This window comes from Prosopis cineraria, unplaced genomic scaffold, assembly GCF_029017545.1.
Source record: "Prosopis cineraria cultivar Desert tree isolate PC_DT_omini unplaced genomic scaffold, ASM2901754v1 PC10, whole genome shotgun sequence".
In the NCBI taxonomy this organism is placed as follows: Eukaryota; Viridiplantae; Streptophyta; class Magnoliopsida; order Fabales; family Fabaceae; genus Prosopis; species Prosopis cineraria.
The window spans coordinates 37,215,272-37,287,360 of record NW_026555341.1 but is presented as its reverse complement, the minus strand read 5'-3'; the positions used below and the strand labels follow the sequence as shown (position 1 = coordinate 37,287,360).

Sequence of the window (72,089 nt, the reverse complement as noted above, 5' to 3'; positions counted from 1 at the left end):
AGCAACTAATATAAACCCAACTAGGATGAAAAATCAAACAAAACTTTGGGTGAAATCTATTCCTGTGTTTTAATCTCCCGCCTAGCAATTCCAAGATGTCAACTTCAGCTTATTGATCATGCATGTTCGTTGAGCTTGTCAACCATTAATGCCGCTAAGCCTCTCGAGATTTGAACCTTTACAGGAAACGTGTCTCCTAATTAACCAAAGCAGGCCTCCTTGGGTTCTAAGTTCTTGAAGGTCGACCATCGTATGCCTCCCTCCCTCATAACGTGATCGAATACTGGCACTTTGCTTATGTTTTTCTGAACAGTTCGAAAGTCGTTTTTATTTATGGTTCCACTTATTAATCAGTCCGATTATTAAATATGTCAACCCAGTGAATAAGAAATAAGCCACATGTCTATAAATATGTCATGTATCTATAATGACCCAGAATGTAATTATAATGTTAGAATAAATTTATTGTATTTTTATTATTATTTGTTAGAAAAAAATGACAAGATGTATTGGTGACTTAGTGAAATTCCTTTTGGTTCTTGCTCATCAAGTCTTGTGTTTGAACCTTGATGGTGCCCAAATGAATATGCTACAAAAAAAGTTATTTAATCAGAGAAAAATAAAGAGATGACAAAAAAAAATTCTTCATTAACTTGAAGGTTCATTCGCTTTATTTTTAATACAAAATTATAAAATATCAAAAATATTAAATTGGGTGGTGTAATGTTTTAAATAATAATATTTAAATTATTAAATATTAAAATACTTAATATTTTAATAATATTTATTTAATTTTATTTTAACAAAATTTTATGGTGACCAGCGCTCCAAAAAAAAAGACTTTGAGGTGCCTAACGTTCCTAATAAAAGAGTTCAAGGATAAATTAGCACCAAAGGACATGTCATGTATTACATGTCATTGTGCGTGGACCCCATGTACATATCACGTCAGCAAAAAATAAAAAAATTGACTGTTGATTAAAGGAAGAGGGTTTTTGCTTCTTCGAAAAATAGTTTAAGGGTAAATTTGCTCCACTTAAAAGTATATGGTGCCCAATGCTTCTAAAAAATAAGAATAAGGGCAAATTTGAAACTTAGACCTAAATTTTAATAATGATACTTTACAAACTTACTTTTTCAAAACAAAGCTATAAGCTTTCAAAAGTACCCCTGCACATTTTATCTTTACATTACAATATCATTTTAATTCTCTCTCTCACTTAAAGGTAATATTAAAAAAGTATCATTAATAAAACTTTATTTTTGTCAAATTATCTTATGTTTTGAGACAATAATATATCTCCAAAATTGTTTTATAGTTTGGGACGTGGGAGTATATTCTATAATTTTAGCTTGGTTGATGTTAATGACATTGTGTAATTTATGTAACTAATTCCACCCAGTGAGCTAAGGCTTATTATTGTATAATTTATAATTTTAATTTTTTTATAAATTTTTAAAAATATTCCTTCATTAATAAGAGAGAGAAATAAATATCCTCTTCAATTCTTACTACAAAGCACCTCTAGTTATATTATTTGACCAAAATTCAGAAATGGTGGTTAAGTTGTTCACTCTATCAGAAAATAAAATAAACTTTTAATTTTATTTATATTTAAATAAAAAATTTTAAATTTGCATTACATTGTTTCTTAAAGTTAATCCATTGACATAGATATAATATTAAAAAATGTAATTAATGTTCCATCAAGTACATTATATTAAAGATCAAAAAATTCTTTTAAAATGTGTACTATAATAATAAGGACTGAAGGAAGTATATGTTTTAGGATTGAAATAACAAACATTAATATTAGAATAGTCATTTTTAATAAAGCCTTGTAATACTACCTCTCATTTTATAATTCATTTTTTTAGGTGATTTGATACCAAAAATATAATATATATATATATATATATATTTTAAATAAAGCTTCATAATGGTCGTCCCAGTATTATCCTCATTGTTTCACTCTTTTAAATATATTTTTTTATTCTCTTGTTAACAAAGACCTAAAAATTGTTTGCCATTTAAAATGACCATTCAGAAGTCATTGGTCTGCCCAATTAAAGAGAAAAATCATCGACGAACGTGACCAACTTTAATAATATTGTACGGTTGGTTGGTTACTGTCTGCATGAATAATAAATTTGTTAATAAAAAGTCCTCATCAGAAGACTTCCGACCCAGTACTGACCAATGAGAGTTGGGTTAATGGAAATGCAAGTGGACTGATACATTATATATAATATGATGAATTAAAATTTTAATTCTTATTAAAAAAAGATATTCACGTTATTGTTTCTAATAATAAAGATACCTGAAATGTAAACAATGAAAAACATAAAAAAAAGACCTCATACTGGACTTCAAGTTCCGATATTCGAAAGTGAAAGATCTGATACACATAGGTACACAAGTTTTCATCCTTAAAGGTGCTATCAAGCTGGTCAGTTTATGCCATGTGGCCTTGTGAACATTTACGGGACACGTGTCTTCTGAACAAAGCAGGCTCCCTTCTGGTTCCGGCTCTTGAAGCCGCACCATGTCGTCCTCCCTCCCTCACCACGTGATTCACATACTGGGCCCAGTGGGTGCGATGGTTCTGAATATGTCAAACCAATTAACAAGAAGATAAGCCATTGACCCTACCGTCTTAACAGTTAACGAAAGGCTAGTATGGGCCTAACTCTTATTATATGTCCAGCTTTTAATAGTTCAGATTCTCAAGCTTAATTTTTAAAATTTTTTCAAATCTTGAGAGCTGACCTTTATATAAAGGGCTCAAGTTCAGGTTTGTATGCTAGATTACAAAAATTAATATTATAATTTAATTAAAATATTTTAAAATTAAACATAAAATAAATCAAAATAATTACTCTATTTGGCAAAAAAAAAATCTTAGTGAGAATTAGAGCACCTATATAAGATAATCAAAAATCAAAGTATCGGATACCTAGCACTCACGGCAAGACAACAACTACAAGTGGAAAGCATATCGTGAGAGGCATGAGGAAGAGCAAACGCAATAAACGTAAGGGGCGACAAGGCAAGCAAATGCGGGAGGGAGAGCCTAATGACTTTGAGTGAGGCAAAGATCAAAGACGAGGGAGGAATGATCGATGGTTAATGGGAAAGTAAAGATGCCGAGTAAGGTAGAGATAAGCAATGGTTGACAGGAGAGTAGATGAGTGACTGTGAAATCTTTAATTTTTGGGTTGACAGAGTGAGAGTCGAGAGATAAAACATTAGAGAAGTTTAAGCCTTAGATTTTTCCTCTACGCACTGTTTTTACATAGATTGCAAAAAAAAAAAGAATAACAGGGCTTGGAGGGCCTCCCGGGCTCGAGCCCGAGCCAACTTTTTCAGGGCTTATCAAGGTCAGGCCTAAAAGCTTGATTACCTTAGAAACCTTCCATTTTTCAAGCCCAAACCCTTATTTAAACAGGACCTACAAGCCCGGCTCTCCAGGCTAGACCCTTATTCCCAACTTTACTGATGATTGTGTATGTTCTTCGTTCCTTTTGAGTTTTGACGAAATATTATCAATTAATTATTGGCTACAATTTCAAGCTTACAAGTACAACATAGAGTATATCACCATCTCAAACGATAGCCTCGGGTTGAGTCATATCAGCAAATTGCAATTTTAACGACATAGTTGCGGAACCACTCACAGAGTCGTCACAGAAAGATTGATTTATTAATATTTTAAAAAATAAAATTGTCAAGTATATTTAATAATATTTATTAATATGTAAAATTTTATTTAAAAATATCTTATAATTTGAACATTATAGTTAAAAAAGTCTTTGTCAATTGGACTTCCAAGTTCCAATAATGGAGAGTGAAAAATCTGATACAGAGATACCTCACTTTTGATCCTGAAAGGTGCTATGAAGTTGGCTTGGCCACTCATTTATGCCATGTGACCTTTTGAAACATTTAGAGGACACATGTCTTCCAATCTGAAAGCTATCAAAGATAAGAGAGAAACTAAAAAAGATTGAAAAATGTCATGTTTATTACTATTGTAATGAGTATAATAAATACAAGGAAGAAGAAATAACTTAATAATAACTATCTATAATAATATCTTATTAAATAATATCTCTCAATAATGGCATAATACATAGTAATGTATCTTTAGAATATTCTAAATAACACCCCCTCAAACTTAAGATGGATTAACAAAGAGTAACTTAAATTTGTCTACCAGAAACTGAAAGTGGCCTGGATGAAAAAACTTTATAAACAAATCTACCAGCTGATACTTGGTTCAAATTTCTAGCTCAAATATGTCTTGAGCTCTTAAAGTCCCGTATCATCATTGCCTGTGATAATCATGTCATCAACATACGATAGCAACAGAGCAATACCATGAGTAGTAGAGCAAACAAAAAGAGTCAAGTTGTGAGGACTACAAGTGAAATCCAATTGACTCATAGTGTTACTAAACTTAGTAAACCATGTACTAAGGGCTTGCTTGAGCCCATATATAGCTTGATAAAGATGATAGACTTTATCTTTTGGATATTGATACTGAGGTAGAGGCTTCATATACTCTTCTTTTTTTAGATTTCCATTTAGAAAAGTATTTTTAACATCCATCTGATAAAGATGCTAGTGTTTAACAGCAACAATAGCTAGAAGGTAGCGAACAAAAGTCATACGGGCAACAGGTGCAGAAGTCTTTTCATAATTGCTACCATACTCTTGAGTGAATCCTTGGGCCACCAAATGGGCCTTACATTACTTTAAAGAGCCATCAGAATGAGTCTTGTTCTTGTAAACCCATCGACCTAACTAGAGTTTTAGCAGGAGGAAGATCAATAAGATTCTAAGCATGCATTTTCTCTTGGGTCTGCAATTCTTTATCTATAGCTTACTGCTAGAAGGGATCACGAGAGGCTTCCTTAAAGGATTTAGGTTCTTGAAACTAGATAATTGTGAAACAACAAGCATAATCATTAAGGTAAGAGGGAGGATTTCTAACACGATTGGGCCTAGATTCTATGGAAAATATGGACTCAGTAGGCGTGACTTGTGCTGGAGGATTGGTAGGTATGATAGTAGGCATATCTAGAGTAGGTGCGGTATCAGTCGTGGAAATGAGCTTAATAAAAGAGTTTGTACTTGAGTCACTGGGGAAAAGGTTAGCAGAAATATATGTAAAAATAAGAGGTGAAGAAGAGGAGAATGATGAGAGATCAGTTAGAAATGAATACTTAGTATTTTCCCAAAAGACAACATGCTGAGAAATGTGATCCCAACAATGATAACCTTTATGCTCAGAATCATAACTAAAGAAACAACAGACATGGGCATGAACTTGAAGTTTATTTATCTCATGAGACGACAAAAGAACATAACAGGCACAAGTAAAGACTTTCAAAATACTATAATCGGAAGGATAACTATGGAGATGCTCAAAAAGAGAAATGTTACCAATGATAGAAGACAAGAGTTGATTGATGTAAAAATAGAGGTTAAGGTTGCTACACCCCAAATGTTTAAGACAAGAAGAGGAAATGAGCAATGCTTTAATAGAATCAAGAATATGACGATGTTTATGCTCAGCACGACCATTCTGTTGAGAAGTGTAAAGAGAAGAATACTGAGAAATAGTACCTTAAGAATAAAGAAACTAAGTAATTTAGAGTCACGATATTCTAAAGCATTATCACGATGAAAAATTTTGATGACTTTATAATACTGAGTGTGAATCATAATAGCAAATTTAATATAAAGTTCATGTAACTCAGATGAATGTTTCATCACATAAATCCAAGCAAAATGAGAAAAATCATTAACAAAAATAACAAAGTATCGGGATCCCCTTATAAAAGGAGCAGGTGCAGGATCCCAAATCTCAGAATGAATCAAATCAAATGGAGAAGCATCAATGGAATCCTTTTTATGAAAAGACAAAGCGGGTTGTTTAGTAATTTGATAAGAAATGCATTGTAAAGACTGATTATGAACATCACATAAAAGACCACTATAAATTAAAGGTCGTAATTTACTCAAAGAAGGGTGACCATGACGATGGTTCCACAAGTCAAGAGAGGAATTAGGAAAAGAGGATATAGAGGCAGCACACAATGTAGGAGCAATGACCTAAGCATTGAGGTTAGCTCAAACATGCAACCAACTTTGCTCCTGATCTATATAACTTGTCTTGTTTTAGAATCCATTGTAACACAACCACGTTTGCTAAATAATACATCATAAACCATATTAACAAGTTGTTCAACAGAGAGAAGGTTAAAGCTAATGACAGAAACAAAATATGTATCATGAATAAATGGGGAAGGTAATGAGACAGTACCAATGTGCCTAACAGGCATTTGAAAATTATCAACAGGGTGTATAGAATAGGCAGTAAAGTTAGGTGTCATAAAGGAAAAGAAATTTGCCTAACCTGTCATATGATTACAACAAGCAGAGTGATTAAAATACCAAATGGATTTACTAGTTAGAGTAGAAAAGGTAGTAGATGGGCTAGAGGAATGGGAAATGAGTGTGCACAGCAAAGCTTTAAGTTCAACCAAGGATCTCAAAGTACACTAAGCCTTAAGTGCAACAGAGGAGGATCCTAAATGAGACTAAGCAGTATTACATTTTTTCAACCAAAGGTGATGATTGCAATCATTCAAAGTAATTGAGATGAGTTGAGCAACCTCTAACTTTGCCATTTTTAAGAAAAAGAACCAGCACCAATAAAAAAAATTCAAATACCACAGAGGGTGTAGTGTGGACGGAATAACTCCCACACTAGTCAACAAATCGACGATCTAACCGTTATGACAGATTGGATGTTATGAACGTGTTGATCAAAGTTTAGCCTAATCTGATGGTTAACGAATTTACAAATTTTGATTTTCTGAGACTGTCCTATGAAGAAGTGAAAATGACTTTTTCTCTTCTTCTCTTACAAGTGGCTGAGTATCAATTTAAATATGATCCTTCTAAACTTAGGATGGAGGATAGAAATACTAAGGAAGATTGTCACTCTTTAAAAACCTACCTTTTGTGAAAAAAATATATTATATAACTCTGATATCATAAAAGCTATTAAAGATAATAAAAAGACAAGAGAAAATTGAAAAATGTCGTATTTATTATTATTGTGATGAGTGCAACAATATATACAAGAAGGATGAAATAACCTAATAATGACTATTTATAATAATATTTTATTAGATGATATCTCTTAATAATGGTATAATAAATAATAATACATATTTAGAATATTTTAGATAACACGAACCGAAGCAAGCTCCCTCTGGTTTCACGTTCTTGAAGCCGCACCATGTCTTTCCTCCCTCCCTCATCATGCGGGGCCCGGTTCGAGCTGTCGTTTTTATTTATATGTGAATCCTCAAGAAGATAAACCATTGACACACCGTTCCAGAGTATCCATCACAGAAGGAAAGCTGCATAGCCAAGTTCAACAGGTAAGTAATGTCTATAGTCTTGTTCCTTTCAACGAATTTCAAACTCAACTAGTCAACTCACAGGTACGCACTACGTAGAGTTATGGCAGCGAACCGCAATTTCAACGACATAGTTGCAGAACCACTTACAGAGTCGTCGCAGAAAGATTGGTTTAAATGGGTAGAGAACTATCTAATATCTCTTGATCTTTGGGGAGTGACGAGTGGTGATGAAAAACCAACCGGAAATCGGGGGGAAGATTTTGCTAGATGGCAGAGAAAGAATGCTGCAGCATTGCACGTCATTCAAATCTCTTGTGGGACTAACAATCACTCTCTTATACGACGTATCAAAAAAGCCAATACTGCATGGAATACTCTCCGTCGTGCCTACAATCCACAGGATCCTCCTCCCAAAGGTCAGTCCTCTGTAGTAAACGCCTTCTCGATCTTTAAACTTCTGCAGATAAGCCCTTGTCATTAGTTAATCATATTGCACTGTACTGTGATAATAATCGATTAACTCTTGAGGTAATAGCTGTTACAAAAAAGCAAGGTGAAGGCAAAGAGAAAATAAGGGAAATGAAGGGGAAATCTTAGCCTTTCATTTTGATCTGGAAATAAAATAATCCTTGCCGTTCATTTTCAATTGATTTTTAGGGAGTACTTTTAAGATTGTATTTATCAAAATAATTTTCTTAAAAAAAATTATAAAAAAATTAATATTAAATTTGAACTATCCGGATATTTAGATATTTAATTTGTAAATATTATAAAAAAATTTAATATTAAATTAAACTGTTCAAATTATATATGTATATACATGTCCAAAGTACTAAATGAACATAGTTAATTAGTAAAAATTATAAAAAAATTTAATATTAAATTAGAGTATCTTGATTAAATTTGTGCTGGTCAAATTGGTGATAAATAGATTTATTAAATTTTTTTTATAATTATTTATTTTGGTAAATAAAAGAATATAAAACTTTAAATCTAGGCATGATAGATCTTATCAGGATAAGCACAAAAGACAGCCAGATTTAGTATTAATTTTCTATAATTTTTATAAATTTTTGTTTTGATAAATACAATATTAAAAATATCTAAAAATTAATTTATAACAGCAGAAATCATTTTGTCGTAAAATAAAAAGTTAGGATCAGCCATTTTGCTGATGAGCGGGCAGAGATGAGCACCAAATGTGAATACGTTTTACAGTATAATATAGCCGTATCATTTGGTTTAGTTTCAACTAAGCTAACTTAACTAACTTGGAAACTAGAACTACCCGCTTTCTTTAGCTGCTTCTGTCAGTAGCCAATCCAACGTCTTCCATATAGAGAGAGAAGGAGGACCGAAGACAGAAAAATTGTCTACCATCTAAAAAGTCATCGCTTTGCTACCCGCGTCCTACTATATGTTACCAGATAAGAACACTAGCAAATAGCTAGAAATGATTGACACAAACATGTTCCAGTATGTTGGGCAAGAGTTTCCTTAATAGGGTCTCAATTATGATGATGAACGTGGGCATATTCATTATTAAGGTATATCATTAAAGACTTCAGAGGAAGTTTTTTTTTTTTTTTTTTTACCAAGACAGGAAATATTGATTTCTCTTTTATTTTCTTTATAAGCTATACCCTCATGCATATTTTATGTCATACATTGAACTGAACATTTCTTATATGTCAAGGGAAAGGTCGTAATAAGCTAGTTAACAGCAAAGGTCCTTCAAAGGGAAAACAACCGAGTTCACAGGACGAAACACAAGAAGAAGCACAAAGTGATGCTGAAGAGACAGGTACTACAATAAAATCGTTAAAGTTCACTATTCAATTTTCTCTATACATGCAGACACATGCACTAATCATTCTCAGTTGATTTCTCCTTATCCTTTCTCTTAATTACACGCATGATCTATCCGTGTATGTGTGTTGTTGATACAAAATTGGTGATTACGTACGTGATGACAGAGCAAGAAGATGGTGAAGTGGATGATTGTTATAAGGCTATATCTGAGGACAACTGGCCTGCTGTAAAAGCATTCACTGATCGCCATCGCAGAGATTGGAAGGTAAAATTTGCTCCGAGAGGCGAAACACCTCTTCACGTGGCTGCAAAGTTTGGTCATTTGGACATAGTAAAGGAGTTGGTGGAATTAGCTGAACCAGATGATCTTGTAATACACGATGCTTCTGGATATACTCCACTTGCAATTGCTGCATCACATTGTGGACTCCTTTCAATTGCAAAATGCTTGGTCAGTAAAAATGAAAAAGTACTTGAAACTTCAAATAAATACCATAAATGGATATTTCCTGTTACATTGGCTTTTCGTTGTGGCTTCAATAAAATGGGACGCTATCTCTATTGCAAGACTCCTTTGGAAGTCTTCAAAGGAGAAAAAGGCATCATGGGTGCTTCGTTTCTCAGACTCTGTTTCATCACTGGAAATCTTGGTAACATTTCTTACAACTACTACTTCAATATAATTTCCATCGACAAGTCATAATAGGTGTTTCATTTTCATTTCTTTCTCTATGTTTCATTATTTTTTGATATTCTATCTCATTCTATATGGTTATGATATACAAATAGATATTGCCTTGCATTTGCTTCAACGAAGCCCAGAACTACTTTTTGCCGCTGACATAAAGAAGCGCTCAACAATTCAGCAGATTGCATGCTACCTTTCTCATTCTCCCAACAAAAGTCAAATTTGGTTCTGGAAGCGATGTGTTTATCACTGTTAGTGCTCATCCTTTCAGCTGATGTTTTTTATCCCAATATTTTCTATACCTTGTTTGTTAATTTTATACGAGCCAAAATTCTGAATATAATTATGCTGACGAGTATATATCTCCCTTTTTGGTATAGAAACCTATCGAATAAAGGTATATATCTCCCTTTTTAATTAGCTAGCACGTTGAGGAGCAGCTCCAATATTAACTATTAGCTACGATTCCTCCTCCATTTTTTTATTCGAAGTACCAAGATGCATATACGACGTTGTAGCTAACCCAAATACCAATAGGCCTTGTTGTATTTCACAAAATCATAATAGGTAATTATAAATTTATTTGCTTGTGCATGATATATTGATATAGTGCACGTATGTCTCTTTGTAAGTAAATAGTCGAAACAATCTCAGAAAGATTGAATAGCTTCACTCAAATTACTTGTTCTTTTAGTTATTTAAGTATTTGAAGAAGCTCATATTTCTCCATTTCTTTGATTATTTCTTGGGTGGAAGGTATCAAAATACCACCAACCACAGCCACTGAGCATGTCAGTGTAGATATTGAACAAGAAAGCGAGATGAGTAACGAAGTTGAAGGTACAATATGTTCCCTGCCAGTTTATTATTTGAAGATGAAATCAGATAATATTACCAATCAAATCTTAGAACATATAGATTAAAAGATGTCACATAGTTCTTTATCACACATGAAAATCAGGTATATATGTCGAAATGTAAACGTTGAAAATGAAATTCTTGTGTGCTCAATTTAAGCATATATAATGAAAAGTCCTTTATATCCATAATTTATATATGTTAAATGCTTTCATACAATATGACACTGTAAATGTATGAAACAAGAAAAATATAGACCTCTGCATATACATACAAAGATACATGTGTCTGTGTGTACGTGACCCTTAAAAAAAGATAAACCTATGGATACATGCATGCCTACATATATCCTCTGCGTGCTTGTGTACGTGATATCCCTTTTCGAATGACTAAGCTAAAAAAATTCCATCTCAATAGGGCTACATCTACTATTACACTTGCTCGTCTCGTACACCAATAAGCTGTCAGGTATGCTTTTATGTATGCCAAAAGGCTTCGTAAAACTTAAGTTGGATTCTGGATTATGCTTATATATATTCGAGTTACCAATTGTCCAGGAATGGAGGGAATACGTAACATGAAGCTTCAACATACACTGACAGATGAAATTCTAAAGCTAGTTTGTGGGAATCTAAAATCCCTGAACAAAGATAAAAAGGGTATGATTGCAGAAGCACTGTTGACAGCGGGTGAAGTGGGGAATGTTGGGTTCTTGCACGAAGTATTAAAAGCCAAACCAGAATTAATCTCGAAGGTCGTTTTTCATCAAAAAAATGGGCAAGTTTTCTTCAATGCAGTGAAATATCGTCAAGCTGAGGTTTTCAACCTCCTCTGTGGGTTTCGGTTTAGGGATGTGGTAGCAACGATGCCAAGTGGCCCCATGAACAACAACTTGCTTCATATGGCAGCCATATTGGCTCCTTCTTCCCAACTTAACCGCATTTCCGGTGCTGCTCTGCAAATGCAATGGGAATTGCAGTGGTTCAAGGTTAGAAGTTAATTAAATTAATTAAATGCTTTTGTAAAGAATGCAAGTGGAAGTATGATTTCGTTGGCCTAGATTGTAACATCTTTCAAATATATAGGCGGTAGAGAAAGTGGTGGAACCTAGACTTTGGCTTCATCCAAACAAAGAAGGGTTGAATCCTCTGGACTATTTTAAAGAAAACCACAAAGAACTAAGGAAGGAAGGAGAGGAATGGATGAAAGAAACAGCAACTTCTTGCTCTGTTGTTGGTGCTCTAATCATCACCATGATGTTTGCTACAGCTTTCACTGTTCCAGGAGGAAATGATGGAACTTCAGGGTACCCAATATTTTTGAACAAAAATTTATTTAGAGTTTTCTTAATCTCTGATGCAGTGTCCTTGTTTGCTTCTACTACTTCTGTGCTGACATTTTTAGGAGTCCTTACATCACGCTATGCAGAAGAAGACTTCCTCTACTCCTTGCCTACCAAATTGGTCATAGGCCTTTCTTCACTTTTTCTCTCCATCGTAACTATGCTAGTCGCCTTTTCTGCAACAATAATCATGATGTTGCAGCATGCCTCATCACATTCATGGGCTTATCTTCTTGTCATTATGTTCGCTAGTGTTCCAGTAATCCTCTTTGTATTTTTACAGTTCCCTCTTCTGATTGAAATAATTTCTTCTACTTATGGTCCTGGCATCTTCAAGAGGAAGGGCAAGAAGTGGCCTTGAATTGTGTGTGTAATATAATTGATGCATCTCATTACTGTATGTTTTTTATATTGAATAAGAAGTTCCCTCTTGAATCTTGATAATGTAATAAGCCAATGGCTTTCATTTTCAGCCTAAAAGGGCATCAGTTTGAGATGTGTGTCTCGACGTGATCGTGCAGATCTTGGGCTCACACAATTTTTGTTTACTCTTGATCGGCCACGTGCGATGCATGCTGACCCAAACTTCAATGTTTTTGATTTTGATTAGAAATTACATTCTAGACACAAGTGCCTATTTCAGTAATTTCTTTTTGATATTTTAATTTCACCTAACGTTACACGAACATATGGAACCGCGCAAGCCAAAAATAATTAAGGAATCGTTCAACCCTGAAAAGAGTGGAGAGTTTTTAAAACATTCCTGGCTCTTCATTTTAATGCGAGTCAATTTGCAATTACGTTGCTTGTTGAATCTTTTTTTTTATTTGTGGCAGCGTTAGACTTGATCAGAGTCCCAAAAAAAAAAAAAAAGATATTGATTCCACTATATGGAACAAAGTCAAAAATTTCATCGCCACTTGCTAGTTATTTGTCGGGACAAATTAAAAGAGCTATAAATGTCTCTCTTCCATTGAGAAAAACAATTAAAATGACTAATTCTCTCTGCTAGAACTATTTAAAGAGAAGGCAACATATTTTCTTGGTCAAATAAAGCACCGACATACACGTTGTGTTGCTAGTTCAGCATCAGGGTCGGAGCCCGCTTCCTGGAATTACACAGATGACAAACGAAGCATAAATATGTAAAAATCGAACCAACATTATATCAATCATATGCCTTCCTTTGTTGCCAGCTGTCCAGTCATCGGTCAATTTTTTTTTTTAAGCCAGAAGTTCCATCAACAGTTTTTTTTTTTTGGAAATCTGGAAGTTCCGTCATTGGCCAAGCAACTAATATAAACCCAACTAGGATGAAAAATCAAACAAAACTTGGGGTGAAATCTATTCCTGTGTTTTAATCTCCCGCCTAGCAATTCCAAGATGTCAACTTCAGCTTATTGATCATGCATGTTCGTTGAGCTTGTCAACCATTAATGCCGCTAAGCCTCTCGAGATGTATTGGTGACTTAGTGAAATTCCTCTTGGTTCTTGCTCATCAAGTCTTGTGTTTGAACCTTGATGGTGCCTAAATGAATATGCTAGAATAGAGAGATAAGAAAAAAAAAATTCCTTCATTAACTTGGAGGTTCATTTACTTCATTTTTAATACAAAATTAAAAAATATCAAAAATATTAAATTGGGTGGTGTAATGTTTTAAATAATAATGTTTAAATTTTTAAATATTAAAATACTTTATATTTTAACAATATTTATTTAATTTTGTTTAACAATATTTCAGAGTGTCTTGCACTCTTAAAAAAAAACTTTAGGGAGCTTAACACTTTTAAAAAAAGAGTTAAATGACAAATTAATATCAAAGGACATGTCACATATTACATGTCATTATGTGTGGGCCTCACACATATGTCATGTCAATAAAAAATGAAAAAATTGACTGTTGATTAAAGGAAGGGAATTTTTTGTTCATTTAAAAAATAATTCAAGAGTAAATTTGCCTTACTTAAGAGTATAGATGTCTAGCACTCTTAAAAAATAAGTACAGGAAAAAAAATTAAATTTTAAGCTTAAATTTTAATAATAACACTTTACAAACTTACTTTTTCAAAACAAAGTTATAAGTTTTTAAAAGTATCCCTCCACACTTTATCCTTACACTGCAATATCATTTTAGTTCTCTCTCTCCACTTGAAAGTAATATTAAAAAAATATTATTAAAAAAACCTTATTTTTATCAAATTGTCTTATGTTTTGGGACAATAAAATATCTTCAAAGTTGTTTTATAATTTGGTATGGGAGGGTATATTCTATAATTTTAGCTTGGTTGATGTAATGATATTGTATAATCTATGTAACTAACCTTACTTAGTGGGCTAAGGCTTGCTATTGCATAGTTTATAATTTCAATTTTTTTTATAAATTTTTAAAATATTCTTTCATTAATAAGAGAGAGAAATAAATATCCTCTTCAATTCTTACTATAAAGCACCTCTAGTTATATCACTTGACCAAAATTAAAAAATGGTGGTTAAGCTATTCACTTTATCAAAAAATAGAATAAACTTTCAATTTTATTTATATTTGAATAAAAAATTTTAAATTTGCATTACATTGTCTCTTAAAGTTAATCCATTGACATAGAGATAATATTAACAAATATAATTAATACTCTATCAAGTATATTACATTAAAGACTAAAAAATTCTTTTAAGATGTGTACTATAATAAGGACCCAAGGAAGTATATGTTTAAGGATTGAAATAACAAAGATTAATATTAGAATAGTCATTGTTAATAAAGCCTTATAATACTACCTCTCAATTTGTAATTCATTTTTTAGGTGATGTGATACCAAAAATATAATATATATATATATATATATATTTTAAAATAAAGCTTCATAATGGTCGTCCCAGTATTATCCTCATTGTTTCACTCTTTTAAATATTTTTTTATTCTCTTGTTAACAAAGACCTAAAAATTGTTTGCCATTTAAAATGACCATTCAGAAGTCATTGATCTGCCCAATTAAAAAGAAAAATAATCGACGAACGTGACCAACTTTAATAATATTGTATGGTTGGTTGGTTACTGTCTGCATGAATAGTAAATTTGTTAATAAAAACTAAAAAGTCCCCATCAGAAGACTTCCGACCCAGTACTGACCAATGTTGGGTTAATGGAAATGCAAATGGATTGATATCTTACATATAATATGATGATCAAAAATTTTAATTCTTATTAAAAAAAGATATTCACATTATTGTTTTAAATAATGAGCACGTACGTGAAAAAATAAGGGTGTCATCTATTGAGAAAAATGGTAAAAAATCGGTTGAGATGGTTTGGGCATGTACAAAGAAGACCAAGGGAGGTACCAGTGAGAAGAGTGAAACATATAACTTTGAGTTTGATTAAGAGAGGTAGAAGAAGGCCTAAGAGAACACTCTTGGAAGTTGTTGAACGCGATCTCTTAATTAATAATATTTCTAAAAGCTTGATAAATGATAGAGCACAATGGCATCTTGCAATCCATGTAGCCGACCCCACCTAATGGGATAAAAGCTTGTTGTTGTTGTTTTTTTTTTTTTTTTCTAATAATAAAGGTACCTGAAATGTAAACGATAAAAAACATTAAAAAAAGACCTCATACTGGACTTCAAGTTTCAATATTCGAAAGTGAAAGATCTGATACACATAGGTACACAAGTTTTGATTCTGAAAGGTGCCATCAAGCTGGTCAGTTTATGCCATGTGGCCTTGTGAACATTTATAGGACACGTGTCTTCTAAACAAAGTAGGCTCCCTCCTGGTACCGGCTCTTGAAGCCGCACCATGTCTTCCTCCCTCCCTCACCACGTGATTCACATACTGGGCCCAGTAGGTGCGATGGTTTTGAATATGTCAAACCAATTAACAAGAAGATAAGCCATTGAAGCTCGATTATCTTATAAACCTTTCATTTTTCAAGTTTAATTTTTTATGTAAGTAAAACTTACAAGCTCGATCTTTCAAAATAAACTTTTATTTCCAACTCTATTGGTGATTGTGTATGTTCTTCATTCCTTTTGAGTTTCGACGATATATTATCAATTAATTGCTAGCTACAATTTCAAGCTCACAGGTACAATGCAGAATATATCACCATCTCAAACGACAATCTCGGGTTAAGTCATGGCAATGAACCACAATTTTAATGACATAGTTGCGGAACCACTCACAAAGTCATTGCAGAAAGATTGGTTTATTAATATTTTAAAAAATAAAATTGTCAATAATATTTAATAATATTTATTAATATTTAAAATTTTATTTAAAAATATCTTATAATTTGAATATTATAGTTAAAAAAATTTTTGTCAATTGGACTTTCAAGTTCCAATAATGGAGAGTGAAAAATCTGATACAGAGATATCCCACTTTTGATACTGAAAGGTGTTGTGAAGTTGTCTTGGCCACTCATTTATGCCATGTGGCCTTTTGAAACATTTATAGGACAGGTGTCTTTCAACCTGAAAGCTATTAAAGATAAAAGAAAAACGAAAAAAGATTGAAAAATGTCATGTTTATTACTATTGTGATGAGTACAATAAATATAAGGAAGAAGAAATAACCCAATAATAATATCTTATCAAATAATCTCTCTCAATAATGGCATAATAAATAGTAATGTATCTTTAGAATATTCTAAATAACACCCCCTCAAACTTAAGATGGATTAATAAAGAGTAACTTGAGTTTGTCTACCAGAAATTGAAAGCAGCCTGGGTGAAAAAAACTTCATAAACAAATCTACTAGCTGATACTTGGTTCAAATTTCTAGCCCAAGTATGTCTTGAGCTCCTGAATTCCCATATCATCATTGCCTGTGATAATCATATCATCAACATACTATAGCAACAGAGCAATACCATAAGTAGTGGAGCAAACAAAAAAAAGTTGAATTGTGAGGACTACAAGTGAAATCTAGTTGAATCATAGTATTACTAAACTTAGTAAATCATGTATTAGGGGCTTGCTTGAACCCATATAGAGCTCGACAAAGATGACATGCCTTGTATTTTGGATGTTGATACCAAGGTGGAGGCTTCTTCTTCTTCTTCTAGATTTCCATGTAGAAAAGCATTTTTAACATCCATCTAATAAAGATGCCAGTGCTTAATAGCAACAATAGTTAGAAGGCAACGAACAAAAGTCATATGGGCAACATGTCATAGCCCAAAATTTGAACATACTCAGCATAGAATATAGGGAGGATAGCCATATCCCAAAACTCTTTACTCAAGAAAACTCTAATTTCTAAACCATGAAGACATTTTATAATAAATTAAACCATCTTCAATACAACTCATATGAACAAAAGATTTAATGTTTTTGTAAAAATTTTGATAGGATCTTCCCTTAAAATAAAATCTCCCCAAAAAAAATCTAAAATATTTTACAAAACAATGGTAGCAGCAAGGAACTCTCCTCCAATCAGCAAATAACAAAGTATAAATAATAAGGATGAAGACCCTAACTATAGCTTATGTGGAGCACCTAACAAAAGAAGTTTACAAATCAAAATACATGGATTTAAATTTACGTTAAAGACATTTCATTACAGCTTTTCATCTTAACTGAATATTACAGCCCCTCAAGGATTAGCGAAAGGCACAACATCAGCTAACGTATCTGAGACCAAAATAATAATTTTCAGTGAATAATATCCCAACAATAAATAATAGAATATGAATAAAAAGGAAAGTTTAAAAATAATTATGTGAGTCAGAGACAACAGCTATCATAAAAATTAATAAACTTTAAAATAGAATAGCTCTATAAAATTTTAAAATCAAGTCTTAAATCATTGAACTATCATGGCAATTGTTGTTAGGACTTGATTTCAAGAAAGAACGTTAATAAAATAAATATTTATAAATAAATTATTGAATAACATTAATGGAATATAAAATCATCAAATAATTGTCTTCATAATTATAGAGACTTATTAGAATAATTAACAAATGTGGACACACAGTCCATGAGGGTAAATAACCAAACGTGGCTTATGTCACGGAAACAAACGTGGTCACATAGTCCACGAGGGTAAGTAACTAAATGTAACCAAAGTCACTAAACAAACGTAGACACACAGTCCACGAAGACTTGAAGCCACGAAACAAATGTGAGTACAATGCTCACAAATAACCATCCCTCCATTTCACGTGCGTTGGCCATCGCACAACGCTAGCACCTCTTATGAATATCCTGCTAGCTAGGCGTGCCATGGCACGTCAAGGGCTAACAGAACTGTCATTAGCAACCAGTGTTCTGTATAAAATCTCCTTGAAATTCATTTTCAAACATGCGAGAAGATCATTACTTTCAAAATAAACTTTTCTCTTCTTAATATCAAACTCTGATGAATCGTTTTTCTATAGCAATTCAATAATTTTCAAAATAAAATCCCATAATTTACATCCAAACTTGTATATATTGATTAACTAATATTTCAAAACTGATAAAGGTAATTTCACAAAATAAAAAAGTTTAATCAACAAATTATCCAATAATCACATCATTGTTATTAAAATAATTTGCATAAAAATGTAATATTTTAGTAAAGAAATTTTTATTGAAAAATCAGTTGAGAGCTATCCACTTACCTGCAATATTCCCAAGTGCAAAGTTCACCCTTTAAAACTTCAATCCTCTCTTATTGCCTCAATCGAGACTTTCTTTCTCTAAATCCCCTATTCAATAATGCAAAATTTTAATGACCTTTGGCCTTGTTTAATAAACTCCTTTCTCATAACAATACTATAATCCCTCAGTTCTTACAGTACTATATATATATATATATATATATCCACAACTTTGTTTGTATTACACTTGTCTTTCCAACTCACCTTAAGCACAAGTAGTCAAATTTTAACCAAGGTATGTATATTACATGAGTGCACACCCAACTAAAAAAAAACTCCTATAACCCACTTTGCCAAACACCTTAAGTGCCTCCCAAAATGCGTAAATACCATAATTTATAAATCACCAATAGTGCCATTTCCAAAAATTCAGTTAACCACCCAATCACTATATAATCAAAATTTTCTACAAGGCTAAGTAGACTTAGAAAGAGCCTAAACCATTTGCACCATCATATGAATTGATAGAACTCACAAATTACGTAATTAAATAAAAACTCTTTTTAATAGACATTTTTGTCAAATGCCTACACACATTAATTCTTAAAATCAAATCAAACATCTTCCTCCTTGATTCCAACTCCCAAACACTTACAAAGAAATATTTTGAATCAATTAACCTCTAAATTTTCATAAAAGATAATTTTCTTTTAATGATAATTTATTTAAATAGAAATATAATCATTATATATATATATATATATATATATATCAAGAATCAAGCCATTATATAGCAAGACTCTCTCTTAAACATTCTATCAAACACTTTGTGAGCATTTGAATCTCAACTATAACCAAACTTCTTGCTGTCCTCTTCCTCTTCTCAAAAATTCTCTAACTTAAACATGCAATTAATCAGCTTAAATCAATTCTCTCTTTCTACACACCCATGAACAGCAGCAACATTCTAAAATTACAACCTTACCATTTAAAACACATTCACCCTTGGACAGAACAAATGAAAAGGAGGAAATCAAAAATCCTCACCCTTGGCCACAATAGCAAAAGCATGAGGAAGGAAAAAAATTGCATGAGGAAGGAGAAAGAGAAGAGACCGACATACCTCATGACCACTAAAATGGTGATGATGTAAATGGACTAATGCCAGTGACGTTGCTGCTCGAGAAAGGTCCAACAGCAACAACCACGATGGATACGAACAGATGAGGTATGAAGGATGACAAAAAAGCAAGGATTTTTGGCAGCCTACATCACTGGGGATGAGACAGAGGAGAGGAAGGCCAACATCACACACACTAGCATAACTCACACGACAGGAAAATAGGGGAGGGAAGGGGGAAAGGAAACCAAACAGCCTCATTATTTACAGTAGAGAATTTTGACAGCATGGGGCGCTAGTTGTTGGTAGGGATCAGATAAACAAGTCAGTGATATAGAGGAGACTTGTGTAAAAGAAACTGGACACTCATTCTTGTTGTGCTTTATTTTCTTTAACCGACAAAGGGAGTTTTAAAATATTACAGCTTAGGGAAAATTACAAGACACCTAGAAGATATTTTCTTTAATAACACAAAAGTCAAGGATATTTTGGTAATTCATTAATCACTAGAAAAATTAAATTACCTTTGGCATAGGTAAGATTCAAACCCCAATCCTTTAAGTAAAGACCAACATAATTTCTACTAAGCCACTACTTCCTATTCATCATAAAACTTGAACAATTTAATAAAATATCAATTAGATGGAAAACTATTTAATTTAAAATCCAAAGTCGTTACACAACAGGTGCAACAGTCTCTACATAATTGACACTATACTCTTAAGTGAATCCTTAGGCCACCAAATAGGCCTTACATTGCTTCAAAGAGCCATCAAAATGAGTCTTGTTCTTATAGACCCATCAACCTAACTAGAGTTTTACTAGGAGGAAGATCAATAAGATCCTAAGCATGCGTTTTCTCCAGGGCCTGCAATTCCTCATCCATAGCTTGCTACCAGAGGGGATTATGAGAGGCTTCCTTAAAAGATTTAGGTTCCTGAAACTGGAGAATTATGGAACAACAATCATAATCATTGAGGTAAAAGGGAGGATTTCTTACATGATTGGGCCTAGATTATGTGGACAATATGGACTTAGTCGGCATGACTTGTGCTGAAGGATTGGTAGGTGTGATAGTTGGCATATTTAGAGTAGGTGCGGTGTCCGTCGTGAAAATGAGCTTAATAAAAGAGTTTGTACCTAAGTCACTAGGGAAAAGGTTAGCAGAAATATTTGTAAAAATAAGAGGTAAAGAAGAGGAGAACAATGAGAGATCGGTTAGAAATACTTAGTATTTTCCCAAAAGGCAACATGCTAAGAAATGCGATCCCAACAATGATAACCTTTATGCTTAGAATCATAACCAAAAGAAACAACAAACATAGGCATGAACTTGAAGTTTATTTATCTCATGAGACGGAAGAAGAGCATAACAGGCACAAGTAAAGACTTTCAAAATACTATAATCAGAAGGAAATTTAGGGAGATACTCAAAAGCAAAAATGTTACCAATGATAGGAAATGAGAGTTGATTGATGTAAAAATAGAGGTTAAGGTTGCTTTACCCAAACGTTCAGGACAAGAAGAGGAAATGAACAATGCTTTAATAGAAATCAAGAATATGACGGTGTTTATGCTCAACACGACCATTCTGTTGAGAAGTGTAAGGACAAAAATACTAAGAAATAGTGGCCTTAAGAATCAAGAAAACTAAGTAATTTAGAGTCACGATATTCTAAAGTTTTATCACAATGAAAATTTTTGATGACTTTATAATACTGAGTGTGAATCATAATAGCACATTTAATATAATGTTCATGTAACTTAAAACTAATGTTTCATCACATAAATCCAAGTAAAATGAGAAAAATCATCAACAAAAATAACAAACTATCAGGATCCCCCCATAAAATGAGCAGGTGCAGGATCCCAAATATCAAAATAAATCAAATCAAATGGAGAAGCGGTAATGGAATCATTTTTATGAAAAGACAAAGCAGGTTGTTTAGCAGTTTGACAAGAAATGCATTGTAAAGACTGATTATGACATGACATAAAAGACCACTATAAATTAAAGGCTGTAATTTACTTAAAGAAGGGTGAACATAATGAAGGTTCCATAAGTCAAGAGAATAATTAGGAGAAGAGGATGTGGAGGCAATACACAATATAGGAGCAATGACCTAAGCATTGAGGTGAGTTCAAACATGCAACCAACTTTGCTCTTGATCCAAATGACCTATCCTATTTCAAAATCCATTACAACACAACTACATTTGCTAAATAATACATCATAAACCATATTAACAAGTTGTTCAATAGAGAGAAGGTTAAAGCTAATGGAAGAAACAAAATATGTATCATGAATAGATGGGAAAGGTAATGAGATAGTACTAATATGCCTTACAAGCATTTGAGAATTATTAGCAGTGTGTATAGAATAGGCAGTAGAGTAAGTTGTCATAAAGGAAAAGAAATTTTCCTGACCTATCATATGATTACAACAAGCAAAGTGATCAAAATACTAAATGGATTTACTAGTTGGAGTAGAAAAGGTAGCAGATGGGCTAGAGAATAGGAAATGAGTCTGAGCAACAAAGCTTTAAGTTCAACCAAGGATCTCAAAGTACACTGAGCCTCAAATACAACAGAGGACGATCTTAAATGAGGCTGAGCAATATTACATTTTTTCAACCAAAGGTGATAATTGCAATCATTCAAAGTAATTGATATGAGTTGAGCAACCTTTGACTTTGCCATTTTTAAGAAAAAGAACCAGCACCAATAAAAAAATATTCAAATACCACAAAGGGTGTAGTGTGGATAGAATAACTCCCATACTAGTCAACAAATCGACAATCTAATTGTTATGACGGATTGAATGTTACGAACATGTTACCAAATTTTAGCTTAATCCGATGGTTAATGAATTTACAAATTCTAATTTTCTAAGATTGTCCTGTGAAGATGTGAAAATGACTTTCTCTCTTATTCTCTCACAAATGGTTGAATATCAATCTAAATATGACTCTTTTGAACTCAAGATGGAGGATAGAAACACTAAAAAAGATTGTCACTCTTTGAAAATCTGCCTTTTGTAAAGGAAAAAAAATATATTATATAGCTTTGGTATCATAAAAACTATCAAAGATGATAAAGAGACAATATTGGAAAATGTTGTGTTTATTATTATTGTGATGAGTACAACAATATATACAAGGAGCACAAAATAACTTAATAATGACTATTTATAATAATATTTTATTAAATAATATTTCTTAATAATGGTATAACAAATAATAATATATGTTTAGAATATTTTAGATACCACGAACCGAAGTAAGCTCCCTCTGGTTTCGCGTTCTTGAAGCCGCACCATGTCTTTCCTCCCTCCCTCATCATGCGGGGCCCAGTTCGAGCTGTCGTTTTTATTTATATGTGAATCCTCAAGAAGATAAACCATTGACACACCGTTCCAGAGTATCCATCACAGAAGGAAAGCTGCATTGCCAAGTTCAACAGGTAAGTAATGTCTATAGTCTTGTTCCTTTCAACGAATTTCAAACTCAACTAGTCAACTCACAGGTACGCACTACGTAGAGTTATGGCAGCGAACCGCAATTTCAACGACATAGTTGCAGAACCACTTACAGAGTCATCGCAGAAAGATTGGTTTAAATGGGTAGAGAACTATCTAATATCTCTTGATCTTTGGGGAGTGACGAGTGGTGATGAAAAACCAACCGGAAATAGGGGGGAAGATTTTGCTAGATGGCAGAGAAAGAATGCTGCAGCATTGCAAGTCATTCAAATCTCTTGTGGGACTAACAATCACTCTCTTATACGACGTATCAAAAAAGCCAATACTGCATGGAATACTCTCCGTCGTGCCTACAATCCACAGGATCCTCCTCCCAAAGGTCAGTCCTCTGTAGTAAACGCCTTCTCAATCTTTAAACTTCTGCAGATAAGCCCTTGTCATTAGTTAATCATATCGCACTGTACTGTGATAATAATTGATTAACTCTTCAGGTAATAGCTGTTACAAAAGCAAGGTGAAGGCGAAGAGAAAATAAGGGAAATGAAGGGGAAATCTTAGCCCTTCATTTTGATCTGGAAATAAAATAATCCTTGCCGTTCATTTTCAATTGATTTTTTGGGAGTACTTTTAAGATTGTATTTATCGAAATAATTTTTTTTTAAATTATAACAAAATAAATATTAAATTTGAACTGGTCAGACATTTAGATAGTTAATTTGTAAATATTATAAAAAAATTTAATATTAAATTAAACTATTCAAATTATATATGTATATACATGTCCAAAGTACTACATCAACATAGTTAATTAGTAAAAACGCGAAACACCTCTTCACGTGGCTGCAAAGTTTGTTCATTTGCGCATAGTAGACGAGTTGGTAGAATTAGTAGAACCGGATGATCTTGTAAAAGACGATCGTTCTGGATACACTCCACTTGCTATGGCTGCATCACATAATGGACGGGACATTTCAATTGCAAAATACTTTGGTCGGGAAAAATAAAGAAGTACTTGAAACTTCAAATAATTACCATAAACGGATATTTCCTGTTACATTGGCTTTTCGTTGTGGCTTCAATGAAATGGGACGTTATCTCTATTGCCAGACTCCTTTGACAGTCTTCCAAAGGAGAAGAAGGCAAAACGGGGTGCTTTGTAATGACCTTAAGTTAAAAAAAAAAATCCTCCTAATTTATGTTTTATTTAATTAATATTATGGCAAATGGAGAGGGGTGAGTTAGTGAAACTTATGCTAATAGCTTACTTGAAAGTCTAACATTTAAAATTATTTTAAAATAGATTAATTTCATTTAGTTTAAGATTGTAGAAAAACTACCAAAATGTCCATGTCTTTTGTGTTATTAGAAGAAATTTTGGACCCTCTTTTGTAATTTTTGCTATTTCATATAAAATTAGATTTATATTCTCTCTTGATCAATAAGCACGCACCACCTCATTTGTTTTCCCTCTCCTTCAGCGTTTTCGAAAAATCTAGAACCACCAAGAGTCATTTTGTTCATTCTCTGCTCATCTCCTCCTCGCCGTTGTCCTTTATTTCTTCCCTCACCGCCGTTGAGCTTGCTTGTTTCTTCTCCATTGAAGATCTGCTGTGAAACGACATTGTTTCTCGTTTCCCTGTCTCTGGTTGCTCTCGATTTCTGCTCATTGTTGATGAAGTATGCTTGGTCTTTGCCTCTTATTCCTTCTTAGCTGCTGTTGTGTTTAGATCACCGAAGTTTACTGCTGTAAGAAAGCTGTTCAAGTCAATTTACTCACTCTTTGCTCAGGCTTCTTTCCTCCACAGTTCCTTTCCATCCCCTATGCGATCACCAGTAGCTTGCACGAGTAGAGCTAGGCCAGCCGTTGAGTCCACCACCAGTGTCTGTGATCACCATGAATCTGCCACTGTCGAGGTCGAACTCACAAATTCATCTGCTCCTCTGTTCATCCATTAGTCTTCTCTTCATGCGACGGTGATGCCTGAATCTTTCTTTCTTCTCCTCTGTTAATGCACTGCCATGGGACCGTCTCCCATCTGTGCTGTTTATGTGGATGTTCCAAGGTCTTCTTCTCCCTCCTTCGTTCTGTGTCTTGTTTTCTCCATTTTTGTTTGACTAGAACCTCCTTTTGTTCTGCTATGTCGTGATCACACGTGAGTTTGGGAGGTTCAACTTCTTCTTTTCATTTTTTTATTGCATTGGTGATAAGTCAAGATGCATCTTTCTTCTATTTTGTGGGTGCATTTGTGTGATGTGGTTGAAAATGGGTTTTTATTTTTTCCCCTTAAATTGCAGCTGTTATGCGTGTTAGAAGGATAATCAGATTAAGCTTGAGTTTAAGAACATGATTTTTGACTGATTATTCCAATTATTATTATTATTATTATTATTATTATTTGGTTAAAGAATTGAAATTGGGTTGGCTGATTGAATTCAATATCAATTTTGTGATTTATAGGAAATGAGATTTAAAGGGAAGAGATTTGGTGTTAATTTGAGAATTAATAGATGATAAGTGTTCGATAAAATGCCTCTAGGAGAGTTTTGCTTGAATATCTTAGATTTATGAAATTTTATTAGTTATTGTGATAGATACATTTAGTTTGATTGTTATTGATCCATGAATTTGGCTTGTAGGTTACAAATTAAAGAAATTTAATTATTACAAATTTGTATGTGACTTTAAATTCTTGGGGATAAAATGGTTATTAATAAAGTGTTGGATAAAATATGATAGGTTAGAAAATTCTAATTGTATGGTTGGAAACAATGTACTAAAGAAAAGATGTTATCTCAAGTAAATAGGTTGATATGGCTAAAACATTATTGAGATCTTATCTAAGCTCTAAAATATTAAGAATTATAAGATTGAAGAGTGTATAAGGTATATCATCAATTTAGAAGACATACTTGGGGTGTTTGGAAATGGTTAGTCAAGAGAATTAAAGGTTATATGTTTATTCAATGGTTTGGAATGTCGTACATTAGATGCTTGGTAAAAAGCCTAAGAAAAAACTTTTACGTATAAATTTTATTGCTAAAATTTCAAAGTTATTTTTATTTTGTTTTGTTGAATGGATTCCCTTTAAAGAATTTGTTGATTTAAAAGTAAAGTTCATTAAAATCTTATTATACTTTATAGGGTAATTGTAAGGAAGGTAGCTTGATTGGAGTTGTAAGAAATGAATTTTGAGTTTTGAAAATTCTACAGGTAAGTGGATAGCGTCCCAACTGATATTTCATTAAAATCTCTTTTATTCAAATATTACATTTTTATGCAAATTCTTTTTACGACAACAATGTGATTATAAGATATTTTGTTGATTAAACTAATTTATTTCATGAAATTATTTTACCAGAATTGATCATTTTAGTTAATCAGTAAATACAGGTTTGAATTCTAATTGTGGGATTTTATTTTGAAAATTATTGAATTGCTACAAAAAATGATTCATGCGATTTTGACATTGAAAAGGAAAATTTAATTGAATAATGATCAATTTCTTGTGTGTTTGAAATTGAATTTAAAAGGGACTTTATATAAAACACTGGCTGCTAACGGCAATTCTGTTAGCCCTTGACGCGCCATGATACACCTAGCTAACAGAATGTTTATAAGAGGTGCTAGCCCCGTACGATGGCCAATGCATGTGGAACGAAGGGATGGTTATTCGTGAGCATCGTACTCACATTTGTTTTCCCGGCTTTAAGCCGCGTTTAGTCAACATTACCCTCGTGGACTGAGTGTCCACATTTGTTTTCGTGGCATAAGCCGCGTTTGGTTAGTTACCCTCATGGATTGTATGTTCACATTTGTTAATTGTTTTAATAAGTCCCTATATTAATGAGTCCAATCGTTTGATGATTTTATATTCTATTGGTTTTTATTTAGTAATTTATTTATAAATATTTATTTTATTTATGCGTTTTCTTGAAATCAAGTGATATTATCATTTTCTATGATAGTTCAATGATTTGAGATTTTATTTGAAATTTATAGAGCCATTTTATTATGAAGTTTATAAAATTTTTACAAAAATTTTGTCTATTTAACTTACATAACTATTTCAAATTTTTTATTTTATTTATATTCTATTATTTATTGTTGGGACATTATTTACTGAAAAAGATATTTTGGTATCAGATAGTATAGTTGAACTTGTGACTCGAGATATCCACTGAGGAGTTTTATTACTGAATTGAAGCAGAAGAATTATTTTAGTTAAATCTTAATTTGATGAAAAATTTGAACTTTATACCTACGTTGGCGTCTGGCCTTATGTGCTCCATATAGACTACAGGTAGGATCCTTACATTTCTTTGAAAATTGAATATTTGATTTAATATTGTAATAATTTCTAATTACTCTATTAGTGTGTTTAACGTATTGACTTTAGAGTTTCTCTGATCAAGGCTTAAGGGATATGAGTTTTGTGCCCATATCCCGTGCTGATCACACCTGATTTTTGGGGGCGTCATATGCTTCGTTTCTCAGGCTCTGTTTCATCACTGGAAATCTTGGTAACATTCCTTACAAGTACTTCCATATAATTTCATCAAGTCATACTATATGTATCATTATTCTCATTTCTTTCTCCACATTGTGTTGTTTTGAAGATATTCTATATGATTATGACATATAAATAGATATTGCCCTACATTTGCTTCAACAAAGCCAGAGCTACTCTTTGCTGCTGACGTAAAGAATCGCCCAATATTTGATCAGATTGCACGCTCCCTCTTTAATTCTCCCAACCAAAGTCAACCTTGGTTCTGGAAGCAATGTGTTTATCACTATTAGTGCAAATTACTCCTTTTAGTTGTCTGCATTTTCATCCTACTATTTTCTATATTTTTTTGCTATATTTTTTATATTGTTTTCTCAAGTCATTGGAATAAACAGATCTCATTAACTTAGGCATCGTTCATGTTACTACATTTTAGTTTGGACCTTAATTTTGTTAGCTACAGTTAAAAAAGACAGATTTGGAAAATGCTGTGCTCACTTAACATGAGGAGCCTGTACAAAACAATTGATTAGATAGTAAAAACGCAAGAGTTAGTTGCACCATAAGGACCACGTCAACCCTATTCTATCATGAGAAAGAATCATCAACAATGCAGACCAAGAAGGAAATAGTACACACACATGGACTGCTAATTAAACTTTGGGCAGTTTAGTCTTCTTGGACTTCTTCTCTAATGCATTTGTCAAGATAGGCCAAGATATATCTCTAACATTCCCCCTCAAATGAGAGGTGATCAATGTGAGACCGAGTTTTTCTCGAAGAAAAAGAAACCGAGATGAAGGAAGTGGCTTGGTCAATAAGTCGGCTAACTGATCCTCAGAAGGAACAAAATGATAAGGAGAGACTTAACAAGCACTAAATCATGAACAAAATATGTGTTAATCTCGATATGTTTAGTACGCGCATGAAAGACTAGATTTGAGGTTTAAAGCAAAAGTACTAATATTATCACACCAAATGACAGAAGTTGGCTATAAGACTAATCCAAGTTCACCAAGTAATGAGCGAAGTCAAAGAAGTTCTGATGCTGTGCGAGCAAGGGAACACTATTCAGACTCGACACTAGACGAACAATGATAAGTGCATATTTAATAATTAAATAGATATAGATTTTAGTTTGATTTGATTATATTTATTAAGATTTCACATCTATTTAATTAATATTTATATAAATTTCCTCTCATCACTTAATTATAAGATAAAAAGAAATGTTGATATAAAATCTATTCATATAGCTCTTTTTTATGTTTTGCAGGAAAATAATAGATGGAAGAAAAGAGGAAAATGCAATAAAAAAAGGAAAGATAAAAGATTATATATATGTATATATGGATGGAAGGAGCAGTTTCATCACATGATATGTCTCATATATATATGTATATATATATATATATAATGTATATATATATATATATATATGTATGTATGTATGTATTAGAGTTCCGCATCGACTAGGAATAAGAGAACAAGCCTCTACTTTGACTATAAATATTCCTTCCATCAAGAGGGAATGCATCCAATCACTTATCTGAGTATTTTAAGAATTTCTTTTAAGATATTTAGAGCATGTAGAAGCATTTTAAAAGCTGAAAGCGAGATCGTTGAGGAGCTCTACAAATCATAATTATTTATTATTTATTTTTTATTTTTCTCCATGATCATTTTTTATGATTGGGAATTTTAGAAAGGTATTATTTGATTTTATTATATGTTTTTAAATTACCTAGTTAGGGTAGGGATATAGCCCAATTGGGGAGTTAGTTTTCTACTTTCTTTATTTTGACTTTTTACATTTATATTTATGAATATTTTTGATTTTTTTAATTATATTTATTTCTTTTGCTCTTCATGTGATAAGATATGTGACAAGATCAAGACAAGTAGGCTTCTTTATACATAGACCAATATCAATGGTGCCTTTAAGATAACGAAGAAGTCATTTAACTACATGCCAATGTAACAAAGTTGGAGCAAACAAGAACTAACAACGCTTGCTTACTGCAAAAGACACATCTGGCCGAGTGTTTGCTAAATATTGTAGAGAACTAACAATAACACAACGATAGTCAAATGCCAACGGCAAAGGAGCACTATAAAATCAAGTGAGAGTATGACCTAGAACCATTAGAGTCTTGCAGGCAGAGGAATTACTCATGTTACACTTGCCAAGAAGATCCATAATATACTTTCCTTGATTTAGATAAAAACCAGAATCATCTTGTGTTACCTCAATTCCTAAACGGTAATAAACGGGTCCTATATCCTTAAGAGAAAAATAACTCATTATGTTTTGATATAAATTGAGTCATGCTTTGGAGATTGTTACCAGTAACTAGAATACCATCAACATAAATGAGAATTATCAAAATCTGATCACGATTATGAAAAATGAATAAAGAGGTATCACTCTTACTATTATAAAATTACCATAACAAAAGTGTAGATCAAAGATGATCAAACCATGCTCGAGGTACCTGCTTTAGACCATAAAGTGCCTTTCTTAATTTGTAAACATGATGAGATTTGTGAGGATGAATGAACCCTTCAGGTTGAACCATGTAAATAGTCTCTTGCAACACACCTTTTAAAAATATGTTATTAATATCTAGTTGTCGGACACTCCGGTTATGGGAAGCTGCTAAAGTAAGAACCACGTGAACAGTTGATGGCTTAATCACTGGACTATATGTTTCACTATAGTCTACTCCAGGTTGTTGTAAATATCCTTGGCAACAAGATGTGCTTTATATCAATCAATAATGTTATCTGGCTTAAACTTTGCCTTAAATACCCATCGACAGCCCACAATATTGTAAATAGAGTGAAAGGAACTAAATCCCAAGTATTATTAGAGCTACATATTCATCAGACATTACCTTCTTCCAATGAGCAAGTCATAAAGCTTTATTAGCAAAGCACGGTTTTGTATATAACTGTTGAGGATCGTATTGAATGACTCTTATGTAAGGTTGCTTGGGTTTGAAAATTCCACTTCTACCATGTGTCACTATAGGATGAGTGGGCACCATAAGAAGTGCCAGAGAGTCATTACTAGTCAAAACTAGACTAAGCTGAGTAGCTGAGGAAACGTTGTCATGTGGACTGGAACATAAAGAGGATGGCAACACATTGGTCATGGTGTGGGAAGAAATCATGAGTTGGTTCAAACAAATAAAGCTCATCATGAATTAAAGATGGTCCAGGTGGTAATGAAGATGTACTAACACGTCTAGTAGAAACTGAAATTTTTGAATTACTATCATCAATTGCATGAGAAATATCTGAAGTGGCTTCCTCTGTTTTAGCACCTGTAAAACAAAGCATAGGAGACGGAACTAACAGGGAGTAATTATTATCAACCATACGGCTAGGTTGTGAGGAGATTCCTGCAAAAGGAAAATCATCCTCATTAAATACTACATGTTATGAGATAAATATGTAGTCTCATGGGCTCAAACACTTGTATCCCTTATGAGAAGGAGTTAGACCCAAATAAGCACATTTTTTCTAGAATTCCATCTTATGTTTATTATAAGGCCGAAGACATGGAAAATAAGTACATACAATCTTGAAGCCTCCATAATTTGGTTTAGAACTAAAAAGTACTTAAAAGGGTGATTTCTGTGTTAACACTGGTGTAGGAAAACGATTAATTATATAAATTGAATTCATGAAAGCCTCCTTAGTAATGAAGTGGCATTGAAGCTTGTACTAGCATAGCTAAACCCATCTCAATGATATGGTGATGTTTATGCTCAACCCTTCTATTTTGTTTAGAAGTATGTGGACAAGGATGTCAAAATAAAATTTTGAAATCAGTTAAGGTTGAAGTGAAACTATGGAATTCTCCGCCCCAATCACTTTGGAGAACTTTAATTTTTTGGTCTAACTAATTCTCTACTAATTTTTGAAATTAAATAAAAGCAGATAGAGCTTCCTCCTTAGAACAGAGTGGATACAACCACGTAAATTGGCTGAAATCATCTACAAAACTAATATAGTATTTAAAACCAAACTTAGAAGCAATGGGCACAGGACCCCATAAATCAGTGTAAACTAATTCTAGAGGAGCTTTTGTGGTAGATTCAGATAATGAAAAAGGTAATTTATGCATTTTACCAAGTTGACATGCATCACAAAAATCAAGAGCAACAGTATTATCAAGGTTGATGTTACAAAGCTTTAATACTTTCTTAATGGCTTTACAAGAAGAATGACCTAATCTCTTATGCCATGTTTCTAATACAGCTAACAGAGTAATAGGGTAGTCATAATGAGCTAAATTATAAAGTTGATAAACATGAGGCTCGCCATCTATCTTGTATAAACCATCACATTGTGTCCCTTTAAGCAGTTCCTTGCCCATTCTTAGATCCTTCACAACACAATGAAGACCAAGGAATTGAATTAGTATATCATTATCTAAGACTAACTCAGAAACACTAAGTAGATTTTTCTTGATTGTTGGGACCACAAGAATATTCTTTAGCAATAACTTTGAGGAACCACATTTAAAATAACCTAAAGTATAATCAAAGATAGGCAGACTTGCATCATCACCAACTGTTAATTTACCTGTCACTGCTTGAGCACTAGAAACAAAGTTACCATTGAGATGAGTGACATGGTTTGAAGCTCTACTATCTAAATACCAAGTTGGATCCTGAACAATTTCAGGAGAAGTATAATAAGCAGATAGAGTGGACCTCTCATTATATACAAAATTTCTATCAAAGCGATAGAAACAATCATCAACCACATGACCATGATGACAACACAGTTGACACTTCATTTTATTGTTGTTGTTTCTAAAAGGTCCCTATGATTGCCACCTCGGCCATTACCACCTCAACCTCGACTAAAGGAATGCCAAGATCCATTAGAACCTAAATGCACAGCACTAGAAATAGCTCGATCAGCTTGAAAACTTAAATTACCAAATGCTGTACTTATTGTGCTAACATTATTAAGATGTTCGAGATGCTTCTCATATGTTACAAGAGATTAATGTAAATCAACCCATGATAAACTAGGTTTATTGACAAGATGCACGATAATAGGAGTACAATCGGCATTGAGTCTAGCCAATGTTTGCATGACAACATCAAGCAGTGGTAAGGGATGCCCAGCTAAAGCCATGTGGTCTACAAGTAACTTTATCTTGCTGAGATACTCTTCCATTCAAAGAGAAACTTTTTGAGTACTCTAAAATTCAGACTTCATAAGAGTAATACGAGCTCTAACGTTAGAACATGCTAGATTGGTGACTGCTTTCTAGATTTGTGCAATAGTAGGATAGTGTAAAACTTGAGTTGAAATGTCAGTTCCCATGGACCCAAGGAGCCATCCATATATAAGCTGGTCTATAGCTTGCCAATCTTCAAAGGCAGGATTCACAACATCATTACCATTAGCTATAAATTCTAGAGGAGGAGTCTTCATTCCTAACTAAGGCTGTTGAGCAGTGGCGTTGTCTTAGTCTAAACAACAGCAGCAGAAGGAATGACAGTATTGATTTCTGGTATGGAGGTGGATGATGAAGAACAGGATGGAATGGCAGTAGTAACAAAAAGAGGCATAGTGGAAGAAGTTAAAGCAGGTGAGTTGGTGGTAGAGAGAATTGGAAAGGTTGCCATTAACGTTACCTGCTCTGATAACTAGTTGAAAAAGACAGATTTGTAAAATGCTGTGCTCACTCAACATGATGAGCCTGTACAAAATAATTGATTATATAGTGAAAACATACAGTAGAGTTAGTTACACCACAAGGACCATATCAGCCCTATTCTATTATGAGAGAGAATCATCTACAATGTAGACCAAGAAGGAAGAGTACACACACATGGACTACTAATTAAACTTTGGGCTACTGTTTGGTCTTCTTGGACTTCTTCTCTGATGGATCTGTCAAGATAGGCCGAGATATATGTCTAACAGCTACACACACAGACAACACAATATTCTAGCTAATCCGAATGCCAAAAAGCCTTGTATTTCATGAAATCATAATGGAAACTTATTTGCTTGTGCATGATATGGAGCGCGTGCGCTTGTCTTTGCAAGTGGCATGAAATAGTCAAAAACAATCTCTGAAAAATTGAATGGCTCCACTCAACTTACTTGTTCTTTTAGTTATTTTATTATTTGAAGAAGCAAGCTCTTATTTCTTCATTTCTTTTATCACTTTTTGGGGTTGAAGATATCAAAATACCATCAATCATAGCCACAGAGCATATCCGTGTAGATATTTAACAAGAAGGCGAGATGAGTAACTAAGTTGAAGTTATCATATTCTCTATCAGTTGATCAGAAGATGAAATCAGATAATATTACCTATCAAATATTGTAACATATAGATTAAAAGATGCGTAATTCTTTATCAAACATGAAAATCAGGTATGTCAAAATATAAAATTTGAATTTGAAATTCCTATGAGCTCAATTTGGGCGTAATGCAAAGTCCTAGCCATAATTTATGTATACAAGTTAAATGTCTGCATACAGGTGAAACTAACTAGGCATGACAGGAAAAAGATAGAGCTCTACATATTTACATAGAAAATATATGTGTCTGTGTGTGACCCTTAAGGAAAGATAAACCTATGGAGGCATGCATGCATATCCTATGTGTGTACGTGTACTTGATCCATTTTCGGATGACTAAGCTAGCAAAATTCCGTCTCAATAGGGCTACGTCTACCGCATAGGCTCATCTCGTACACCTATAAGTTGTCAGGTACCCTATGCAAAAATGTTACCTAAAACTTAGATTGAATATACACTTTTAAGATTAGTTCTCGTGATTAAAATCGACTAACATTAAGTTGTACTCGAGTTACTAATTGTCCAGGAATGGAGGGAATACGTAAGATGAAGCTTCAACACACACGGACAGATGAAATTCTAAAGCTAGTTTGTAAGAATCTAAAATCTCTGAACAAATATAAAAAGGATAAGATTGCACAAGCACTGTTGACAGCGGGTGAAGTAGGGAATGCTGAGTTCTTGTACAAAGAATTAAAAGCCAAACCAGAATTAATCTCGAAGGTCATTTTTCATTAAAAAAATGGGCAAGTTTTCTTCAATGCAGTGAAAAATCGTCAAGCTGATGTTTTCAACCTTTTCCGTGAGTTTTGGTTTAGGAATGTGGTAGCAACAATGCCAAGTGGCCCCATGAACAACAACTTGCTTCATATGGCTGCCATGTTGGCTTCTTCTTCCCAACTTGACCGCATTTCCGGTGCCGCTCTGCAAATGCAATGGAATTCCAGTGGTTCAAGGTTAGAAGTTAACTAAATTAATTAAATGCTTTCGTAACGAATGCAAGTGGAAGTATGATTTCGTTGGCCTAGATTGTAACATCTTTTAAATGTATAGGCGGCAGAGAAAGTGGTGGATCCTAGACTTTGGCCTCATTCAAACAATGCAGGTTTGAATCCTCTGGACTATTTTTTAAAAAACCACAGAGGACTGAGGAAGGAAGGAGAGGGATGGATGAAAGAAACGGCAACTTCATGCTCTGTTGTTGGTGCTCTGATCATCACCATGATGTTTGCTACAGCTTTCACTGTTCCAGGAGGAAATGATGGAACTTCAGGGTACCCAATATTTTTGAACAAAAACTTATTTAGACTTTTCTTAATCTCTGATGCAGCGTCCTTGTTTGCTTCTACTACTTCTGTGCTGATATTTTTGGGCTAGGGACCTCTAATGTGCCTTTTTATAATGTTCCTTATAATGCCTCAATTTTTCAATTTTATTTTTCATTTTTCTTTAGATCATTGGCTTTTACATAAAATAAGAAACATTTGGATATCTTAATGTCTCAAAATGGTGAAAATTTATATTTTTTATGATTTTCAAAAATAAAAGGGTGTATTTATGATTTTTTCTTTAAAAAATCATAAAAAATATAAATTTTTATCATTTTGAGACATCAAGATATCCAAATATCTCTTATTTTATATAAAAGCCAATGATCTAAAGAAAAAATAAAAAATAAAATTAGAAAGTTAGAAACATTACAAGGAATATTAGAGAAGGACACATTAGATGCTTCTAGTTCAACATTTTTAGGAGTCCTTACATCACTCTATGCAGAAGAAGACTTCCTCTACTCCTTACCTATGAAATTGATCATAGGCCTTTCTTCACTTTTTCTCTCCATTGTAACTATGCTAGTCGCCTTTTCTGCAACAATAATCATGGTGTTGCAGGATGCCTCATCACATTCATGGTCTTATCTTCTTGTTATTATGTTCACTAGTGTTCTAGTCATCCTCTTTGTATTTTTACAGTTCCCTCTTCTGATTGAAATAATTTCTTCTACTTATGGTCCTGTCATCTTCAAGAGGAAGGGCAAGAAGTGGCCTTGAATTGTGTGTGTAATATAATTGATACATCTTATTACTGTATGTTTTTTACATTGAATAAGAAGTTCCCTCTTGAATCTTGATAATATAATAAACCAATGGCTTTTATTTTCAGTCTAAAGGGACATCAGTTGGAGATGCGTGTATCGACGTGATCGCGCAGTTCTTGGGCTCACACAATTTTTATTTACTTTTGATCAGCCACGTGCAGTGCATGCTGGCCCGAACTTAAATGATTTGATTTTGATTAAAATTACATTCCAGACTCAAACGCTTATTTTAATAATTTCTTTTTGATATTTTAATTTTAGCCAATGTTAGATGAACATATGCAACCGCACAAGCCAAAAATAATCAAGGAATCGTTCAACCCTGAAAAGAGTGGAGAGTTTTCAAAACATTTCTATCGCTTGATTTTAATGTGTGAGTCAATTTGCAATTACCTTAATTGTTGAATTTTTTTTAATGAGTGGCAGGGTTAGACTTGATCAAAGTCCAAAAAAAAAAAAAGATATTGATTTCACTACATGTAACAAGAAAAATTTCATCGCCACTAGCTAGTTATTTGTAGGGAAAAATTAAAAGAACTATAAATGTCTCTCTTACATTGAGAAAAAAAATTAAAAATGACCAATTCTCTCTATTAGGACTATCTAGAGAAGAGAAGGTAACATATTTTCTTGGTTAAATAAAGCAGCAACCATTTGTCTTGCTGGTTTAGCATTGAACAATAATAAAACTCAAAGTATCACTACCACAGAAAATACTCATATTTGACGCTTATTTTTCACAATACTTGACGGTTTTTAATAGTCAAGTAAGGGTGCGACATATATTAAAAAAATAATACTTGACGGTTAAAAATCATCAAGTATTAATCTTATACTTGATGGTTATTTGAAAAAAAACTGTCAAGTATATGAATTAAATATGCACTTCCCTAAATAAATACTTGACAGTTATAAGAAAAAAAACATCAACTATTTATGGCCAAAACTTGCCAGTTCTTTTGGCCATAAATACTCTATGCTTGTTTCCTTATAACCGTCAAGTATTTACAAATAATTGACGCTTGTTTGAAACAAGTGTCAACTATATTGATACTTGAAGGTTATTTTGAAATAACTGTCAAGTATTTATGGCATAATTTTTTTAAATATAGTGGCTGCTTTTAAAGCAGCCCCCTGCATAAAGATACAGATAAACATAAAAAACAGCCAGCCAGCAACGAAAATAATGCAATATAATGAATGTTGTAATAGTATCTCTTATCTAATTAACATAAAAATTCCTATACATCTAACCTTAAAATCTAAAAATTCTATGCTCAACTTATTTGCAAACTAATGTTCCAAAACTAAGTGGCCTATCCCATAAAAATTGGCCCCAAAAATGTGTATATAAATGTAACTAACTATTGTATCGGCCTAACTATTGTTGCTATCCACATATTGAAAACACATTGGGCCACCTCTTCAATGACCTTTTTTACATGTGTAGCCGTATAACGAACGCAATAGACGTCTTCAAAGTATTGCAAGCAAATAGTCACAACAATTTCAAGTTAATAGGTAGTTAATTAAAATTGTTTAAAATTTATAATTGAAGTGTAATTAAATTTATATATATACCTTGTCAGATAATATGGTAGAGGCATGAGTGATAATGTCCTTCATGAACTTTATCAAGCAATAACCACAATCATTGCTCTGATCTGGCTGGAATGGACACTGTAAAAAAACACATATCAATGAAATTGTAAAATATAATGAGACAATTTCTTGATTAAAAACTTGACCAATTAAATGAATACCTTAACAATGACCCATTTCTCTGAAGATTCGAATGCCCTCATCTTAGGGGACACAGTTATGTCGGTCGCAGTGCGATGCAACACTACAGCTCTAAGAAGGAATTAAGGAATAAATGTGAGAAATATATGTGAATGAAAACTAAAAATCAAAAGAAATAACAAGTAAAAAAATTCAACTTACTCATTAAAAAGTACCACCATATCTTCCCTATTACTTGGCTCTCCATTAAGGGGATCGAGATACCATATTTTTAGAGTAACGGGATTAACCACATAAGCATCCAGTGTCCCCTAACAAGAAATAGCACATGTTACCAAACAAATAAATATAAAAAAATATTTACTCATAATAAATATTAACAACCCACCCTTGGCAGTAAAGAGCGAGAAATAAAGTATCCTTCGCTGCTCCCCTTTCTCGAAATTGATCCGAAAGCATTTTTGCTTGATTTTTAAGGGCTTCCTTTGTAATATTATTGTGGGGAGAGATATCAGGAGGATTAACCAGCTTAATCTTTGACTCGAGGCCACCAGGAACCACGAATGAGGGATAAAGGTGTAAAAAATATATAAGTTAATATGCTTGCATACTCACACACATAAATAATTCAAGAAATTAACTGATAAATATTGAAGAATTACCTCATGTAGAAAGTCATCAAACTAGTGCTCGCCATATCGTGCTTGAGGATTTCATTCAAAATTTCATCCCCAACGACTTCAAATAATGCTCTACCAAATAGCCCATCATCAAAATTAATGATATCCCCAATCGGCACTTGACGAATCATCCTTGTAGCCGAAGCATAGGTCTTAAAAGAGTCACGAAATTTGTTTTCTACAACAGGCATAGGCACTGCATGTTGCAAAATCGTGGCTGACTCTTTAGTATGGCCCGACACCTTGCCCTTCAATTTGCTTTTCCCCCTTGGCTATACAATGAAAAAGTTAGACACACACACACACACACATTAAAGATTCTAAATAATTATATAAATCATATATACCTTTTTCTTTGTTGGCAAGGGGTCCTTTGGCGGCTTTGGTGTACCAACTATAACAAGGTGGCTGGGCCATGCAACGAAGCTCTCCAACACATCTCCTACCGTCTGCATCTCATCGGTAGGATAAGGTAATGGATACTTGGGGTTGATTTCAACAAGTAAGGAAACCCTAATGTAATTGGGTGATAGGTGAAGGTTATGGATTGTGTCCCCGACAATGTTATACACGCGTCCCGTTGCAACTACTTTGCGTGACGGATCGTCTGCTAAATAGTTGCAGTCATTCTCGCCCTAAATAAATGAAGAATGTCAGTTGTTTAGACAAAAAATTAGTTAAGCAAATTTAGAAGAGAAAATGCATTACCTCGGGTATTTTGTTTGAAGGGACTGTGCAGCTATATTTCCTGCTGGGGCTAATATCAGCCAAAAGCCTCTCAGGGATCTACCCCTTCAATAGCATGTCAATTAACTTTGCCTACGCTTCTAGCTGTTGCTTCATAACAGCTTGCTCTTCTCTCAACTCTTAGACCTCGGATGAAGAAGCCAATGTTCGCTTCTTAATCTTGCCAAAGTATTGCTTCTTTGTGACACCGAAGCTGACACCCTTAATACGACCAAGGTGATCAGGGGTCCCCAACGCTCTAGCTAAGATATCCTCATGCTCAGGAAGCTTACCCTGTGATACTTCTTGAGAGAGGGAATCCTGTAAAAAGTAGAGCTAATTAGTATGCATTTTAATAATCATTTATTAATAATAGATAAGAATAACACTTATAATTTTTTCAGCAACCTCTTTCATACAAGGGTTGTCAATCACTCCATCTTTATTTGTTCGTGCTAATGCCCATAGTCTTTGGCGGGATATGGTAACATCCGATCCCTCGGCCTCTACTTCTTTCTGCTCTATACCTGCATACCCTAACCTCCCTACTCTATAAGGATATTCATTCCCGGCCACTCTCTCCTTATTTGGGTGCTCAATTCCTTTAATCAATAACAAAAATATCCTGTTCGTACACATAGATACATTCAATAAAAGGCACTAAAATTTAAATTTTAGAAACATAAATACCTTAAATTCCTTCGCTCGTCGAGAGAAAACAAAAGTATCCTAATCTTCTTACTTTACTAAAGGCTATAATAGGGGAGAAACTCAGGCTACAAATTCAGCATTAGGGTCTTTCAAATATTTTTGTGTAATAAAATGTCTGAAAGACAGTAATGCCCTCCTAACCTTTTGAAGGACAAAATCCTTCTTACTCTTGTCTATTTCAAATCCTGACTGTAAAATAAAATAAATATGTTAGGTGCATCAATTTAAAATATTATAATAGAATATAACTTAGTCAAATGCAACTTATAGATACGGTCTCTCAAACAATGTCCTTCGTGGCTTGATCAACTTTACGCCATGATTTCTGCATGATAGACACAGTTGTTTTTGCCACAACCCCAATATAACTTATAAACTTTGCAGATTTGATGGCTTGGCCTTTCTTGTTCCACTACACTGCAATTTTTTTCCCTGCAGCTCTTGTTTTTGTGACTTCTTCCATTATTGTCAGGCCCCGCCGGATATTGTTATATTCCTGCTCTAATTTTTTTTGTGACAACGGAGCATCAATAGAAGTTGTAGCGGGATCTGATGGAGGGATTTCAGTGGACTCAGAATCTGAAGCCATTTATCTGTAACACAATAAAATTCCAAAATTAATCAACCATGATTAATTCAAAAAATTAATCAACCATAATTAATTCAAATATTAATCAATTATACTAATTCAAACATGAAAAAAATGGCATAATTAATTCAAAGGTTACATGTTCAAGTTGCTCTTTTTCGTTTCCTTGACTTTAGTTTTTTACTTCCCCCTCCTTGAAATATTTTCTTCTTATGTTGAAATAATTTACCCCTCTTTGAAATCCAAATGCCTTCATTGTGATCATTTCTCATGTATAGAGCTTCATCAACAGTGTCGTTACTTTGATTTAATGTCCCTTCAAATGGGTCATTTTCAATTACTACATTTTCATTTATTTTTTCATGTAACATGAGAATAGACCACCCCTTATTAGCAGGGTCAGGGACATAAAACACTTGTTTAGCTTGTTACGCTAAAATAAAAGGCTCATCCTTATACCCTTCCTTGTTCAAATTGACTTGTATAAATCCAAGTTGATAATCAAATTTCAATCCATTTTTTTATCAATCCACTTGCACCCAAAGACTGGAACTCAAAAGTATATGTAATCTAAATCCCATATATCCTCAATTACACCAAAGTATGACATGTTTGCATAGATAGGATTTTTATCCTTAGTGCTAAAAATATGCATGGAATGAGCTACAAGAGTTACACCACTATTTTACATTGTGCTCCTATCATCTTGCTCCCTTGTATAAAATGTGTATCCGTTGACAAGGTAAGCAGTGTAAGAAATGGCCTGTCTGTTTGGACTATTAGCTAACCATCTCAATTTTTTAGAAACTGAATTAGAATCAACATTTAACATTTGAAGAATGTGCTCTTTAAACCATCTTGTAAAAGTTTTATTGTGTTCTCTAGCATACCAAATTTTTGATTTATTAAGATTGTCCCTCCTAAGTTCAATCATATGCTTGTCACATACTCTTCAACCTCTTCAGTGTTGTGCAACACATATAGGTGGGCTTACTCCCACTGTACGCTTGACATAGTAATGACTTTATTTTCCATGATCCCCTCTCCACTTATTCTACCCATATGTCGAGACTTTGGAAGCCCAACATAGCTAATATAACTCAGGTACTCGGTATAAAAGTCAACAACCTCTTTAGAAATATAGCGTTTAACAATACAACCCTCCGATCGACTTTAATTTTTCACATAGCCTTTCAAAATCTTCATATAACGCTCAATAGGATACATCCATCTTAAATAAACAGGCCCACACATTTGAACCTCCCTAACCAAGTGAACAATTAGGTGGATCATAATATCAAAGAATGCTGGTGGAAAATACATCTCAAGCTCACACAGTGTTAATACAATTCAAGCTTGCAACCTTAGCAACTTATATGGGTTAATCACTTTACTGTAAATGGACTTGAAAAACAAATATAACTTAGTGATTGTCCCTCATACTTTAAAGGGTAAAATTGCACGTATAGTAACTGGAATAAAATCCTCTATTAAAACATGGCAATCATGAGACTTTAAGCCCTTTAACTTCAAATCTTTCATTGATACAATATTTTTTATGTTTGAAGAGTAACCCTCAGGAACTTTAATTGCATTAAGGAACTCACAAAATGCAGCTTTCTCTTTCTTAGATAGCGTATAAGCTGTCGGAGGAAGAAAGGTACAGTTCCCCTTATCTTGGGGTGCTAATTCTTCTCTTATTCCTAAAGAAACCATGTCCAACCTTGCTTTTATGCCATCTTTTATTTTTCCTGACACTTGGAGTAAAGTCCCAATAAGACTCTCATAGACATTTTTCTCAATATGCATGACATCAAGAAAATGCCGAACATCCAAGGTGGTCCAATAAGGGAGTTCAAAGAAATAGATCTCTTCTTCCATTCGGTTGTCCTAAGGTACCTTGCAAATGGTTTGCCAAATTCAATACCTAAATCTTTAATCTTCTCAAACAACTCATCACCAGTTAACGGCAAAGGTGTCTTACCTTCTTTTGGATTTCCATTGAACGCTTTTCTCAACCGCCGATAATGATGTTCTTGGTGTAAAAACCTACTGTACCTGAGGTAAACATTCTTTATCCCATATTAAAGCCTCATAGAATGTGTTCCCTCTTTGCAAATAGGGCATCCAAATTGCCCTTTAATGCTATACCCTGATAGATTACCATAAGCAGGAAAGTCATTAATTGTACCGAAGAGCATAGCTCTTAAATTAAATCTTTCTTCTCTATACCCATCATATACCTCTATACCTGACTCCCACATGATCTTTAAGTCATCAATTGGAGGGGCCAAATATATGTCTATGTCATTCCCAGGTTGCTTAGGTCCCGCAATTAGCATGGACAACATCATATACTTGCGCTTCATACAAAGCCATGGAGGAAGGTTATAAATCACCAAAATGACTGGCCAAGTGTTATGGCTACTACTTTGAATCCCATGAGGATTCATCCCGTCGGTAGACAATGCAAGGCGTAGATTCCTACTCTCTTCCCCAAATTCAGGGTACTCATAATCAATCTTTCTCCATTATGGAGAATCAGCAGGATGACGAAGCATGCCGTCTTTTATCCTTTTATCCGCATGCCATGTTAAGCTTTTCACAATTTCTACACTATTATACATACGTCTAAATCTAGGAACGATTGGAAAATACGATAATGCCTTCGCAGGACTTGATCCATTCTGCTTGTAGCATGAGGCATTATACTTCAGACACTTGACGCATATTCATTCTGAAATAAAAGGCAATCATTAGGGTACGAGTGTATCTTTTCATAACTCATGCCAATTGATCGCAATACTTTTTTTGCGTCACATGTTCGATAAGGAAGCTCATTTTCCTTAGGAAGTAATTCTACTTTCAAATACCTAAGCAACTCAGTAAAGCTCGCATTACTCCATCCATGTTTTGCCTTCATGTTGTACAATTTTAACACTGCTAACAACTTTGATGCACTACAACCAGCATACAATGGTGTCTCTACATCACCTTTCAACTTTTCAAACATTTTCGGACAATCCTCAGGGTCCTCTTCAACTGTTTTGGCCATCTGTTTAAGACAATCTTCCTCAAGTGTGCATGTGTCAAAATCATTAGGAGATGATGCACAGCTTTCACTATGCTTCTGGCTGTAACCAATATCATCTCTTGTCTCTCCATGCATTGTCCAACACCTATAACTTTGATCCATCCTATTAATCACTAAGTGTTCTTCACAAGTATCTAGACTAACCCGCTTCACAAGGCCGCACTTTAAACATAGGCAAACAATCCTAGTAGGATCTTGCACATACTTAACTGCAAGCTTAACAAAATTTGCCACCCCATCTTAATATTCCTTGGATAGATAATTGGCAGACATCCATTCATTTTTCATAATTCCTAAAAAGATTAAGAGGGAAATATGATTAGTGACTTTAACTACTCCTAGATAGTGGGAGAATTAGATACAAAGATCAATCAGTCAATAAGTCACTAATCACATGTTTGCACATTCCCCTTTCAATCTTGTTTAAAACTAATAATTATATTTTAATGCTAGCCATTGAACTAATTTCGGCAGCATAACGACTTAAAAAAGAGAGTTTTCCGGGCCTTATCCCCTTTCTCTATTAATCTAAATGACAACAACAACAGCATCCACAACAATAATCACATAAAGTTATATTCAAAAATAATTTAAAAAAATTGATAGTATATATAACAGCTTAAAATGAGTATTACCAGGTCTTTATGCTTTTAAAAAAATTAATTTATCCATAATGAGACTATATATAATCCAACAACAATAATAACAACATTAATAAGAAACTCAATTTTAATTAAAATCATATAAACCACATCAAACACTATATAAATATCAATTTAAAATCTCAAAATATTTTTTCATAAGCCAATTCTTAATCAATTGAAAAACTAGTAATGTGAAAATTGACAACTCAAGGAATATAAATCTAAATTAATCATTCAATTTTAGAACAAACACTCAGAACTTAAAAACAAGGTAATTAGGTGGTATACTATTTTTTATATCCTTAATGAATCTCCTCATATCAGCAAAATAATTGGATGATCTATTAATTCAATAATTAAACACCCAAAAATTTAAAAGTTCAAATACTCACTAAGAAGAACAACAATGCAGATCAAAATAAATAACATAGAAACTATTTATTGCGTATAAAAATTAAAATCAACAACCCAAACATTCAAAATGAAGATTAATGATTGGGAAAGCAAGAACCTACCTCAACAAAAAGTGGGAACGCCGACTGTGCAGAAAAACAAAGACGAGAATGTGTTGTAGAGTGATAGAGATCGAGAATCCAAACGAACAAGTACCCACGAGACTTATGGAGGCTGAGAATCAAAAACCCTTAAGAATCGAGACCGAAAATGTGTTTTTTGGCAGTTGGAGTGACGCAAAATGGGTTTCGGTGGCTCTGGGTTTGTTTCTGAAGATGAAGGATTTGTAAAAATGGAGAGTGAAAAAGAAATATGGAGGGAATTTAAATGACAATACTTGATGGTTATTTTATAACAACCATCAAGTATTACATATTTGATGCTTCTTTTAAAACAACCGTCAAGTATATGGCAGACAAACTTGACAGTTATTTCAAAACAAGCGTTAAGTATGTGCAAAAATTTAATTCTTTTTCTACTATTAATTTGACATTTGTTTATCGAAAACCGACGTGTAAATTTTAGCTTTATCTTATAGTTATTTATAAAAAACATCAAATATATATACTTGACGGTTATCTTTAAATAACCGTCAAGTATATGCCTGAATATTTGACGCTTGTTTTGTAAAACCGTCAAGTATTCTCCGCCTTTTTTATTTGTCATTTTTTTTAAATAAACGTCAATTATAAAGCGTCGATTATACAATTTTATGTAGTAGTGATATTGGAACAAAGAAGAGAGAGAGCGTAAGAGAGACGCTGAAGAATATCTGAGTGAAATGAATTGTATATTCAGAGTATACTGTACATGAGTATTTATAATACAATTAACAAAACCAAACCATGGTCAATTAACCACGTTGGCTATGGCAAACACATAACTAATACATAATTATCTCTAACATTCCCCCTCAATTCAAGGTACATCCTATTCCTAAACTAGTCTTAAAATCAGTAAACATGAGAGCTAGAAAGAGGTTTAGTTAAACCACCTGCAACCTGACAAGAAGCAGGAATATGATACACAGCAATCACCCCTCTGATAGCGCGTTCACGCACAAAATGCAAATCAAGTTCAAGATGTTTAATTTTAGCGTGCAGAATAGGATTCTTGGTCATGAGAACTGCACCTAGATTGTCACACAACACTCTAGGAACTAGAACAAGCTTAACAAGCTTTACATCAGAGGTTGTGAACCATGAGCTGCAAAAGAAGGCCGAGCTACATAGGGTAGTCGCATAGTTTTGCTCTACTACCGGCAGGTGGGTATAATCTTTTGATCCCTTCTACGAAATATTTAGTTTCCCATCAGCTGAAAATATTTGAGTTATCAGGAAATATTTCTCATCCATGGGTTTCGATTTAGGAATGCAGCATCATCGCTCATCTTTCCCAATAGCAATACCTTGTTGCATGTGGCAGCTATGTTGGCTCCTGCTTCACCACTCAAAAGCAAACAAAGCACAAAGAACTGAGGAGTGATCGTCACCATCATGTTTGCAGCAGCTTTTACAGTTCCAAGAGGGAATTATCAAAATTTTGTACCCAATGTTCCTGAAAGAAAAATTGTTCAAGGTTTTCTTAATTTCAGATGCATTGTCATTGTTTGCTTCTATTACTTCCGTGTTCACATTTCTAGGAATCCTCACGTCATGCTATACAGAAGAAGACTTTCTTTACTCCTTGTCTACGTAAATGATCATGGGCTTTTCTATGCTTTTTCTCTCCATTGCAACTATGATGATGGTCTTTTCTTCAACCATAATCATCATGTTGCAACATAAGTCATCACTTGTAGGGGCATTTCTTCTTATTATTATGATTGCTAGTGTTCTAGTGACACTCTGTGTTATTACAATTCCCTCTTCTTGTTGAAATAATTTCTTCTACTTATGATCGCGGCATTTCAACAAGAAGGTAGAGAAGCGGCCATGAATGTGCGTACTTCATATCTTACCATATGTATTCTCTCTCTCTCTCTCTATCTCTCTCTCTCTCTCTATCTCTCTCTCTGTTTTTTTTTTCTTGTGTGAAATACTATATGTATTACTTTTCTATTGAATAAAAAACTTCCCTCTTAAATCTTATACATGTAAACCCACTACTTTTATTTTTAACCTAACCCAGGGCATAAGTTGGAAATGTGTGTCTCGTCCTTTGCATATTAATTGAAAATAATATTATATATATATATGATGCCAAATTAATGGGTTTTAAAATTAGTTATAGCTGATGACAACCGCGCATGGACTTGATTAATTTCTTACCATAATCAAAAAAGCTAACCTTGCATGCATATTAACACGGATTTGAATTTTCTCTATATTTTTCTCAATACATTTTTGCATACTCAACCTTATCCGCCAGTTTAAATATTATTAAGAAATGCCAACAAAAGATAGTCTTAAATTTCAAGTTAATGAAAACTGGCACAAATTGGCCTCTACTAATGGACTTTATTTTATTTCATGTGTACGGGTGACATGCGAATGAAGGCAAAAGGAATTGACTGTCCTTTAATTATTTATTTTTTTATTTAATCTAATTTAATTTTAACTATCATATCTATTTTTTTTAAGTAATATAGCTGTTATTTTACAACGGGTAGAGATAGAGTTATCATATCACGAAATCTTTTTTAATGTTCATCTTTTAGTTGGGGGGTTAGATTGGACCAAATTCCAAGCTACCTTGTTAACAGTTGTAATTTGTCTAACATGAAATTATGTAGCCAAGGTTGGTCTAATTGGTAAAAGTTTAGCCGATCACTCGTAAGATCATGAAATCAAATCAAAGTCTTGTCTAACATTAATTTTGTTGATTAATTGATAATATTTCCTTCTAAACTTTGTTCCTCTAGTCTTTTGTGTTTAATTTTTTGTCTAACGTAAAGGTGCTTTCAACCTCTTAACACAATAATCAGAAATGAAAAAAATGACTGGCACAAAAATCAAATAAATCATCTATCACTACTACAAAATATACTTTTTACTACCCCAATTGGAAGAATGTCAATTAAAGATCAAGGTAGAGACTTAATTACTAGGAATTCCAATTTTTTTTTAAATTTTAATTTAGTCTAGGGAAAAAAAGTCAAACTAATTCCAACTATAAAAAAACCAAAATATCTTTCACTTATTATACAAAATCACTAATTATTAATTTTTTTTTACTCCACTTGTTAATTTACTAATATGAATTGCAAATTACATAAGTTGACATGTCAATAATTATATAAGACTTGACATCAGTGGTTCAATCATACGTAGCAATATCAGTTGTTAAATTACCAACTTTACTTCTTAATTTACTAACATAAGTTATAAATTACTGACCGATTTTATAATTTACTAATATTAATTATAAATTACTGACTGGTCTTATAATTTATAATTGATGTTAGTAAATTAACAAGTAAAATTACTAAATTAACAATTAATGTTAGTAATTGTCTGACAAATAGATGTAATTTTGATATTGAAATTAATAAACAAAGTAAGAAAATTAACAACTAATGATTCTACATAATAAGTTAAGGATACTTTGATTTTTTCACTGTTAGAATTAGTTTGCCTTTTTTCCCTTGGACTGAATGAAAATTTCAAAATTTTTGTGAATCCACTAGAAATTAAGTTTTTATCATAGTCCTTGACTGAAATTCTACCACCTAAATTTATGTCACTTTCAAAAAATTGAGGTAAAAAATAGTATTGGCAGCAATTTCATAATTAAGTTGAGAATCAAGAAAGCTATGCGCGTCATTTCATTGAAAAATGACATGGCACGAGAACAAGCCACATGGCTTTCAAAAGCATAAACAAAATTTCATAAATGTAACTAATTAAACCTTATATTAAAATAACATAAATTTAACTCCAGAAAAATTAAAATAAAGCAAAGTATGCAAATCCAAAATATAATGCATATTTTTTTAATTTAGGCAATTAAAATATATATAATTGAGTCAAAATATATTAAAATTTAAGAAAATGTGTTCAAAAAATATAAAATTTTAGAGGTTAACTGTGATTATTCATGCTTTATTTTTAATATGGCTAACATAAAATAGTTGTTAAGTTAGAGATTAAGAGATATTTCAATTAATTTATAATTTAATTTATTATTTAATCCTTGAATGATAATTTAAAAAATATATATAATACTAGAATAATAAAGTTAAATAAATTTAATTTATTTTTTAGATAAGGAAGATTAAATTTACATAATTAAACTGTGATTGATTGCACTATTTATATTTGGTAATTTTCTCAGTTAAACCTACTTTATTTATTTAATTTTAATTTAGTTTTTTAAATTAATTTTGACATAAATAAATTTCTCACTTTTTAACTTTTCATAATTCTAATTCAAGTAGTTAGTCCATTAATTTTTAAAGAGATGACTTAAATTATATTTTATTATAAAATTTATTTTTGTTAATTTTAATGTTATTTGATAGTAGTGTGATATAGATCTTGGGATCACACAATTTTTATTTACTTCTGATCGGCCGCGTGCGGTGCATTCCGACCCAAACTTAAATATTTTTGGTTTTGATTAGAATTACATTCTAGACCCAAGTGACTGTTTTAATAATTTCTTTTTGATATTCTTGGCCAACGTTACACGAATATATGAAACCGCACAAGCCAAAATAATTAAGAAATCGTTCAACCATGAAAAGAGTGGAGAGCTTTTAAAATATTTCTAGAGCTTTATTTTAATGTGAGTCAATTTGCAATTGCCTTACTTCTTGAGTCTTTTTTTATGCGTGTCAGGGTTAAACTTTATCAAAGTCCAAAAAAAAAAGAGGAAGATATTGATTTCACTATATGGGGAAAAAAACAAAAATTTCATCGCCGCTTGCTAGTTATTTGTAGGGAAAATTTTCACTATACGGAACAAATACAAAAAGTCCCTCTTAAATCTTAAACATTTAAACCAACTGTTTTTGTTTTTTTAAGCCTAACCCAGGGTATAAGTTGGAAATGCGTGCATCATCCTTTGCATATTAATTGAGAATAATATTAACTATATATATATATATATATTTGATGATGCCAATTGGCAAACGAACCACCAACTTTTTCTAAAATCTCAAATGGGTCAATATACTTTGGATTTTCCAAACCTTATTATTCTTTTTATAGAAGACATTTTAAGAAATACATTATCTCCCAACTATAAATTCTAACTTGTAATAGCGGTTGTCAACATAAAATTTTTGTCAACTTTAAGTATTTAGTAGCCTTTCTTTAATTACCTTGACCATCATAATGGCATCTTGTGCTAAATTCAGTTTCACTTTGTTCAAATTATTAGACTCTTTTAAATAAACAAAAGTTTCATCCATACTTTCTATCATAAATTTGTCAAGAAATTATCTAAACATTACACGTATCCTAAATGCATTAGAAATCATGTCGATTTCTAACGCTCAGCCTTATCAACATAAGATAAATCCTATTATTATGTCCTTCCTTATACTATTCCCACAATTCAAACATTTAATTTATTTAATGGATGTTAACGAATTCAAACCTTTTTTCCTCTTTTTTCTGCACAATAAAATCAATCTTGCCCTTATGACACAATCTAATTAAGAATACGTATCCTCCTATAAAAATAATTTTTAATACTCCCTCCTAATTAACAAAAAAATTCAATATCACCACATTTCCTATCACTACCAATAACTAGCATAGTTTTGGAATTGCACTTCATACACCAACAGCCTTAACAATTAAAGGGGAACCAATCAGTACACAAGTCATAATGCCTTTTTCGAAAGTTCAAACTTTATTCCCTTTTGCTAAAATTTATAAATCTCTTTTATTAGTAGTCTTTTTAGTATTACTGCTACTTAAATATCCAAGGATTTTCACTAAAATAATTTGTTATTATATTATCTCTTCCAAAATGATGAAAATAATGTAACCATAAACCATGAGTAACTCCATCCTCTTCCTAAGATTGAAATTTTTCTTTCCTGATGACAACTTAAAGGCAATACAATGTGGATGTTAGACATTCATGTAACCTTTGAAGGCTCTTTTGTTTTACTTTCCTTCAGATGAGCTTAGTCAATAGTATGGTTAGTTGAGAAGGTTCCTATGAAAATGATGATAATCCTAGTTAAAACCCATGAATCTTTGTATCCAATAACTATAATGGGAAGTTGTCACTTTTGAATTCCTTCTACCTTATTTTGATATATGCTTAATTTACATGTTTAGGCATGACATAATAGGGAAAAAATTTTACTTAACATGCTAGAATTCATGTTTCAAGAATTTTACATGTAAATTTTGTTCTTTAAGCTTATATAGTGTCAAACGTATAAGAAATATTTGCGTTTTGAACTCATTAAATACATCAACATTTCCTCAATACATTCTATTATAACTTTATCAAGGAATGACCTAAACATCATAGTCATCTAATTCATAAACATTACTCCCCTTGCTTTTGCTTATATTTCCTTCTTATTTGTTACTTGCTCTCTCCCTCTACCATTCACCACCAAGGGTCATTTCAAATTATTTAGGATTCTTAAAATATCTCATTAGTAACCAAAATGGTTAGTTAAGGAACAACTAACTTAATCCCTCTCCACCTAATTTAGCATGTTATGAACATATTATTGATCATAAACTTTAGATGACCATTACTTGAGCTAGGAATGTCCAATTGGAAAAACTTAGGCTCCTTAGAAAGATATATTCATGCACTATCTATTGTTAAAATTTCAAAATCATTGGAGTCCATTTAGACCAAAAAAATCATAAAATATCATATCTAATGCAAAAATTGCAGAACTGTTTCAAAATAGCTTTTCAAATCAAATTCATAAATTAATAAATAATTCTGTAGAGCTCCCTACATTACCATATTTGGGAGAATGAAACTCCTATATGTCTCCAGAATATGTGTCAAATATCAACTTCAAGAAAATTACGAGTATAAATTCCAATAAACTACCATTCTTTATTCACTATAGAATTTTAACAATTAAATAAAATATCAATTGGAAGAGAAATTTATTTAATTTAAAATTTAAAGTCATTACATACATTAAGTCCTATATAATTCAAAATAAACCATATAAGATCTTATATTCCACTCTAAGCCATAATTCAAGTTTCTCATCACTTGAGTTTCATTTCTAAATTTTTCAACTTCATCCTCGATGTGTAAGGCAGGTGTGTAAGTCAGCTTCAACTTCCTATCCTTCTTAGATGTTGGGTGTCTGAGTGTCTGTGATTAGTATGCTCAAATATTTTATTTTTCTTGTCTGTAATTTCTGCTCTTCCTCTTCGCTGAACAGCTGGTTGAAACTTCCTTTATCTTTGTCGGCGTGGTTTGTGAGCTGAAGAGTGGCAGCTCCACTGCACTTTGGTTGAAAGTAAGACACTAGTTCTTTCTTCTTCTTCGGTTTCAATAGTAATGTGGATTCTCCTTCTTTCCTCACCGAAGACGCACCTCTGTTCCTCTTAGTGCCATCATGATTATTTTGAATTTGAATGGAAATTTTGGTTGGTGCTGTGAACATTTTTGTTGTGATGCTAAGCTGAATGTTGATGATAAAATTAACATGGGAAGTTGATTAAATTGTTGGAGGCTTGTTGATGACTAAACTTTGATTAATATGGGAAGTTCCTTTTATACCTTTTTAAAGCATAATGGAACACCATAGCCATTATTTAACATTACCTCTCTCAAATATCTCAATTTGCCAATTTATTGGATCAAGCCACCACTTACACATATCCCTTTAAAATTAATAATATGAAAATTGAACAATTTGCATTTTTGTCAAATTTTCTATCATGCATTTCACAACTACCTTGAATGCATCAAGATTCAATTCACAATAAGCACCCACTCTCAAGAACCTATTTTCTTTGAATTTGATTTTAGAAACCAAACTACTAATTTTACTATATACGGATTTTTTGTGATTTTTTTTCTTAAATCTTTTATGTAATTTACTCATATAACTTTGTAACAAAAACACCTAGAAGCTGACAAGCTGAAATTTGAAGTGTTGGCCAAAAAATCAATTTAATGAAAATCAATTTTTTAAAAATTGATTTTCGAAAAAGGTGGGTGTTTGGGTAAATTATGACTTAATCAATTTTTTTGTCCCTAAAATCGATTAATTCCTCAATCCAAATAGGCACTAAATCAAATCCTTAATCCTTAAATCACACGCTGTCACAGTTATGCAAATATGATAGGTAATCGATAATATTGATTAAAAGCACAGTATCAATTATTACAGAAGGAATATACTAGCAGGAAGGGGAAAAGTAATAACAGAATTGTCAAAGAATTCAGAGAAAGGACAGAAGAATTCAGAGGGAAAACGTTCACAAAAAATATCCACACTCTCTCCCCTCTACGTGCGTTCTATATATCCTCCAGCTCACGTAATTTCCATGTTGGTCTTTTCACCCGCGTACTCTTGCGTATGGGCTCCTTAGCTATAGGTCCATAACTCTTTTGGTCCATTGTGACGTCTAGCCCGCTAAAGGTAGATCCAGGTGATGTTGTGACAATACCCGCCTCACAAAGACGGACCTTGGCCTCAAGGTCCACATCAGGATACAAAGCAAGTAACACTTCAAAGGATTCCCACGATGGAGACGACGTACCCGACCATTGAACCAGCACCTTTGAGTCCACCTTTCCAGCACGATGCACTGAACGAACGTCGAGTATAGCTTGTGGTTGAACAATAAGGCCCTTGGGGCAAGACCTCAGGGGTAATGGCAGAGTGGGTTGTGAACCATCCCCAAAGCACCTTTTCAACAAGGAGACATGAAAAACAGAGTAAATATGAGCATCTGGTGGCAACTCAAGGCAATAGGCAACATGACCGATCTTTTCAAGGACTTTGAAAGGTCCGAAATAGCGCATTGCCAGCTTCTAAAACTTCCGTAGGTGAACCAAATGTTGCCGGTAAGGTTGAAGCTTCACAAACACCAATTCACCGATGTCAAAAGACTCCTCTGTATGTTTCTGGTCAGCAAAACGTTTCATTCGGTCTTAAACCTTCTACAAATGAGTTTGAAGGTCTGATAAAACTTCATCACAAGCTGTTAGTTGAGCATGCACATCATACGGGGTATCTTCTCGTAATACATGGCGAAGCAAAGGAGGAGGGTCCCGACCATAGACAATCTTGAAGGGGGTGTTGCCGAGGGAATGGTGGTAAGCCGTGTTGTACCAATATTCTGCCCATGGCAAGAAATCAATCCATCGACGTGGATGATCGGATACATAACAGCGCAGGTACATTTCTAAGCAGCGATTCACAACCTCAGTTTGGCCGTCGCTTTGTGGATGGTAGGAAGAACTCATTTGTAACTGTGATCCTTGAAGGCGTGAGAGATGACGCCAAAAGGCACTAGTGAAAACCTGATCACGATCAGAGACCATCGAACGTGGCAAGCCATGGAGCTTCACAACATGGTGAAGAAAAGCGTCCGCAACCATATGACTAGTGTATTGTCTTTAATGGTATAAAATGACTGTACTTTGACAATCAATCGACAACAACATAAATAACAGAATACCCATGCACTGGTGGAAGGCCCGTAATAAAGTCTATAGATATGTCTTCCCAAATGCGAGCAGGGATCGACAAAGACTGCAATAAGCTGGAAGGGTGAAGTTGTGAAACCTTTGCTTGCTGACAAATTTGGCAATGTTTCACATATGCCCGAACATCACGACGCATACCCACCCAGTAAAACAGAGAGGCCAGCCGCTAAAAAGTTCTCAAATAACCAGCATAACCCCCGATAGCTGAATCATGAAATTCAAACAACACATTGTATAATAGTTGAGTCATCATGTGGTAGGACCAATCGTTGACATCGGAACACATTGCCATTGCGTAAGTCAAAACCAGGGAGGGTTGAAGAATCATTTTCCAACTTCTGTCGCATCTGTTAAATAGTAGCCGAAGCTCGTACACTTTGATAGACTTCCTCCATGAATGATGAGTGAATTGTGGTCATAATCATCAATGTAACGTGAGACAAAGCATCACCAGCTGTGTTTGAGGCTCCTGGCTTATACTCAATAGAGAATTGATATCCGAGAAGTTTAGGCAAACACGCCTCTTGCTCTGGAGTTTGCATTCTTTGTTCATTCAGATGCTTTAAACTTGCATGATCGGTTTTAATGATGAAGTGATGACCAAAGAGATAATGTCTGAATTTAGCTACAGACTCGACAATAGCATATAGCTCTCGATTATATACCGACTGGGATTGCATGCGATTGGATAGCTTCTTGGAAAAATAAGCAATCGAATGGCCATGTTGACTAAGGATGGCACCAATACCGATGCCCGAAGCATCTGTCTCTAGAACAAAAGGTTTGTTGAAGTTTGGTAATGCTAAAATAGGGGCACATATTAGAGCTGACTTCAAGGCTTCAAAAGCTTCTTATGCCTCTGTTTTCCACTGGAAGCTATCTTTCTTGAGTAACTGTGTTAGGGGTCCAGCTAAACGAGCATAATGACAGATAAATCGCCTGTAATAGCCGGTCAAACCAAGAAAACCCCAAAGTTGGGTGACCGACGTTGGTATAGGCCAATCTCACACCACCTGTACCTTGCTCTGGTCCACTTCCACGCCATCCTTCGAAACAATATGCCCCAGGTAATCAATCTTCTTTTGGCCGAATGAACATTTACAAAATTTTGCATGCAACCTTTGCTAAGATAGAACCTATAAAACAGTCGTTACATGGTTTAGATGTTGCTCCCATGTCGCACTGTAAATGAGAATATCATCCAAAAAGATCAGAACAAATTTTCTGAGATAAGGCTGAAAGACAGAATTCATGAGAGCCTGGAAAGTGGCTGGTGCAGTAGTTAGGCCAAATGGCATCACAGTCCACTCATATAAACCTTGATGTGTGCGAAATACTGTCTTTTCACGGTCTGTTGGGTTCATTAAGATTTGATGATACCCGGCTCTCAGGTCTAGTTTTGTAAAGAATTCTGAACCATGTAGCTCATCAAGGAGCTCATCTACAGTAGGCATCGGAAAAAGCATCTTTAATAGTTACTGCATTAAGTGCTCGATAGTCCACACAGAAGCGCCATGTGCCGTCTTTCTTACGCACCAATATCACTGGTGCAGAGAAAGGACTATTGCTCAGCTGAATGTACCCTTCAGCTAATAATTCTTGCACTAATTTCTCAATCTCCGTTTTTTGACTAAAGGGATAACGGTATGGCCAAACCTTAATGGGCTCAATACCGGGTTGTAATATAATGCGGTGCACATGATCTCTAGCAGGAGGTAATCCTTGTGGCTTGGCAAAGACTATACCATATTGATGTAATACAGCCTTCGGATCATTTGGTAACTAGGTAGGCACTTCGATATTAGATCCTTCCAATAACATGTTAGAAGTTTCTTCACTCTGTAACATGAATAACTCAGAAATTGCATCAGTATTATGAATCCGAATCAATTGGTGAAATTGGGTATGAGAGACAGGTGCAGCTTTGTAACCATTTAAAGTGATAAAGTTGCTTCCTTGTAAGAATCTAATCATTGACGTACTGTAGTCGGCCACGTGGGGACCTAATGTCTCTAACCATGATGCACCAATCACTACATCAGCACCTGCTACAGGAAGCACGTAAGCAGGGAAAGAAATGGTATGCCCACTGATGTACACCTGCAAGTCAGCTACCATAGAGTTGCATTTCATCAATTGACCAGTCCCCACCAAGACCTAAACGTGGGTACTACCTCTGAAGGTAATTGAAGTTGTTGCACAACGCGAGGGTGGACATAGTTGTCTGAGCTACCCCTGTCCAAGAGAACTTGTACATCCATCCCATTAATAATGCCATTGAAACGGATGGCGGCTATACCCGACGAACCTTGTGTCGCACATAACGATAGATGGTGCAGTGTATGAATCTCCTCACTGGCCTTTCTAGGTTCTTCCTCATTATCGTCCTCTAGTCCATAGTCCGTCAGTAACATCATGAGTTGCTTCTTCCCACACCGATGGGATGGAGAAAACTTCTCATCACAAAAATAGCATAAGCCCTTTTCGCGTCGAATCTGCATTTCGACTGGAGTGATCTTCCTTATGGGTGGTTTGTCTGGCAATAGTAACAATGGTGGAAGTATATTTTTACTTCCTGTCGTAGGTGGTACTGTCCCCTTTGGAGCTGCTGCAATGACCGTCGAGGATAACTTGATTCCCCCCGTTAAAGATGGAGAGAATGTTGCTCTAAGCCGTGCTGGTGAGGAGACATGAGAATCTCGCACAGCATACAAACGCCCTAATGCAATCGCCTTCAATAATGTGTTGGGTGCTTGAGCCACCACATCCCGTCGCAGTTCTGCTCTAAGGCCTCCTATAAAGCAATCAATCAAGGCACCTTCTATCATATCTTCTGAACGATTTGCTAATGCCACGAATTGCCGTGTATATTCTTCATATGAATCTTGCTGTATAAGCTTAAACAATTGTACCCTTGCGCATTCATAGATAGTTGGTCCGAAATGCTCCTCAACAGCTTTAGTCAAGGAATCCCAATCTGAAATTTGGCATGACTTCATCATCATCTGAAACCATGGTACCGTAGCGCCCTCCATATGGATTCCTGCCATAACCAATTTCTGAGCATCTGACGATTCAAAGAACTTGAAGTATTGGTCAGCTCGAAACAACCACTCCAATGGCTTTGTACCATCAAACCTCGGAAAATCTACCTTCACCTGTCTAGATGGTTGATATTGAAACCCAATCAATGGCCGCTCGGGTGTCTTGTTTCCAGATTGATAACCCTCCTCTGAGTGCGATGATTCAGCTCGGCGATTGAAGTTGTCTACAGACCTCACCAGTGATTCTAGCAAGCCTTCAATCTTACTGAAATGTCTAGAGGCATCTTCCATCCAATCTCGCGTCATCTTCATCTCAGCTTGCAGTTCCTTCATTCCAGTGTTGTCGGCGACGGCCATGGACATCTCTCAATGAAAGCAGCAAAATATGTCACAGTTATGCAAATATGATAGGTAATCGATAATATTGATTATCAATTATTACAGAAGGGATATACCAGCAAGAAGGGGAAAAGTAATAACAGAATTGTCAGAGAATTCAGAGAAAGGACAGAAGAATTCAGAGGGAAAACGTTCACGAAAAATATCCACACACTCTCCCCTCTACGTGCGTTCTATATATCCTCCAGCTCACGTAATTTCCATGTTGGTCTTTTCACCCGCGTACTCTTGCGTATGGGCTCCTTAGCTATAGGTCCATAACTCTTTCGGTCCATTGTGACGTCTGGCCCGCTAGAGGTAGATCCAGGTGATGTTGTGACACAAGCCCAACAATTTCCAAACATCAATATTTAAAATCAAGCTTTTCAAATTCAATTCCCAATCAAAATTAATTTAAACCCAATAAAATCAATTCCAGTCTCATCTTCTACCTCCTGTAACAACCTAGAGCAATTAAAGTGAAATTAATATATAAAAAAATTCCTTGAATTCAGAATTTAACTTGCTTGGATTTCAACTTCTCCTACACTTACACACACACACGACAACTGAAAGAGAAAACAATAATCGACTAACAATTTCAGCTCACAATACAAACAATAAAAGAAGAGGAGCGTTGCTGTTATATATATATACTCAGCATCAAATCGTGACCAAGGAAGATTGAAGAAGAATTGAATTTCTCACCCATACTAGTAAGAGGCGATGATCTAGAGAGCAGAGGAGAACTCATGAGCTGATCGGTGCTCTGCAGCAGTGAAATTGATGGCGAGAAGAAAATAGAACGAGCAGCGCTGAATCGAAGAAGGGTCAGTGATGCAAAGGAAGACTGATGGAAGCTCTGTGCTTGCACAAACCCCATCCCAAAAAGGCAACGCAAACAGGGGAGAAGAGAAATCTAAGGACGCAGAACGAGACAGCTGAAGAGGAAGAAAAATCCAACAGCTCCAACACCCATGCCTTGATCTACAACAACGGCGGCCTCTGGAAGTCACTCACTTGTCAGCGAAAAAGGAGAGAGAAAGGGTGCGTGAAAACGAGAAGAGGATTCTCGATGCTCCTCCTGTAGGAGATGCTCCCATGGAAATGAGGGGCCGGGAGAAATTTTTTAACACTAGCTTCTTGGTCCCTTTTTTATTTCAATCACAGGCGCAATTTGGTAATTTCATTATGTTAAAGCAAAATAAAATATCTGGCTTAGGAATTCGAACTGATCAGAATCAGGATTAAACAACAAACATCAATTTCACTAAAGTACCAATTCATCCTATTTAAAGTATCCCAAAACTATAAGATTATAATCAAAATATCTTATCATTAATTTAAATTCCATTATTATTGTCGTCATTATTTTTCTTTTTTTTTGGGCCATTTCATGCTATGTTTTTTGTCGCCTTCTTCTTTTTTTTTTGGTTTTCTTAAGATTGCTAGCCCAAAATTTTTTTTCCACAATTATTGATTTATTTGGTCATTTAATTGTTTGTTACATATTTTATACTTTTTTTAAATTCTCTAGTCATTACATCAAGTTCATACAATATTAACACATTTCGACTTTGCAATCTTAACAATTTTATTGAATCAATCACTTTACTACATATAAACTTAAAGAAGAAATACAATTTTGTAATTGTGGCTCAAACTGTATTGGGTAAAATAAAATGTATAATTACTGAAACAAAATTTTTCATCAACACATGACAATCATGTGATTTTAGACTCTTCAATTTCAAATTCTTCAATGACACAAGATTCCTAATATTTAAAGTATACCCTTTTGAAACTTTAACAGTAGCAAGTCACTTAAAAAAAATCTTCTTTTCTTTTCTAAACAATATATGAGTCGCTACATGAAGAAATGTGTAACTTCCCTTTTCTTACAATGCCAACTCTTCCCTTATCTACGTGAAAATCATATCAAGCCTTGCCTCAATGTCATCTTTAGTCTTTTCCAAAATATAGAGTGATGTACTTATTAAACTATCACATACATTTTTCTCAATGTGCATGGCATTAAGAAAATATCTCATATATAAGGAATACTAATATTGTAGGTCAAATAAAATAGTCATTTTCTTCCACCTATGTGCGCATGATGCTTTACAAAAAGTTTGTCAAACTCGATATTCAAATTCTTCACCTTATCAAAATGTTGCTCACCTGTCAATGGCAAAGGTCCCTTGCTCTCTTTTAAATTCCCATTGAAAGCTATTTCTAAGCACCGATAATAATGATCAAAATACAACCGTCTGTGAAATCTAATTCTTCATCCCAAGTTCTAATCTCATTAAACATGTGCCCTCTTCATGACACTAATGTCAAATAGCACCAAAATTAATAAAAATTAGATTTTATAGTAAAGCGCAATTTAAGTTATCTCTCTAAGAGTCAATGAATTAAATATTTGAATTAAGATTATAAAGAGCTAAAAAGTAGGGGGATTTTTTGTGACAAAATTAATTAAAAAACTAAATTAAAATTAAATAAATAAAGAAATTTCAACTAACAAAATTATCAAATACAAGTAGCGCAATCAATCACAACCTAATCACCTAAACTTAATCTTTCTCGCCCACAAAATAAATTGAATTTATTTAACTTTATTATTCTAGTTTTATTATATATTATTCAAATTATTATTCAAGAATTAAACAAGAAATTAAGTTATAAATTAATTGAAATCTCTCTTATCCCACAACTTCACAATTGTTCTATATTAGCCACATCAGAAATAAAGTATGAGTAATCATCCAAATTAGGTCAAATTATTCTCATGTTACTATATCAATCGATTATAACAAGTAAAGTCTCAAATAAAATTTATAATTCAAAAATCATATAATAAAGTTGCTCTAATCAGCAATAGCAATTAAAGCATAAAATTTAGAAGTAGAGAAAAGAAGAGTAAATTAGAATAGAGTTAAAATAAAATTTTTTTTTTAATATCAAAGACTTTGATTAAAGTTTAAGGTTATAATTTATGATTGATCATATTAAAAAAAAATTAGTTCTATGAAAGAAAAGCTAAAAATCAAAGAGCAGTGCATGAGAAGCCATCGCTTAAGCAAAATAAAGGAAAAACTGGTCAAAAAAAGTAAATGAAGGAAACGATAAAAAGCGAAGCGTCCGCCTCTGCTCCTCCTTGTCTCAATTAAAAGTGATGCGCGTCGCCTCCTGTTCCTTGCCTTTTTATTCAGTTCAATATGATTTTTTTGCGTCATGTGATCTCTTCTTAAATAAAACTTAATAATTTAATAAAATTGGCAAAACTATCTTTAACAATCTAATTGAAAACTATATTAAAAACCCAAAATAATTATAAATAAGTTCATAAGATTTGATTATTGATTTGATCACCAAACTTGTCCATATCCTTCTGTCAAAAATAATCTCATCAATATCTTCTAAATTAGATTTAGAAAATATGCATCATGTAAAAATATTAAAGATATCATTTATACTTTAAAATTCAAGATTTAGTTATTTAAAATTTTAAAATTAAAGATTGGCTAATAAAATAAAATAATATTCAATTAAACTCAATTAGCCTCAAATTAATATTTAAAAGTCTAAATTAAAAGAATAAAAACATATAAAATTGCTATTTATCACTTCACAAATAAGACATTTGAGTTTTCCTTTGATATTATACCCTGATAAATTACCATATGCTGAAAAATCATTAATTGTACCAAACAACAATGCTTTCAAATGAAATATTTTTCTCTGTGTCCATCATATACTTCAAAGTTATTCTCCCACAACAATTTCATATCCTCAATTAAAGGAGTGTATAGCTATGTCATTTCCTAGCTATTTTTGCCCCAAAATTAGAATGAATAAAATTATATATTTTTGCTTCATACATAACTATAGAAGCAAGTTGTAAATAACTTGCCATGTACTCTTAATGTTACTTTGAAGCCCATATACATTTATTCCATCAGTAGATAATACGAGGCGAACGTTTTCATCTTCTACTCCAAAGTCAAGGTAATCAAGATCATTTTTTTCCATTGAGAAGAGTCAGTTGGATGTTGAAGCTTTCCATCTTTGATTCATTCATCTACATTCCATGTCAAATTTTTTGCATCTTTTGCACTAATATATAGTCGTCTAAATCTAGGTATAATGAAAAAGTACCATAATGCCTTCTCTAAACTCTTCCTCTTCTCTCTATAGCATGAGGTAGTACATTTTAGACACTCCATTAATTATGCACATTCATTTATAAATAATATGCAATCATTAGGATAAGCATGTATTTTCTCATAACTCATGCCAATTGAACATGGCATTTGTTTTATCTCATACACAATCTTTGGAAGCTCATTGTTTGCATGTATAAGTTGTTTTATAAGTGTAAGATTTTCTGTAAAGCTCTTATCACTCTATTCATTACTCATTTTTAAGTGTACAATTTTAACACTGCCGATAACTTTATGAATTTGGTGCAACCAGCATATAAGGGCTTCTCTACATCATTTTTTAACATCTTTAACATTTCAGAACAGTCCTCAAATTTCCTTTTAATAGCACTGGCCATCTCTTCAAGATGATTAGCCTCATGAGTATTTGTGTCATAATTATTTGATTCAAAGCTTCTTTTATACTCCCAACTACTTGTACACTTATCATATCTAATCTATCCATGTTTATGTCAACACTTGTAATTTTTATCAATTTCATGGCATAGTAAATGATCTTCAAACTCAAATGCACTAACCAGCATATAAGGACACATTATTCTTCTAAGGTCTTTTACATGCTCGAGAAAAAACCTTATAAACTCTTACACACTATTGAAATACTCTTTATTTAATCGATTGGAATACATTCATTCCTTATCTATAACTTTAATCTAAAAAAAATATTCAAGGAAATGTAATCAATGACTCATGAATATAAAGAGAAAAGGAATGATAAAATGATCAAAAAAGAAATTGACTAGTCTACATATAATATAGAATAATCAATTAATCATGACTCACATGCATGAGCATTCACATATTTCTTCAACCATCGAAAAACATTCAGCAGCATAACAGCATAAAAAAAATATTTTTCGAGCTCAAATCCTCTTTTTAAACCTAGCATCTCTCTCAACAAACTAATTTCAACCATATACAATCCTAGCAATAATAAAATCCTCATAAAATAGCATTTTCAAAGCAATCATGAGTAAATTAAAGTCACTTAAGTCAAACAATAATTATTATGTAATTTGGTTCACTAGTACATTTTAATATATAGTTTTCAATTATACAATTATCTAAGTCAAATAAGACATGATTCAATCATTGTTTTTTTGTCTCATTGGTCATTCTAGGTTACACATATCTTACATTAGCAATCTCAAGCCAAGAAAACATCATTCATTAGCAAATGCCAAAGTCTCAACAAAATAGCTATGATTTTCAGAAAAACTGAACGTCAATTGCAGTCACCCAAATCAACTCCAATTGTAATGAAATTTGGCACACAAGTACATTTCAATATGTAGTTTCTAACAATAGTATTGCTTTGATTAAATGACGCATATAATTTAAATTAAAAATTATACAAAAAAATTCCTTCAAATTTCATAAAAAAATGCAATCATCATGAATATCCATTTTTGATCACTCATTTTCATTCTAATAATCATCCTAAGGCTACCTATATCATCCATTAGCATTCTCAAGTCAATAAATTATCAAACATTATCAATTTGTGACAACCCACAATTCCAAATAAGGAACAAATGAGCAAAAAGTTAAACAAGTAAAATCAACTAATAAAACGGCCCACAACATTAAATAAATCATTGCCACAACTAAGGAATTAATGGATATTGAAAGAAAAGGAAGAAAATACAAAGAAAACACACCTTGAACTAAGAAGGATTGAAACCCAAAGAGAATGAAAACAAGATGACAAATAACGACGTACGTGGTAGCAACTTCATGACGGAGGAACCATGGTGGCCAACAGAAGCTATAGAGAAAGTTTGTGGGAGTTTTTTTGATTTCATATGCAAGTAAAAAAGAGAAGAGGAGAGGAAGATCATTGGGTGCACAAACAAAAAATGGAACCAAAACATGATATTAAAAGGAAATAAATGGAGCTTGTTTGAATGACTATCATTTATTTCCAAATATATAAAATACCCGTCATTTAAAGTTTAATTTTTTTTAACTTTTTTATTAAGTAGAATCTGAAAGGTAAAGTCTTCATAATAAATGACAGGTGTTTGAAATGCCTATCATTTATTATTTAATTTTTAAAAAAATTAGATTTAAAACTTAATAAATAAAAGGTGTTTTAAAACACCCGTCATTATTTCTTGACCATCACTCACCCTTTTTATATATGACGTATTTTTTTAACTATTATTTTTTGGCATCTTATATCCAAATTTTTGTAATATTGTTTCTAATATTTTGCTCCTAGAAATGATGTACTGAGATGTTCCTTTGAATGATAAATTATATTGTGACTAAGTAATTGCATTACAAATTACTCTTTTAGTCCTATTTATAGACCATGAAGAGAGGATTTATTTTAGTTCTACTATTGTATTCTTTTTTATTCTTTTGTCTTTATTAAATGTAGGGAAGATTATTAAAGGATTGAATGGAAAAAATGCTTTGAAGCCTAACATCATAAACTTTTTTGAAGCATTTTTGCCACCAAAAATTTTAAAAAAGAGCATTTTTACCCCATCATTAAATATGAAGAATGTTGACCGTTAATTAAAATTTGATCAAAATATTTTAAGATTTTGCCCTTTTTTATTGCTGCATTTTTCAATCTTCGTTTTCATTCATTGGAAAGAAAAAAGTTAAAGAATTCACTGGAGAACGAAATCAAAGATAAACATAGACAGAAGGAGGAAAAATACCTTGGTCAAACTTTAGTTTAACGGTTAATATTTTTTATTTTTAATAGTGGGACAAAAATACAGTTTTTTTGAAACTTCCAAGACAAAAAAACTCTAAAAAAAGTTTAAGATATCAGGCACCTCTAGAAAAAAAATTTTAAAACATTTTTGCTCTTTAACCCATTATTAAATATTAGAATATTTTATGTTTAAAGTACATATATTGAATTGAAATAAAGTTAAAAACTTATTGAATTTTTAAACAGAGTATATGAAATTTAAAATTTTGATTTTCATGTGGTTCCTACAAAAATATAGGAAGTAATTTATAAATAAGATCGTGAAAAATATTATTTAATTGGAGTTACAGTTCATATAAGAATATCTCCCTTCTAGCAATGAAGAAGCTCCAATCTTGCATGAAGCAATTCATAATCGTATTATCAGTAAGATTTCTCATACTTTCTCTATTTTAAGTCCGATCCTCAACTATAAACCATTCGAGATATATATATATATATATATATATGAGCCAAACGCCAAGACCTTGTTATATTTCATAAAATCATATCATGTTGGAAAGCTGTTTAACTTGTATGTGCATGATATCTATTGATTATAAAGAAGCTTATCGGTTATAGTATACAGAGAATTAAGCTTATGTCTCTCCATTTCTTTGATCGCATTTTGGGTGGAAGACACCAAAACACCATCAACCACTACCACTGAGCAGTCCTATGCAAACATGAATCAAGAAAGCTAGAGTATCAGGGCGGCCCGAGGTACAATATTATCTATCCCTTAATTAATTAGAAGATTAAATGAAGTAGCATGACAAATCTAATAAAATGTAGATTAAAATATGTAAATTTTTTAGGATTAAAATGAATTTTTCCCCTACACTTTCCTTCAAAGAGTGCTGAACATCCTATATTAATAAATATAGCATTTTTCTCCCTAAACTATTTTTTAGAGGAGCAAAAATCCTCCTTTGTTAACGGATCACTAATGGAGGGGGATTTTTTGCTCCTTTGAAAAATAATTTAAGTAAAAAAATATCTTATTTATTAGTACAAGGTGTCCAATGCTTCCCGAAGAAATGTACAAAGAGAAAAATGTACTTTAACCCCTAAACCAAAAATAGACCGACTATTAAAGATAACTAATAAAACCAACCCTAGTAAAACCTAGACATATCAACAAGTTATCATCTAGACAAAACCCATAAAATTCAAAACAAGCCAATATATTTCAAAAGAATATATCATCACAAATTGTCCTTTAGAACCAAAGTTTCAAAGGAAAAACATTGCTGAGACAATAAAGACAATTTTTCTGTCCCATAAAGAAGAAGAAGAAATATGGAATTTTATTTAAGCAAATTATAAGTGATGCACGCAAAAACTAATGGACACCACAAGTGTATGGGCCACAAATATAGTTAATAAAAAATCAAGATTAATCTCATAAAGAATTAAATAAAATGGCACATAGACATTAAATTTTTAATTTCATTCAAATTAAGCAAGCAACTTATAGCGGTCAATGGTTAAATAAAAACAAGAAAAATGTAAAGTGAGGAACTAAGATTTGAAGCACTCTAAAATTAAGAAATGATTTGAAAAGCACCTTAGAGTTTTAATCCATCATTTACTCCATTGCACTCAATTTATCAATTAAATTAGTTTAATTTCAGTTTTAAGGGTTGGGACAGTAAAATTAGTCTTGAATATCTTCCAATTACCTAAAATCCTATTTAATTCTAACTCAACAATTTCTTGTCAAAATTAGATTAAGAGCATTAAGTTCAAATCCCTTCTAAGCATTTAGATCCTTTATGTACATTCTTATCCTAGAAGCAAATTAACTATAGTTAATCTTAAGCATTCAATTCCAATTATCCAAATTATCATTTAATGGTGGCCAATCATCAATCAATACAAAGATAAATTAGAATTAAAACATAAGACTTCCATTAATCACAAAGTAATCAGTAAATCAAAACATAACCAAAGTAAATGAGTTCATAGCACTCTAAAGTATCTAGGTTCAGCCACATATAACTAAATATAATCTCAAAATAGTAGAATAATAGGTCAAAATCATATACACAAGAGAAGAAGGAGAAAAGTGATGGAAAACTCAATAAAAATGTAGACGATGATGAGTTATCTAACTCCCAAACTCTCTAAAATCACCTCTGGACCTTTAGATAACGTAAGAAATGAAGCCTCCCTCGAAAAACTTTAGTTTCCTTCTTTTATCATACTTAAAAATTGAAATTGTACGTTTTGGTGCACAATTTACTATAGTGGGCTCTGTTTTTGATTCATAATTGACTTTATAACATTGACACTCTGTAGCGGTTGCTTAGTGAGTGATATTAAAGTCTAATGTCTTCATTAAAATTTAGTATATTTTTCTTTCTCCACATATTTTAAGTTCTTATAAGGGTTTCTAAAACTGAAATGACTCAAAGTAACAATAGAAATTACTCTAAAATAAATTAAAATACAACATTTACAAGACAAGCTAATTAACAAAAAATAAATACTAAACACAAAGCAATTAATAAAAAATAACTAGATGACTCTTCAATTAATTACTAAAACTTCTCAAAATATATGAAAATAGAGAGAGTCATCACTAAGAAATACAAAAAGTATTATGAATTAATTTTGATGGCTACAAAATTTGTCACGATTACTCATAAACAAAAAGTTGAAATGTTTTATAGCCAAATAAAAATTCAGAAGATATTAAATCCAACTACTTGGACTTATTCTTCTTATATAATCAAAAGTTTTTCAAGAGATTATTATGTCCAAGTATCAATTATTTTGATTACAAAAAAGCTTAGTATAATACTCTATTTTATAGAAATTATGAACATTCTTAGTTTATTTGGTTCAATTGAGAATGCCCAAATAATTTTTTAAAAGAGTTCCTTAAATGGTTCCAAATCTCAAGACTAGTAAAGAAAATAGTATCACCAGCAGTTGTTGAGGGATATGAATTTTTTAAAGAAAAATCAATTTTAAAGATATAGAAAAACCATTTGATTTTCTTTATGGGTTAAAGTCTATTTTTCTTCCTATACATTCCTTCGAAGAGCATTGGGCACCTTATATTAATAAAGGGGCATTTTTCTCCTAAATCATTTCCATAGAAGTAAAAATCCCTCTCCGTTAGGAAAAATGCCTATTTATTACTACAAGATGTCTAGCACTCTTTGAAAGAAAGTATAAAAAAAAAAATGTACTTTATTGTAATTTTTTGGGTCTCTTCTTGTAATTTTGGGTTTAGGGGAAAAAGTAAAAACACCCGGATTATTAGTACAATTACTTTAAAGATTTCATAAAATGACTCCTAAATACAAACGTACAAAACTTATAAAAAAAATGACTCCCGAGAAAAAACAAATAATACTCCCTTCGAGTCTCCAACCACACTATTAGAGGTAATTTAATATTGTTTTACTTATTTATCTTAGGGTTAAAGAGTAAAAGTGTACTGAAATTTTTGCTTTAGTAATGTATTTTTGCTTTAAAAGTTTTAAAAAGAGAGCATTTTCACTCCATGTTAAATATTGGAAACATTAACTGTTAAGTTGAAGTTTGATCAAAGATATTTTCGTATTTTGTCCTCATTCTTTTTGTGTTTAATCTTTGATTTTGTTCTAGTAAATTCTTTAACTTTTCTTTGTCTAACGAATGAAAACAAAGACAAAAAAAATGTAGAAACGAAGGAGGGTAAAATTGTAAAATATTCTGATCAAACATCGGTTAACTGTTGACGTTTCCAATATTTAATGGTGGAGTGAAAATGCTCTCTTTTTAAAAAAGCTTAGAATGTCAAGCGCTCATGAAGAAAAAGTTTCAGGACATTATTGTCATTCAATCCTTTATTTTATTATGTAATTCTTTAATATTATTTATAAGTCATTTCTATCAATTTCATCAATACTAATACAAAAAAAAATATAAGAAATAAAAATGTGTAAAATTCTAAATACATCCATATATAACAAATTTAAGAAGTGATGTTATGTTACTTTTTTTTTCTTATGATAGGTAATTTTAAAAATATCTTGTAAATATTATTTAAAAAATCACACCATAAATTATAAATTAGATCAAATAAATTTTCTGTAACGTGCCTTACAAATAAAATTAAAGGAAATATATAAATATTCTTTTATTGAAGACTAATCAAAGACTAAATTTAAGCCCCCTCATCCGACAAAAATATAAATTTTGATTCAGCATATTGTGGGCTAATCCCTCCACTAGATCCAACTAATTATGTATGGTTGGCCGGGAAAAAAAAACAAAAAAAACTAATTATATATGGTTGATCGAGGAGCTTAGGCCATATTTGATAGCATTGAATTGACAAGATGAAAATGGAATCAAAGATGGAATCCTAATTTAAGCATGATTGGTATGCAAGAATTACAATTCCTAAGAATTCTAATTCCATAAAAAATATTAGAATCCAATTCCATCATATTGACCATGGAATTGCTTCAATTCCTTTGAATTCAATTTGTGAATCCCAATATCCTCATTTTTTTTGTCCATTTATAATAAGATAGGTCTTTTTAATTTTAAAAAAAGGGCAATTTAGTCTTTTCTTATTTTAAGTACATATATAAATTAATATTATATTAAAATTCTATCTTCATATCAAACATACTTTTAAAATTCAATTCTATTCTAATTCTGTTTTCATCTCAATTTTAATTTTAATTTCGATTTCATTATATCAAACGAGGCTTAATTGCCATTAGTGCGGGGCGTGGGTGGGGAATGATGCGGACTTTTCAGATATTGGAGACATACAAAATCATTTAGTGCGAGCCATCCGTCTCTGAAATTTTGGTTTTCACTGGCACGCTAAAGGACTGGGATCTTGCAGGTTAGGTTCAGGCTACTGGACAGGTCTAGCAGGTGGGAGTAAATGAATTTAAAAATAATTAAGTTTTACAATTCATCCGCCCTATTTTAATTTATAAAATATTTTTTAAAAAAATTTAACATTTTAAAATATAAAATATCTTATAAAAAAATAAAATTTCATTAATAATAATTTTTTAATATTATTATTTTCATATATATCATATTTTTAAATATTTTTTATAAATTTAATGTTAAATGTGGGATATTTGTACAAAATGTTCAGTGCTTTTTTTTAAAAAAATATAAAAGAAAAATTTACTTTATTTATTTATTATTTATTGTCAAATTTATTAGTATATGATGTAAAAAACTCTTAAAAAAAGTATAAGAGAAAACATATAGGGAGCTTTATTGTAATTTTTTTTATCTCTTTTTATAATTTTTGGTTTAGAGGAAAAACATTGCACTAATTAGTGCAATTATTTTATAGATTTTATAAAATGACTCCAAATAAAAACATAGAAAACTTATAAAAAAAGACTCCCAAATAAATAAAAAAATAATATTCATTTTGAGTCTCCAACCACACTATTAAAGATAATTTGATATTTTAAAATATATGACATCTTAAAAAAATAAAAATTTTATTAATTATAATTGATTCAATATTATTTTTTTTCTTTTCATTATATTTTCTCTCTATAAATATAATGTTTTATAAATAAAGTTAGGCTCCTTCTGTTCAAAAAATGTAAGGCATTTTTTGAAGAGTTAGATGTTAAAAAATGTAAGATATTTTTAATTTTTTGAAATATAATCATTGCCTTTTTTTAAAAAAAATGCCCCTATTGATAATAACTTTATATGTATTATAAAGTGTTCAATAGAGGTAAATATGAAAAGACATGGTTAGTTTAAAAGTAGGTAACAACTTTATTGGGGGTGAAATTTGATTAAAAATATTTTATATTTTTTAACGAAGGGAGAATTAAATACTTAACATGAGTAATGATTATTATGTTTATGAATAAATAATTTTTTATTTATTTTAATATGTATATAAATATTTTTTTATTGAAGGCTAATCAAACACTAAATTTAAGCCTTTTGAAGGAGTTTTTTTATTTCAAAATATAAGACATTTTGAATAAATTAAAATTTCATTAAATTTATCAATTTTAATTTTGTCCTTTCTCTCTTTATGATTAATTTTCATCCCTTCTTTTTTTAATATATTAAATAATAAGTATTTTTTAAAAGTTTATATTTTTATTTTGAAAAGATAAAATTGTTAAGTATATTTAATAATATTTATTGATATGTAAGATTTTATTTAAAAGTAATTTATAATTTGAAATAGAGGGAGTATAATTAAGTATTAAATATAAATATTTTTTATTAAGAATAAAAATATTAATTCTTCATATTATAAGAAATTAAACCATTTTCATTGACCCAATTCTCATTGTCATGGGAAGTCTTCTTATGAGGACTTTTTATTAATAAATTCATTATTCAAATCCTCATTGTCATGGGAAGTCTTTTTATGAGGACTTTTTATTAATAAATTCATTATTCATGGTGATAGTAACCAATTAACCATCCAATGTTATTCATCATATCACGGATACAATTGTTTTTAATAAGAGAAAGCTATGATGTAATCAATAAAAAAAAATACAAAAATCTCATACTGGTCTTCAATTTCCAATAATCGAAAGTGAAAGATCTGATTTTAGGCCTAAGAAAAAGGTGAAAGATCTGATACAGACAGGCACACAAATTTTTATCCTGATAGGTGCTATCAAGTTGGTCAGTTTATGCCATGTGGCCTTGTGAACATTTACAGGATACGTGTCTTCTGAACAAAGTAGGCTCCCTCTGGTTCCAGGCTCTTCAATCCGCACCATGTCTTCCTCCCTCCCTCATAACGTGATTCACATGCTGGGCCCAGTTTTTTTTTTTTTTTTCGGCCAGACATGCTGGGCCCAGTTGGTGTGATGGTTCGGAATATGTCAAGCCATAGACCCTTCTGTTTCAAGAGTTCACAAAAGGGCAGTCGCATAGCCAAGTTCAACTGGTAAGTTTTTATGTTCTTCGTTCCTTTCGAGTTTCGACGAAATATTATCAATTAATTGCTGGCTACAATTTCAAACTCACAGGTACGACGCAGAGTATATCACCATCTCGAACGACAGCCTCGGGTTGAGTTATGGCTGCATCGAACCGCAATTTCAACGACATAGTTGCAGAAGCACTGACAGAGTCATCGCAGAAAGATTGGTTTAAATGGGTAGAGAATTATCTAATATCTCTAGATCTTTGGGGAGTGACGAGTGGTGATGAA

The 72,089-nt window shown here is 32.7% G+C and overlaps 1 protein-coding gene and 2 pseudogenes across 2 annotated transcripts; 2 read left to right on the top strand and 1 right to left on the bottom strand.

Moving 5' to 3' along the window:
- Positions 1 to 7,365: 7,365 nt before the first annotated feature.
- On the top strand, positions 7,366 to 12,746 carry LOC129284431 (uncharacterized). 2 transcript variants are annotated; one of them, XM_054919918.1, is made up of 9 exons: positions 7,366 to 7,461; positions 7,525 to 7,859; positions 9,140 to 9,247; positions 9,420 to 9,905; positions 10,045 to 10,194; positions 10,700 to 10,783; positions 11,219 to 11,269; positions 11,359 to 11,789; positions 11,887 to 12,746. In XM_054919918.1, exons 2-9 carry the CDS (start codon positions 7,544 to 7,546, stop codon positions 12,502 to 12,504), a joined length of 2,244 nt encoding a protein of 747 aa, XP_054775893.1. In that variant the 5' UTR covers positions 7,366 to 7,461; positions 7,525 to 7,543; the 3' UTR covers positions 12,505 to 12,746. The 2 variants fall into 2 exon arrangements, with proteins under 2 accessions (XP_054775893.1, XP_054775894.1); XM_054919919.1 differs by lacking the exon at positions 11,219 to 11,269.
- A 20,618-nt stretch (positions 12,747 to 33,364) lies between these two features.
- Positions 33,365 to 36,237, top strand: LOC129322616 (uncharacterized; annotated as a pseudogene).
- A 16,913-nt stretch (positions 36,238 to 53,150) lies between these two features.
- On the bottom strand, positions 53,151 to 57,937 carry LOC129322615 (uncharacterized; annotated as a pseudogene).
- Between the last annotated feature and the right edge of the window lie 14,152 nt (positions 57,938 to 72,089).

Bases quoted from the DNA above. Each gene is read 5' to 3' on its own strand.
- LOC129284431 (XM_054919918.1), top strand. From the start codon at position 7,544: ATGGCAGCGAACCGCAATTTCAACGACATAGTTGCAGAACCACTTACA. The intron at 11,270-11,358 runs GTATGCTTTTAT...CCAATTGTCCAG, and splicing joins GTACACCAATAAGCTGTCAG to GAATGGAGGGAATACGTAAC. The intron at 11,790-11,886 runs GTTAGAAGTTAA...TCAAATATATAG, and splicing joins GGGAATTGCAGTGGTTCAAG to GCGGTAGAGAAAGTGGTGGA.